Here is a 72,089-nt window from a genome sequence, read left to right on the forward strand (position 1 = left end):
CCTCTTCCATTCTTGTCCCTTCTCTTCCCTGCTTTTCCCTTTCTTCTTTTTTCCTTCCCTTCCTTTCCCTTCCCTTCTCATTCCTTTTCTTTCCTTCTTTTCCATTCTTTTTCCTTCTCTTCCCTTCTCTTCCTTTCTTCCTTTCTCTTCTATTCTTTTTCCTTCTCTTCCCTTTTTGTCCCTTCTTTTCCCTTTTCTCTTCCCTCTTTTCTCTTCTCTTCCTTTTTTCCCTTCTCTTCCCTTCTTTTCCCTTCTTTTCCTTTCTACCTTTTTATCTTCACTTCTCTTCCCTTCCCTTTCCTTCTTTTCTTCATCCTTCTCTTCCCTTCTCTTCCTTTCTTCCTCCTCCTCCCTTCCCTTCTCTTTTCTTCTCTTTCCTTCTTTTCCCTTCTCTTCCCTTCTCTTCCTTTCTTCCTTCCTTCTGCCCTCTCTTTCTCTCTTGCCCTTCCCCTCCTTTCTTTCTTTCTTTTCACTTGCACTTGCGAGAGCAAGTGCATCTTAGGAGAAACTCCTGGGACAATCAGGGCTGCTGAAGGCCGTATCTCATCATCTCCCTGGCTCGAGCAGCTGCTGAGGATGCCTGCAGCACAATGCTTTTCCTGTCTTGAGGAGCGAAACAATAAGGCTCAGACACACGGTACTTCCAGAAGCACTTGCTAATAGGCAGCATTTTTACACATTGAATGTGCTGAAGCTCTAAACTGGATTTTAACTGCCTTAAGTAGATTTCAAAGGACTTTCCAGAGCTGCAGAAAAACCTCATGGCTGCCTTTACCAAGTGAAATTCATTACCAAGTGAAATTCTCATTATTAAGATTTCTGAAGTGCTTCTATTGCATATATACAATAAAAGGCATTTTTATGACAAATGCCATCATTATAAATTATATGATTGTGCATAATTGTATAGTTATTAATTCCATATTAATGACATATTGTGGCTTAATGGCAGCTCTCACTGTGCGAAGGAAAATCAGTGGAAATCACTGGTGCTGATTTATTGAGAACTGGGGAGCGAGGACGGAAGCAAACCAGCAGCTGGGCTCCTGTTTGCTGTTAAGTGCTACCTCCTCGTGCCTGCTCAGGTGAGGAAAGGAAGGTTTAGATACCTCCAGTTAATGAACAAAGCACCCAAATAAATACAGAGGGGCCAATCGAGTTAGCATTGCACGTTTCTTGGTCTTCTGAGAGGCTGTATGGGGGGGGCTGTGTGGTTTTTAGTTGCTGGCTGGGATTAAACCCCGACACTGGGGTGCAGGGAGTGTCTCAGTGCTTTGAAAAGCGGAAATTGCCCTCTCCCAGCAAAGGAAACATGCTGCGCTTGAGATGGCTCAAGAAACAGCCGGCAGCTGTGTGCAGGAAGAGAAAATCATCTCATCTCGAACTTGAAAGCAAAGCTTGGTTTCAAGTGAACACTCAGAGCAGCAGCATCGTTTGCAGTGTACGATCTGGGTGCCATGTCCCATTTCTTCACTGAAATGTAAATGTATAGGTAAGAAACATATGGAGAAAGGCCCTTCCCTGCGGATTTCTTTCAGAACAATAGGAGAAGCTTCCCCAGATTTTGTCCATTTAGGAACTAGACCTTTTTAAAGTGGGTGCTGCAGGGAGAAGGTGGAACTGGGACTGAGGCTGGTTCAAGAGCTGTCTACAAACTGGCTTTAGTGGCCTGAAGGCACAGAAAAAAAGCATCTCTCCTTCAAAGCTGAAAATGCTTTAAAACCCCAGCTTTGAAGCAAGGCTTGAGGACTGTGAGGTTAGTGAGGCACTGGAACAGGCTGCCAAAGAAGTGATAAATGTCCCATCCCTAGTAGTGTTCAAGGCCAGGCTGGACAGAGCCTCGGGCAACATGTTCTAATGTGAGGCGTCCCTGCTCATGGCAGGGGGTTGGAACTGGATGATCTGAAGGTCCTTTCCAACCCAAACTATTCTATGATTCTATGACACAGTGACAACCTCCTGATTTCTGTTTAGCCTTGCCTACAGCCTATCTGCATTGGCTTGCAAAAGCAGCCCTGGCTTTTCTGGCCATCAGTAGCTGCTTCGTGAGTCCACCTGGGGTTTATTTCTAACTCCCTGTCCCAGGTGGAAGCTCACACGGTGTGTCAGTGTTCAAGTGGCAAGCAAACACGGGGTGTTTGCTGCACCTCCACGGAGCCTGACCTCAGCTAGTCCAGGAAATCACTTTGCAGCCGCCTGCCCTGCACCACTACAGCACCACCAAAGGGCTGGTGCAATGTCCATAAGGTCGTAGCTGGTGACACGTGCTCCAAATTCAGCAGAGAGGAAAGGAACAGAGAAGTACAAAAGTGAATTGGGTAATCTTTAGATTGCGGTTTGGTTTTCACTCGGTTCCCCAATTGCCTTTGCACTGCAAGGTCCCCCTGCCATGTGCCAGGTGCTTTCATCAGGACAGTGTGCGTTTAAGATGAGTAATGCCAGTGCTCTACAGGAATAACCTCCAAGCCACACAGCAGCAGCTGCATTTTACAGAAACAAAGTGAAGAAAATGGACAGTGAGTGCAGTGCAGCCCTGGTTTACACACTGCTGAGATCTGTGGGTCTTCCAGCACATGGCCTCAGGCACCACTGCACCTCTGGCCTTTGTAGCAGGAGGCATCTGTCCAGACCAGGTCAGCCAGAGTGATTTTGAAGGGAAAGCACACTTTAAAAGTAAATAGAGTGAGTCATGTTGCCTGTTGGCATAAAGGCAAAGCACGTAGGAGCAGGAAGCGCCTTTGTTTCGGAGGGTGCTTTCAGGTCAGGTTATCACAGAGGTACATTTCTGGCCAGGGAAATAACGGCTTGCTCCAGCAGCAAGACTGTCCTACCTGGCAGGGGAACCAATCTCATACGGTTCAATATCAGGTACCTGTGTCTTTGGCTTTTCCTTTTTATTTCACTTTGTATTTAATGATGACTCTTAAACCAGAATCTTGCCATCTACTGCCCACGAAAATGCCAGATGCACTGTGTCACACCGGTCTCATTCTGACCTTTTCTCAGCTTCCTGGGACGGGTCAGCTCTGCACAGGCTGGCAAAACTATTTGTAAGCTGCCCACATTGCCCTATCAGGACTCTGAGCCAAGGTACTGATATCTGCAGCAATGCCAGCTTGCTCTGGGAACAAAGTGCAGTTTCCTTTGTGCTGAACAAATAAACATTGTGTGGGAATTGGTATCACAGAAATACTTATTTTTCTCTTTAATATCTGAGTCGCTTGTTTCAGAAGAGCTCGGGAATGCCTGTGACTGCTATCTGAAACTTGAATGAAGTATATCCATGATTGGAAGAGATCACTATTGCAGTAACACCAGGGATGATTCCATGTTTACAATTTAGCACAGAGGAAGTGTCTGAAAACTGACAGTCTGCCTAGTGCCATAATTAATTATGAATCTGGGGTTTAGTGTAGTTTAGCCTGGAAATCATCCTAATTACCCTTTCTCCTTTAATTACATGAAAAGTCTGCCATTAGCCTCTGCTTCCCATGACCCGTGTTTTGGGCTCACTTCATCCTGCTTGGCAAATGGGAGAACTGGAGAGAAATGGGAGAAAAAGACAGAGAAGACTGAAGTATGCAACCATCTTTGCTGCGTATCTGTTGCCAGGTACTGGCTCACTGAAACTTCTCGCATCAGCATGATCTGTCAGCAGTTCTGTTCCAGCTGTTGGCTGCTCACTGCTAAACCAAGAATTGGGACACAAATTTGTTGCTGTGCTATAAATGGTCCACATCTAAAGTGATGGCTGGAGTACAGACAGATAGACTTTACAATGTGGGGAAGGAAAAGAAGAGAGATTTGTGGAAGTGAGGGAGGTGTAGGCTTGTATATGCAAACTCTGCCCTGAAGGGTTCTGATTCATTTATTGAAATTGCTTCTAATGAAACTACCTTTATGTGTGTGTGTTTTGTAACAAGAGTTTTAAAAGCTGTGCAATGAACAATGCCTAGCCAGGATCACACATGCACATCAAAGCTCTGCTCTAATAATACTAGCATAACTTGATGAGTGTATGCTAGGTTGGGTTATAGAAATCTATTCTAAAGAAAGAGTGCTCTATCTGAATGAATATTCCATTTTATTTCTTGCTTTCTTACCAGTATCCATTTAAACCCTCCACCTTCATAAAACACAGTGGAAAAAAGTAAGGATCTCTATATATTTTAACTTGTTAGTAGAACTATAGCTGTTGAAGTTCAAAGAGTTAATTAACATTTAAATTACTGTATTTAAAAACATTACTTAAATGAACAGGACCAGTTGAACAGGTTTCATCAAAGAAGAAGTCAGTTTAAGTGAGAGTAGATATGCAGCACTACCAGCTCCAAACCCCAAAATATGTGAGCTCATCTTCCGTGAGATGCATCAAGCTGATTTCCTCTTTTGTCACTTCTGGCTTAGGCCTGCATGTTGCAGTAACTAGATGGGGTTTCTTCTAGAATAAGATGAGAGGTGTGAGTAGCACCACATCCAAGAGCTTGAATATGAGTGCCATGTTAAATAAACTGGTTTCTTTGGGATCTGTACTCTGGTAAGAAATTTATGATCTATCCCACATAACCCAGTGTTAGAAAGATTTGTTACAAATATTTGTCTGCATTTACCCATATTATTTTCCTTAAAAATTCCCTCCCAGCAGTACAGTGCTTTCCATTCTTAAAACTCTATTAAAAAACACTACAGTGAATTTTGAATATGACTATAAAAACTGGCTGTGGGTGCAATATTCCACCTCAATGCAGGGCCTGGCCCAGTCTGCAGCTGTGCTGCTGAGCACCAGCAGCTCCCCTGCTTGCTCACTGTGGACCAGCAGCATGTGGCCCTCTTCAACTTATACTACAAAGCCTCTTAAGTATTAGTTTCAGCTACTGCAGGGAGCTGTGCCCAGCCACAGGCATAAAAATCCTGAATTGGTTGCAAAAAGGATGGAGAGCCAATGTTTTTATTCACTCTTTATACATATACATATATATGTACGAAATTTCATATATACATATACACACTCCCAGACACATATACACGTGTATATATTTGGGTTGTTACTTCAAAGGCTTTGGGTTCTGCCCCTTTTGCATTTGCCAAGGGTTTTGTTTGGTTTCTTCTTCCAGAGTGCCTTAATGATTCAGGGATGTAGCACTGTTAATGTGCTGGACATGAGGATTGAGGCCAGGCTTCTCCCTTCATCCAGGGCAGGCTGTCACACAGGAACCAGGGAAAGGTATGTTCTCTCCCTCCCATCCTGCGGAGATCCCAGATGGCTGCAGTGTCAGCTCAAGTCACTCCCTGCTCGGTAACCTCCTTCTGAAGCCTAGAGGATACTGGTTGAAAAGCCAGAAGCCTTCTGTGAAAGTACTTGTGAGTCATGGGGTGTCTGGGAGGTGAGAGTGGCTTGTCTCTGTGTTTTAAAGTAATGAAGTTTTCTATCTTTCTCTAGAATTAAAACCACTTTGTGTTTAAATATTTACAGTTCTTTCATGCACATACCTCTGACACATCTTACAGCTACTCGGGAATACCGTAGTGTGTGTTTTCCGTGAGCCTTCAGGAAAGTGACTGTTTTAAAGGCTTACTGCTGGAGTAATGTAACAGTTGTGCTATAGAAATAGGGAGGTAAGCAGCCCAGCAGAAGACACAGTAGCCAAAACTCTTATCTCAAGACCCATTTCTTAGAGAATTGCATCAACTTCCCTTAGTCAATAATGAGTCTTATTTATAAATTCACATACAATACAGAAAAGGAAGCTTGTTGCACGATTGTGGAGATCAAAGTTTCAATGTGTTTTTTTTTCCTCCTCCTGTTTAGAGAACTGACGTCCCTGGCATGTGCCTGTGTCCCTCTCCTTCTTGCTGAGCCCAGCACGGTTGATAGCCTTGGACATTATTTTAAAGCTGTTTCTAAAGATAAACACTTTGCAAAAGATCCCAGAATGCAAGTGCTCAACAGAACTCACCCAGGGCCACACTGTTTGTTAGCAGCCTGCTCTTTTACACAGGGTTGTAAGTTCCAGTTTCATGTGTCGTAAACTAATATATAATTAGAAACTTCTATAGTCAGGGATGGAATCTCAGCCTTACTGAGGGCTGTATAAACAAAACCTCTGTACCAGAGGTTAATCCCAAATCTCCTGCTCCTTTTTAAAGAACCATTCTATTGCTGCAAAAATATGAATAAAATTACATATACTAATCAAAACAGTCCCCAATGTGCCTGAGCACACTCACATTCTTTAATCTTAACAACAGCTTTAAGAAGGCGATTGTCCTCTCTTTTTCAACAGCAGTTTGAGAAGCAGAGATGGTTTTTGTCAGTAAGCAGAATTCAATGTGTCTTCTCTCCCAGGTTATGCTGTGATCCAAAATAGACAACACATGTGGTCATCACCATCTACTTGGCTACAGCAGTGTCCTGAAGGCAGCTGCCAGCCAGGAGGTTTCTTCTGCTCATGCAAACAGTAGAGGTATTTTCACTAGACAGGCTAGGATGCTTTGACCATATATAATACTAGAAAGAAGATGAAAGAGAAAGCATATAGTGTGTGTATATATACTATAATTCGCATATTATATGCATATATTGTATGTACGTATAGTTACATATATATAAATATATGTTTGGGTTTTTTTAACAGAGTATGAAACCCTCACCTTACTGTGAGTCTTAGGGGTGTTTTCTTCCACAGAAGCAAAGGGCTAATCAGGAGAGGAAATAGAAGCGGATTACCCCACCCACCTCCAAAGCCTGTGCTAAAGCCATTTATCACAACAGGTCTCAACCTTCTTGGGTTGGCAGCTTTATAGGAGGACTCATTTGTGCAACCTTCTCATGGCACCTACAAAAAACAATGGTAAAATAGCCCCAAAGTAACAATAACACTTGTCTTAAGCACACAGATGGTTAGTTATGGTCTGCATACATGGGAATTCCCTGACAGCTAAGCTGTGGGACTGGGAAAGATCCACTTTTACCAGAAATGTAAGTATTTAGAGAGCTAAACAAATTCAGGGGAGTTTGTGAACAGCTCTTACTGCTGCAGTGTGTTATGGTTGTGTTTCCTGAATATTGGTTTGGTGAATTTAACATGGGTTTAGTTCTGTGAAAGAGAAAAAACCAAAATCTGCATCTTATTACATTGAAAGAGATAAGTAGATGGACAGAAACAGTATAAAAATGAACGTAAGAACTTTATTTTTCTGGTCAATGGACCTTTAGTGATTATTTTGGTCTTCAAACTCTATTGGAATGAGAATGCTGCTGAGATGAGTCTTATTTTATTTGGCAGCCACAAACATTTGCATGTAAAATGAGAACTAGGAAGGGAAAAAAGGCAAGATAGGCATTGAATATGCAAACATTATTGTGTAACAATGAAAAGTAAAGGTCAAAGGTTTTATAGTAAAAGAGAATGTTTCAGGAAGTGTTTACACATTAATTAACTAATTAAAAGAAGACAAGTTAGATATATCTTGCATTTAGTTCTGTAGACTTTACTTATACAAGGGCTCTCCTGTGAGTCCTGAGTTTTCATACAACATTGAGAAAGCATAATACAGTTATGAGACTATGGGTGTATTACCTTAAATATCAGTACAAACAGTAATAACAGTAATTCATAGTATCACAGGCAGCATTGACCTGGTTAGTAACAGTTGAGGGGACTGAAATGGTCACCTATTCTGAACTGTAAGGCTTAGAATATTAACTCTAACCAATATCCCAGTGTTTTTACAAGTATCTTTTATTAAATTAAAGATAACTTACTATCTGGGGATACTAAATGCAGTGCCTCCAGTCTTGGAGGGCTTCATCATTTGGAGAAAGGTCCTTCTTAAAGCCAACCTGTTCTCCAAAGGCCAGGCAGTGACAGCACTGAGATTTTACAGAGTACAGATAATATTAAATTTCCACATAGCCAACTACTTCATAGTTTCTCTTAAACTCAAGCAGTTTCTACTGCCAAGTGTGTGTCCTGAAGAGACATGAGAATCTTGGCTCTGAAGCAATTTCTCCTGGTCCTTGCTGGAGGAGAGTAAAATAATCCCATTTTTGGTTATCAGTATTGTTTTCCACCATTCTCCTGAGCCTTGTCACAGTTAACACCCACTGCCCAGTACTTTTTGCATGGCTTCTTCCCAAACTCCTGCACCTTTTTCTGCCTCCAGCTGAAGAGTATTTCAGAGGCAAGAATTAGAGCAGGAAAGGAGGCAGGCAGCCTTGGTGGGACCAGCTCCAGCACCAGAGCCCTCTGTGATTCTTACTGGAATCAAAAGGAGAGTCAAGGGTTGAATTTTGAAAGATCAGCATCTTATGGGGACATGAGGGCAGTGTTCTCAGGTAGATGTGATATTGTAGTGCTTAATATTTGTTGATAAATGAAGTAAAATGTTGTTAATGGCCCAAGAGCTTTCCAACCCAGGTTTATTAAACAATCCCCAAAACAACCCATTACTCTGAAGGCATGCTTGTTCTCTAAATGAGATTACAACTGAAAACCTTCATATTTAAGCATATTAATTGTAGGCCTCTGTTGCCAACAGAATGAAGCAGGCTAATTCCAAGTAGTAGCTGCTGTAATTAAGACAGCTACAGAAAACAGCCCTTAACATCATAATTGTAAACTCTGCAATAGTAATAAAGCACAAATCTTAGTTGGCACCAAAAACATTCATTATCTGAAGCCAGAAATGAAGCTTCAGTTGCATTCTTTTGCATAGCAAGTTATCAAATGTTATTCAGATAAAATCTGATTGCCTTAATGCAACTGAAATACAAATTTATTCTGTGTTTATTTAAATCATGCTTAAACACGACTCTGGTTTGACTGAGTAACTGTTAATCTCATTTAGATGCCTCCTATCGTACCATGTAGTGAAAAGCATAACGAATGCCCAAGAAAATACAACTTGACCTATTTGGTATAAAAAAGGGGGGATACAAAATGAATTGCCTGCGAAAATTAGAAAGTTTAAGGCCAAACTAGGCAGAATAAGTAAAATCTATTTATTTTTCTTTTTACCAATTCATGTGTGAAGGCCCATTTCCTGCATTCATTTACATAGGTAAGAAGCTTGCCATGCTCTTAATCCAAGCATTATAGCTAGAAATGTAAAATAATAAACCCCCAAAACCAACTTTGGGATGAGTTAAGGCCATGGTTACCACAGATCTTTATTTGTGTCCGTCCGTTTTTGGTTGTGGGGTATGGGTGGTGGTTTTTTGCTTTGTGGTGAAGTTACTGTTGGTTTTAATCTAAGGTTTTTGCTGTGTCTATGTCATCTTGCCAGTCCTCTGTATTGGGCCACAGTGGTCTTTGGGGGAATTTTCCTTGATTTGGGAAGCTTTATTAGGCCTGAATGAGAGTTCTCAACCTTATGTGTCTGAATTTAGGCTGTTTTGGTTGTCAACCAAATGTATCTGAATTTAGGCTGTTTTGGAGATCTATCAATGTTGTACAAACACAACCCTTAAACTCACGCTTAAACGCTTTAATCGCTTTTAAGATGCAAACGCTTGAAACAACCGATTCTACATTAAACCTCACTGTGTGTGACAACTCGTTAACCTTTTCACAACCTACTGTTCTGCCTGCTGAAGCATTTCTTAGACTTCCTGATTTCAAAACCTGCCAGGAACTTGAATACCCCTTTCTGGAAAAGGTGCCTCAAAAAGACACTGGTAACCACACACTGCTTATTTTTTTCCTCTTTTTTATTTCTCTTTTGGACAGAGCGAGCGTTTTACCACAGTTCAGCCTCGCAGGGTGCTGGAGCTGCCCCCAGTTGTACAGCCAGTGCACGAGCACTGGCAGTCTCCCCGCCTGAACCAGCGCTTGAGGCCGCAATACCCCGAGCGCTCCGTATGTAACAGCCCCGGTTTTGTTTACCGCCCCGCGGCGGGGCCTCTGCAGCGCAGGCGGCCTGGGGCGGTCCCAGCCGCCACGATGGCGACCGCGATCTCTCCTCCCGCCGTTCCTCCCTAGTGCTCCCCCCCTCGCACCCGTTATCGCTCCCCTCACCACCGCGAGAGGGCCAGGCCACCCCGCTCGTCGCCTCACCGGGGCGGGAGACCGGCACGCCACAGGCGGGAGGACCGCGCCATCGCGCGGCAGCCAATAGCGTGCGGCCACCCACGATTCAAACGGCGCGTCGTGGCCAATAGGAGCGGTTGGCGGGCGGGAAGAGGCGGGGCGAGGGGGCGGACCGTTTTGCCGCCGTAACCGTCGCTCAGGGCGGTTGTTCCCCTCGGTGGAGAGTGTCCGGCTGCCGCTGCTCCGCGGAAGCGCTTCCTGCCCTGCCCGGTGCGGGCGGGCGCCAGGTAAGGGGATGGCGGCACCGGGGCGGGCGCAGGCCGGGACCCACCCTCCATCCTCTGCTTTCCCGGGGGGAAGCGCTGCGGCCAATCGCCTCAACAGCCTCTCTCCGCCCCCACGCGCTGGCGCCGGGCCGCGGCCTCGCTCAAGCCTTTCTCCCGGTGGGCGGACGAGCCGCGCCCTTTCCCGCTGCCCGGCCCGTCCGCTCTGGCCCTAGGGGTAGCGGGGTTTGTCTCCCCGCTTTGTTCGGGACGCCGCTGTTCTTTGCAGTGGCACTGCGTCGCCGGGCCTGGCTTGGAGGAAGGCCGCGGCCTGCTGGTGAGGCAGGCGTGCGCCGTGGGAGAGGGGCCGCCCGGTCTGGCCTGGCCTGGCCCAGCGCGGCCCCTCCCTTCCCCCACCACCGAGGCTCCGCGCCAGGCCGGGGTCGGGCGCGCGGGCGGGGCGGGGCTGGGAGCCGAGCCTCCCCCCGTTCTGCACGTGTGTCCCTTCCTGTCAACACCGCCGTGGCCCTGTGTGGGGAGTTCAGGTTCCTGGCGCGCTTCGTCCGCTTTCGGTGCTCCTGCTGAAAGCCTTTTTAGAGGGGAAATCCCTCTTTTCCCTATCTGAGGATTGGCAGAGTTTTGTTTTGTTTTATCTTGGGTTGCGTTTGTTCTGGTGTTTCGTGGTGAGGCTAATTCGGCTCTTTAGTCGAGCCAAGCTTGGAACACAGTGGTAGATGCCTCCACCATTATAGTGGTAGAGGTAGAAATGTGGAATGGTAATCCTGAAAAGGGCCTGCACAGACCAGTCTCCTGTGGAATTCAGCGTTAATGGTGAATACCGGTGAATTGAATCTAACTCTCTGTGTAGGCAGCTGTGTCTTGTGAGCCTTGATTGCCAATGTTTCCTTTGGTTTACTGCATTTCTTTTCTTGCCTTTAGCTGGCTCCCTTCTCTGACATACACAAGTTTATATCTACCAGTGGTGGGATGTCAGAACTGGAAAGTAGAATTACTGGATATTTACGAACTTTGCTCTTCTAAGAGGGGGAAACTTTAGTGTCTTTTTTTATTTCTCCTTTAAACTTGTGACGATGTGGTGTGATCTTCTAGTGACTGCAAGCTAGCAGTCTTTTTCTTCGTACTTTCTTGACAGAAGTGAAATGTCTTTCCACATACCTAGTGAGAGGGTCATTAAGAAAGACCAGAAATGAATGTATGGGGCAATATGTTTCTCTTCCATGTTTCTCTTTAATTGCTTTGTTCTTGGTTGAGTCAGCAGTAACTTTTTTTCTTGACCAGCTTTTAAGCTCCAAGGAGTTTTGAGTTAAATACATTGGCTTGGTATTGGATCTAAAATCCTCTTGAGCTATTTCCTTGGATTTCCTAAAGGGAAGTCATAATGGTGCAGAAAACACAAATTTCAACTTGGGAGTAAGTGAATATACTTGTAATCGGGTGTCTGTACAGTACAGAGTTCATTGGTTGAAATAATTTTCTTTGGAGGTTGCTTGGATATGTATTATGAAGCCCTGTAAATTAAAAAGCTTGTGTATGGCAACCGTGAACATTGGGCTGATGCCAGCTGAGACCCAGAAAATTATCAGGGGTGTGTGTACAGCTTGAAAGAGAATAAATTAAAAATGTAATTAAAAAGGCACAGTTTAGAAAAGATCTTTATTTTTCTTGATGCCAGTAATGGATTTTGTTATCTGAACAGATTAAGGCTGCCTTTAAAAGGTGTAGCCTTTTGAAGTGGGATTCAGGGAATGAGGAATGCCTCACAGGAGGCACAAGGGTGCGGAACAAGGTGGTAATTCTTGATAGGTTAAGAAGTGATATTTGCCATTTTTAGTGTTTACTGATCGATCTCCTTATTAAACTTCAAGGAAAAGAAAGAAAAATAAATAGGTCTTCCAACCAATAAGATTGTTCATTACTTTGAATCACATTCTAGCATTTCCAGTTGCTTAAATTCATTTATTATTTTGGAATTTCATATCATTGATATCTGTAATGTGGCTGTGTGTATTGAATAGATTGAGTACTTCTTATCTTAACATTTAGAAATCATCGCTTCAGTCATTCTTTTAGAACCCCAGGAAAACAGGATTAGAGGATACGTAGATATCATCCCATTTACTTTTACCCCTCTAGATTACATAACTGCATTTTGTAATTGTGGCCAAATACACATTTTGCCTACTTTGATGGGCTCTGATGGAGATTGTATATCATAGTTGAATACAGGTCTAGATGTACTACTAATACATTTGAATGTTTCTTTCATAACAACTGAAGTTCAGCTGTCATATGTATTGATTTACTTCTTTTCTAGGGATTCCTTTTGGAAAATGCCAAACCGGAGGTTTGCAGATGGCGAGGTGGTGATGGGCCGTTGGCCAGGAAGTGTCCTGTACTATGAAGTACAAGTGACTAGTTATGATGATGTTTCTCATCTTTATACTGTGAAGTACAAAGATGGGACTGAACTCGCATTGAAAGAAAGTGATATAAGAGTAAGTACACGTTTATATAATTACCAGTATTTATAACAGGAAATTATATTGATTTTTGTGATGTAGATAAAATACAACTTATAATTGAATAGTCCCTTTGCAAGTTTTCATTAACTGTCTTCAGGGAATTGGTGCTAAATAATAGCTTTTTCCTACGTGACATTTAAAGTAGAAGTCCAGAATGTTGACCCATCTTTAAAGAAGCACGATTGTTTTCTTTACAATGATCAAACAGTTATATATGTGGGGAAAAACCAAGTCAAATCCTTCAGGAGCTCTGTAGCATGATTGTTGATGAGAAATTGTTTCTGGGTAGCTTCTAAAGCCAGTAATCAGAGGGTGGTACTGATTTGACCTTTTTCCACTTACAAATAAGAAAATCTGAAAACAAATGCAAGCATGTAGTCAAGGTTCAATGTAAATATAAATAGCACGTGCTCTTTAGGTCCATACTTAAAACATCTGTGAATAGTTTGTACTGCTTGGGACTCTACAAGTTTTGCCAACTGCTCTATTTGTGACAATTTGGAATCTTTGAGAAAGGGTTGTGTCATATGTATATGAGCACATCCTTTTCTCATTATGTATCTTCATTATTTCTTTTTTTGTTACTAATAAAGGCCTTTACAAGTCAGCATGCAAGTTTCATTTCAGTTCGAAATGTGATAATGCAGGAGACAAAAAGCTATTCGAATGTTTGCTGTAGTTGATTTTTAAGGCCTGTTCCAAAGCCTGCAGAAGTTCAAAACCAACTTGTGTGCCTTTATGTGAGAGATAGTTTCACTTTTTGGTGGCAGTGTACCTGCCCTGTAATTGTCCTTTTCTTTTGGAATAGATTGTTTCTGCCTCAAGGTGGACAATCATTTTCACTGCTCTAACTTACTTACCTTCATGTTAGCAAACTCCAGCTGAGAAAATACCTTTCTTTGTTATAAAAACCATTTGTGCCTTATAGAAGTTGTGGAAAATTTACGTGGGAAAATTAGCATTATAGACTTCACAAGAGAAATAAAACAACGCTTTTTGTGAAAACTGTTTAAGAAATTAGTTGTCATGTCTAATTTAGTGATTTAGCTGACTTAGGTTTTTTTTAGTGTTGATTTGAGCTGTGTTGCCTTAAACAGATCATTGCATCTTGATATGCCAAATGTATTAATCAACCTAAGTAACTGAAATGATAACCGTTTGTCATGGTTTAAGTCCAGCCATGCAGTCTCTCTCTCATTCACCTCCTTCCTCCCCCCCCCCACACTCCCAGAGGGATGGGGAGGAGAATAAAAAAGAATATAACTCCCACGGATTGAGATAAGAGCAGTCCAGTAACTAAGGTATAACACAAAACCACTGCTGCTACCACCAATAATAATAAGGGAAATAACAAGGGGAGAGAATACAACTGCAACTGCTCACCACCCGCCGACCGATACCCAGCCTGACCAAGCAGTGATCTAGTCCTTCTGGGTAACTGCCCCCAGTTTATACACTGGGCATGACGTGCTGTGGTATGGAATACCTCTTTGGCTAGTTTAGGTCAGGTGTCCTGTCTCTGCTTCCTCCCGGCTTCCCCTTCTCCCTGGCAGAGCATGAGACTCACAAAGTCCTTGGTCAGACTGAACATTACTTAGCAACAACTAAAAACATCAGTGTTACCGGCACTGTTCCCAGGCTGAAAGTCAAAAACACAGCACTGCACCAGCTACTAAGGAGAAAAATGACTGCTACTGCTGAACCCAGGACACCTTTCCGAAAGGAATGGTTATCAATTCATTTACTTGCGGAAAAGATTAGGAGGGTAGTGCACTTAACAGCTTAATGCTCATGCAGATAGCTTACATCCATATGCTGATTTCTGTAGCTTTGACAGCAATTGTCAGCAGTTGGAGTTGAGATAGGATTGTCTGGGCATTACCAACAGAATGAGTATGCTGTAGTGGGTCTTTCTTAGCAGCCTTTGCAGAGCATCAGTAAAGGAGATAAGAGCCAGTTCTGTAGAGCTATGTGCCAGAGTCCTTATCAGGAAAAAGAACCAAGTTTCTAAAATTGTTCTTTGAAACATCTAAGATAAGATTTTGCTTTCTTCCCCTCTTTCTTTTAGTCCCAGTCAGCATTCAAGCACAGGAAGAGCCAGTCCTCTTCAAGTTCTCCCTCCAGAAGAAGTTCTAGCAGATCTAGATCTAGATCTCCTGGTCGGCCAGCAAAAGGCAGACGTCGTTCTTCTTCCCAAAGCAGAGAACATAAAGATGACAAAAAGAAAACCATTTCAGAAACCAGCTTGGCTCCACTGTCATTGGTTTGTTTGTTTGTTCTTGGGGGGGGGGGGGGATGGGGGTGTTGGATTTTCTTTAAAACAAACATTTGCTATTTGAAACATTTATGTTATACGTACTGGGTTTATTATTGTAAAAGCCAGCTGTAGATAATACTGAAGTCATTGCTAGCATATAACATATGCTCCCACTTGTGAAACAGGGCAAAAGAAGTTAGTCTCCTTTTAAGATATATTGATCAATGCATAGTAAGTATTAGAATTTGAAGTAAAATGAGTTCTGGTTTCATACACAATGTGTGAGGCTTCTGTGGGAGAATTGCTGCAGAATTCAAGTGTAAAATATATATATATGTATATATGGCCTTGTTGACTGATAGTATTGCAGAACTGTTTTCATTATAAAAACTGCCCTGTAGGGATTTGGAAGTTTATCATATATTATTATGATTATTTTTTTTCAGTTGAAATTTATTGTGTTTGTTCTTGGCCTTTTTTGTGAAGGTTCTGGTGTTTTGTAAATGCAGAATAGCAGCATTGATGTTTCTCTATTAAGAGACATTTCTTCTGCCTCTTGTGCCCTTGAGAGATAGCTTCAAGGGATACGTGTCTGAGACACAGTCCCTTGAACTGTAAATGCCTTCTGCTGACCTACTGAAAACAGATCTGTTTTAGTTAAGTTTCAAGTATGCTAGACCAGACAGTCTAAAATAAATAGATAGGTTTAGTTTAGTAAATTGCTACTACCAAAACATTATTTGACACTGAAACTGTTGTGGTTTTTGCTCTGCAATGATCTCCTTTGGGTTGTGTGACCCAGTGCGTAGCCTGTGGACCATATGCTTGTTTTAAGTAGTTTGAAGCCAGCGGATAGGCTTTACTTTGGACAAAAATGTTAAAATATCTTTGGTTTTCTCCTGGCTTCTGATTAAGGAGTACAGTTGATCAGTTGGTTGCTGTACAACTGGAATCACTTGGTCCTTTTCAACAAAGCTTAAGTTGAAAGAAAATGAGTCGTGACTTCCTAGGCATGTGTAAGGCAGACGCATTGAAAGAAGTTTTGTAAGACAGTTTATTTCTCAGAAAAAGAACTTGATGGGAAAACAAACTTTCAGTCCTGCAAAGCAATGTCATACTTGGGACACTGAAATTGCCTCTGCTTTCCTAATAGCATTATTAGTTATTTTGTATTTGGCAGTCCCTAATGCTGAGTTAAAAATAACATAGAAGCTGCATTCTGCCTTAGTGTCACTGTTAATAAGGGGGAAAAAAGGAAAATAAAATAAACCGTTTTCTTTGCTGAAATGATTTTTCCTCCCTTGTTTGTGAGCTGAAACTGTCCATACTGCAGATGGTGAAGCCAGTTGTTTTCCTGTGGAGAAAACTGGAGTAGTGGCAGTAGAAAAATGACTAGACAGTTACTGTTCATAATTATTCATTGTATACTTAATGCAGCTATTATTTTCAGAAAGCTAAAACTGTGGTTTTTCTTGTAACCAGAAACCGAGTGAGAACAACACCAGAAGGTACAATGGTGAACCTGACAGTACAGAAAAAAATGACACATCCTTCGTAATCTCAGAGGTAGGAACATTGTATTTACCCTTAGTCTGGTGTCACATTCTAACAGCTTTCTTGGATAGTCCTTAGAAAAGGGACATACATTCATCAAGGAGAAATAGAACACAGTGTAAAACTTAGAGATCAAGTAAGTTTACTGTTCAGCCAAGTGAGTTCAGGGGAGAGGGGGATGAAGTTGTCAGAGTACTGGATTTGCGTTTCTATAAAACCCTCACTGATTACTTGTGTTCATTGCCATGCTTTTCCAGTATGAATGTTTGGCCTTGGAAAGTGATTTATTAATTTATTTATGTGGTTTTTTTCTAAGCCAAGCCAGTTCTGATTGTTAGCTAATGCCCAGACTTAGAATCGTAGAATAGTTAGGGTTGGAAAGGACCTTAAGATCATCTAGTTCCAATCGCCCTGCCATGGGCAGGGACACCTCACACTAAACCGTGTCACCCAAGGCTCTGTCCAGCCTGGCCTTGAACGCCACCAGGGCTGGAGCATGAGTAGAAAGTATACTTAGAGTAGAAAAGAGAGGAGGAGGAGGGTGAAGATGGATGCCTCTATTGGAACTGCTGCTGACACATATTCATGGCCTAGGTCATCACAATGAAACTGGTTTTACCAGTCTCTTCATATAAATGTATAAACTTAAGTACTGTGTAGGAGTAGAGTACATTTTATAGTGAATAATGTCCTCTTAAATATAACACACTGGAGTACAATAGGTGATACCACTGGGGTTTTTTTTTAATGAATTCTTTTTATTCATTAACAGCAAAAGTTGAAACCAGACCTGGAAATAGCGCGTGTGCTTGAACAGTACAGCTTGCGTCCAAGAAAAGAAGAAAAGAAAAAAGAAGAGATATATTCAGAGAAAAAGATTTTTGAGACAAAAAAAGTAATTGAGAAAGCATCATTAAAAACAATTGAGAAAGCACCATCAAAAACAAAGGAGCTAGAGTTTGGAGGAAGAATTGGTATGTGTGCAGATTGTCTTAAGAGTTGAAAACTAGTACTTTTCTGGCTTTTACTTACTGACCATACAATTGTGTCAAGAACTCTTTGTCCAATGTTTGTACCCTGGATGCAGAATCTAGAGTCACTCACATGACAGTACTTTAAGTAGTCTGTGCTGGTATTGGTGGCAGTCAGGAATCGTTACTACACTTAGTTCTCTTGTGAAATAGAGTGAAGATCTTGAGCCTTCCCCTGCACAGTGGGATTTAAATATTTCCAAATTAAACTTAAGAAGTAACTAGCAAAGTTCTTACAGCTGTGAAACTCAGCAGTGAAGTAGTTTTCCTACAGTTTTATTGAACGGCTTTAAAGGGATGCAGTGGGTGTGATCCTTTGGTTGGGTTGTATGACCTCATATGAAAGTGAGAAGAATGAGTCTGTAACCCATTACATGACTCGAGGATTGCTGCAGTCTTGCTTCAGGAATAGAAAATGACCACCTCTTCTCTGTCACTAAAGTTAATACCAGTATTTATTAGTGGGACTGAAACCGTTCTTAATTTTTCTGTGTTTATCTTCTCATACTGCATGATGCTTATTTACAGGGACCTTCACGCTGATATTTTTCCTGCCTGCTACTGTACTCTACTTGCTCTTGATGTGCAAACAAGATGACCCCAGTCTTATGAACTTCCCCCCTCCTCTCCCAGCACTTGAAAGTCTTTGGGAGGCAAGGGTGTTTGGTGTTTTTCTTCTGTGGTTTTTCCTTCAAGCTCTGTTCTACTTACTGCCAATTGGAAAGGTAAGCTGTTCAGTAGCAAAGAAGTTGGGTCTTCATGGATAATTAATTAGTGTGTTAGGCTGGAAGGTAGGGTATGTTCTTAATGCAGTGAATTTGAAAGCAGATGAATTAGTTTGCCATACTAAGCTAGAATATAGCTACTGCAGATTTTTGTAAGCTTAAAATAGCACAGTTTAGGAGTTTAATGGCTGTGCATTTCACAGTCTTACAGCAGAAAGGGCGGAAGGAGTTCAAATCAGAGCATGGATAAAATCTGCCTGATAGAAACCTGAAATTCTTCTAGATTTCTGACTTTAAAATTGGCAAACTATTTGATACTCAGTTTCTTAGCGATACCCAATGTTTTGGAATGTAATCTTCACTTAGGGGAAGCTATAAATCTTTCTGGTCATATGTATATCAGGCAAATGCTCCATTTCCCTAGTTTTGTGACTTGAGGGACACTGGCAGATTCTGAAAGAACACTACAATAAATAGATCATTTAACTCATCTTGTTCTATTGCTGTACCTGTTTACAGTGGTTGGAGCTGCTCTGTTTTCTTGAGACCGGTTAGGAAGAGATTTTTTTATGTAAATGTTTCAAATAAGAACTGTTACCCTTTTGCTAGGCAGAGTATGCTTTTGAGAACAGTACCTGATTTGCAGACTTGAAAACGTCTAGCTGATTACCTTGATTAAGTATCTTTGTGGTGGAGATGTGCTTGATTAACCTCCCCTGCCAGTGTCTTCAGAAAGTACTTTATTGAAACACTGCTGTTTCATTCTTCCTAGGTTGTAGAAGGCCTGCCTCTTTCAAATGGAAGGAAACTGCAGTACCGGATAAATGGTAAGCATGTTGCCTTGCTTATTCTGAAGGTTGATATCACTGGCTGACTTGCAGTACTCTGTACCATAAAACACAAATGATGAAAGATACATTCTTTGATCAAACTAGGTATGTCTAGATGGTCCTGGATGTCTCCAATTTACAGACTAACAAGAAGTGTGCTGTAATTGATTTAATATGTTCTTATTCTTGCCTGGCAAAGAACAGTTTTGAGTCCTTATTCAGATCTGTTTTCACTTCTTATGACTAAGGCAGGTTTCTCGGTTCGGTTTAGAGTAGGGTTCAACATATTTCAGCAGTGCTGCTTTTTCAGGCTTAAATAGAAAAGTGTTCTTCGATGCCTTGCTGATATTCCAGACTGCCTATTTAATGGATAAGTCAGTTCAAGGACACTGGTGGTAGTGAATCCAGATGTTTTATTAAAAAGCTGAGTGGGGATTTCTTATAGTAGACCATTGTGTCATACACAATTTTAAAGATGGCATATGCCCTCATAGATGCAGAGTGAATTGCATCCTGTGGAGATGAGTTATGTTAAAGCTGCCTCATAACTTCGTTTGTTTTGGACCTCTGTCTTTAGTAGGGGCATACTATCAAAGGGTTTTTTCCTGTATTCTGATAAAAGGAGGAAATAAGCTATGTGATCTGGGTGTTTTAAAAAAGAAAGGAAAAAGGAAAGGGAAGAGGTCATAATCTTGCTGCTTCAAAGGCTAATTCTCAAAGCAACTTTGAAAGCCTTCTTGAGGAAAGGAAGACAACTAGTGCCAGGACAAGAGGCAATGGGCACAAAGAGGTTCCATGTGAACATCAGGAAACACTTTTTTCCAGTGAGGGTGACTGAGCACTGGCACAGGTTGCCCAGACAAGTTGTGGAGTCTCCATCCTTGGAGATATTTAAAAGCTGTGTGGACATGGTCCTGGGCTGCAGGTGACCCTCTGCAAGTAGGAGGGTTGGACTAAATAAGTTCTGGAGATCCCTTCTAACCTCAACCATTGTGACCCTGTGAAAGGGTTTGTAGAAGGTACCTAGGTGAGAGCTGGGTAAAACTGCCTGCTGGTATCTGGACATCATGCCATTCTATGTGATGCAATACACTACAAAAGTTTTGTGCTCAAGTTTTTACTTGATTATTTATTTGAAACCTTTAATTACCACTATCAAGGTATACATGAAGATAACGGTATTTTCTTCTTGAAGCTACCTACTATGCTTATCCTGTACTAGTATCAGCGTCCATTTTTCCACTACAATCTGAAATGGGATCTTACCTTGTAAAACCATGTGGTTGCACTCAGAGTGTCCCTGCCTCTTAACCCTCTTGATGAGGAGCACAGGAAATTTCAGGGCTTAGATAGAATCTCTTTGGTATATTGCTGTACCCCAGACATTTGAACCTGAAGAGCATGGGATGTGTAAGGCACTATTGGAATATCAACAAACCTTGGGAGGTGTACAAATGCAGGAATGCTTTACTGGGTAGGTTCTACTAGAGTGATTATTTTCATTTGCACTAATATGTCTTTCGTTTACATCCTTTAGGGTTTTATGCTTTTGTTTTGACTGCTGCAGCTATTGGAACTTTATTATACTTCCAATTTGAACTTCATTATCTGTATGATCACTTCCTGCAGTTTGCGGTGTCAGCTGCAGCTTTTTCTATGGTGTTGAGCATTTATCTGTATATTCGGTCCCTGAAAGCACCTGAGGAAGAACTGGCCCCAGGTGGAAATTCTGGTGAGTTAGAAATATTTTGGATCATTTTTTTCCAATTATTTGCTACAGTTTCATTTTTATAAATGAAAGGCTTAGATCTAGGGCTGATTATTATATTACTGTTGACATCTACTTGTAACTAATATAAAATGCATGCTGCATGTTTAATGGCAGGTTTTCGTTCACAATTGGATACTGTAAAATACTTAAAATTGTAGTTGGATCATCTTGAGTAGCTCACACACAACTGTTTTAGCTGCTCTAGTCCCTTAGAGAGGGGAGGACAGTTCCTTCCTTTCTGTTTTCAGCATTTGGCTGAGGCTTGTCTAGTTTGCTTCATAGTGCCCCTGCCAGTGGGCCTTCAACAGCAGGGAATGGAAAGGAGAACCAAGAGCTGTAGGTGTTCTGGCAGTGGGAAGTCAGGTACAGAACTTGAAATTATGAGGTTTAATTTTGCTGTGCACTTGTTAGTTTTTGAAAGCACCCTTTAAAAAAATCTGAATTGAATTTCCAAAAGAAATTTTGATTCAGTCCTGAGACTGCCTGCTTTAGAAAGTATCAGTTCTATGCAGAAGTTTTTGTTGGACAAAGATAGACTGACGTTAAATATTAAACAGACTGCTTTTAAAAATGGTCATAGGGTGGCTAAGAAAGGGAGTTTATGGACAGACCATTTAGTGCATTAAGATGACGTATTCAGAAGTCCGTAGTTCCTTCATCAGTGCAGCCTGTATGTGTGTGAAGGGAAATAAGTGATCATAAATTGCTTTGTCTTTGAAAATACAGTTCTAGTCTCTGTAAGTGGCTTAGTAGCATTCTGTAACCATTCTGCAAAGTGCTTGTTAACTTGGTGCAGGATATCTTGAAGTCCAGGTGTTGGATTTTCCTTCTTGTCCATCTCCTTGGTGACAGCTGTGACATTCCTTTAGATGTCACAGCTAAAGGCATTGTTGCTCTCAGAGAGGAGCGTCAAAGTAGGAAGAAAAGTAGAATTGCTTAATACCGTGAGACCATATTCATAGAAAATATGATGTGAGGTTCAGGATAAGGATGAAAAAAAAGAAGAAACAAGTGTCAAGGAGAAATAAGATTGCAGTAACTTCTAAAGTGTTTACTCCTAATAAATAAAATATATGGGCTTCTTAATAAACCATGTGGGTTGTGCTTTGTGTTTTGCATATACTCTTACATTTTTCTTGCCAATCTAAAGGATTTTTATGTATGAGAGAACTGTAATAGAAAGTAGGAATTTCTTTATGGGGAGGAGCATTGTGACAGGTAAAAAGAATAATATTGCTAACAAAGACTGTTATCTGCAGGGTATTTTGTGTATGACTTTTTTACGGGACATGAATTAAACCCTCGTATTGGCAGTTTTGATCTCAAATACTTCTGCGAGCTGCGTCCAGGATTAATTGGCTGGGTGAGTCAGTAATTGTAGTTACTTTATTCACTTAAATATTAGACAAATGGGGTGTTTATATATAGAGATATATATTCTTACATATATAAAAATAGATAAAATCTATTTTATATAAAAATAGATCATATACGTTTATATGTGTATATAGTATATATAATAATTACATATAAAACAATAAGTACATATAATATAGAAGTATAACAAAATAATTATATATTTATATCAATACAAATAAATAACACCTGAAATACACGGGTATCTATATATATATTTCATATATAAATATATATTTATAAATGTATGTATTTATAATATAGGTGAAATATATAATATATAGAGCAATATATAATTATGTCTATTATATGTAGTCTACATATAAAATATAGATATATAGATATGTATAGATATATGTTATATCTATATACAAATGGATACCTATATCTATAGTTATACAGATATCTATCTATATATATTATATAACAACTTATATCTACACATATGTAGATATCTATAGAGATATTGATATATATCTATATATTTAATTATATCTAATAATATTTATTATTAATATAGATATAAATTAGATCTGTATTTAAGTTTAGAGATGTAAAATATATATTTTTTATATAGATACATCTATGTTTTTATATATTTTTTATATAATAGATGTATAATACATATTTTTAGATATAGATAAATATCTCTAGATGTATATCTCATAATAAGCATGTCATATAATATGTACTATATAAAATTATGTAGTTTATATAGATATATCATCTATATGTAGATGATATATAACTAGATAATATATCTGATATAAAGTAAAATTCAGATTTTATCTATATAGAGATATATATTATTTATTATAAAATTCTATAATTTAGAATGCATATATTTTAGTTTAATATTAGATATAAAGATACATAGATTTTTTATATCTAAGTGTATAGATGTATATACATATATAGATATCTATATATGTGTCTAGATATCTATATAGATATATATGTGATAGATATATTCTCTGTAGATATATAGAGATATGTATGTCTATACATATTTTATATTAGATCTATAATACACATATATTTTATAATAGAGATCTATATAAAAGATAATACAAATATATATCTAGAGATATTATAGATAAAAATCTATCTATCTGTAAATATATCAATATCATATATATGTTTATATGTTCGTATTATGTTTATAATGTGTTTATATTATATGATATATATGATTATATATAATATAATATGATATTATATTATATGATATGATAATATAGATATATCTATATCAAATTTTATATTTATATTTTTTTATATTTGTCTATCATCTCTATAGAGATGTATAGATATATGTTGCCCAGGGAAGTTGTGAGTGCTCCATCCCTGGCGGTGTTCAAGGCCGGGTTGGACAGAGCCTTGGGTGACATGCTTTAGTGTGAGGTGTCCCTGCCCATGGCAGGGGGGGTTGGAACTCGATGATCTTAAGGTCCTTTCCAACCCTAACTATTCTATGATTCTATATCTATATAGAGATATGTATTTGTAATATATTTTATATCTCTGTGATATATAAATATAGTATAAATATATTTTGTAATTTTATATGTTATAATTTATGTATTTAAATATATATTTTATAAATGAGATTATAGAAAATTAAAAATGCATTTCATATTTAAGAAATGTATTAATATTATAATTTATAATAATATGGAGTATATGCACATATATTTATATAAAAAATATATTTATTTGATATAAAGAATAGACATACACATATATATACACATGCACATAGATATATGTTTGATATAAATACAGTATGTATTTATAAACAGGAAAAAATACTTAGAGTTTCATGTTGCTGCATTTTTAATGACTATTTTTATGCAGTTTAGGAAAAATTCTACATTCTAGTTTCCTTGGTTTATGGGAAATGCAAATCCTTCTTAAAGTATTCATGTGTCAAGGTTATACAGCTTCAGAAATGTAGTTGGTTGTAAACTGTGGCTTGTGAAATAAGTTATGTTTTTACAATCTAAACATAGGTCAAAACTATCTGTATTAATATGTCCTGAAGTCTAACAGAAAAGACCATTGTTCTCTACAAGGAAAACTTACAATAAAATGTTCTCTAAACTAGGTTGTTATAAACTTGGCAATGCTCTTGGCAGAGATGAAGATACACAATCAAAGCATGCCATCTCTGTCAATGATACTTGTGAACAGCTTTCAGCTTCTGTATGTGGTGGATGCTCTTTGGAATGAGGTAAATGACAATCATATTGAGCTGTTGGCATTTCTAATTATAATGTTACATGAATGAAGTCCTGTACTTTCTAAATTCCTTCCTCCTTGTTTCTAGGAAGCCGTTTTGACTACAATGGATATTACCCATGATGGATTTGGATTCATGCTTGCATTCGGAGATCTGGTGTGGGTTCCATTTGTCTACAGTCTGCAGGCCTTCTATTTAGTTGGTCATCCTACTGCAATTTCTTGGCCTGTTGCTGCTGCAATCACCGTTCTGAACGGTAAGTTATAGTAAATGCTTCTATTACCAGTAGTAACCATGTAGTACTGATTTCCTGCTTTTGAGTTGTAAGGTGAAGTTTTAGTTAAGATGCATTGATTATATTTTCTGCATTACCATAGCTGGTGGAAGCATGTCTCTGGCTACAAAGAATGTAATGAACTTTTATTAATGAAGCATAAACAAGACACCCAGTTGCGCTGTTGAGGGCCATCTTTAGATGGAGGTCATCTGGAGTTTCAGAAGTGACTCAAATGTTTTGAATGAAGTGCCTTTTAAAGTCAGCCTGTGTGACTCTTCTAAAAAGGAAGTCAATACCATGTTAGTTATGCTTTACTGAACCTAGAGTAAAAGAGATTTTTGTTGTTTGACTGTTTGCATCTTCTTCCCTGATGCCCATCATTACAGACTCATGTCAGCAGAAAGCATCTCCTTTTATCTAGCAAGTGCTTCGAGAAACAGTCTTGCCCCTTTAGGAGACCTTAAATTTCCACCAATAGGGCGTTGCAGTTTGTCGCTTTATCTAAGTAGTAAAGCTTAAAGCTTTTGTAAAAGTGTCGAAGAATTCAAACACCTGGAAAAAATACGAAGGCATACAACTTAGTATGTGCACTACTGAGAAATACAACATCTTTTCTACATTGTCAGGGGGTTTTTATTTTCTTTATCTGAATTATGTTGTGATCATGTTTTTTAATACTTGTAAATAGTTGTTCAGTCTATGGAGTAGGCACTGTAGCGAAATACTTGGGTTGCTAGTAGAGCTGTTGCAGCCCATCACTTTATGTGAATTTCAAACCCAAGTTTACATTAATAAACTATAGGTCAGACATAAAAGTAAAAGTAGAAGTAAAAATAAAGGTTCTCCAAAATCTTAAAAGTAATGTGCAAGAGCATGTAGAATGCAGGTTTCCAATAGCATTCCTGGCTTGTTGAAAGCTCTGAGAACCAGAGAGTATCAGTTACCTTTCCTAAGGAAAAGGCTTCAGTGTAATGAGAGTGGCAGAGAGTACGTGAGAGCTTTTGCTGAAGGAAAGAAAACTGGAAAATACTGAAAATGCCAGTTACTGTTTCTTTTCAGGTATTGGCTATTACATATTCCGTAGTGCAAATTCCCAGAAAAACAGTTTCCGAAGGAATCCAGCAGATCCCAAATTGGCCTGTGAGTGCATTTTGTATTCATTCAATTGCTACACAACACCTCTTTGTAGTGTTTTAAATACACATTTCAATTGTGTTGACTACAATACTCTATTCACAGATCTGAAATCTATACCCACTGCAACTGGGAAAGGGCTTCTTGTCACGGGCTGGTGGGGTTTTGTTCGTCACCCGAACTATCTCGGTGATATCATCATGGCTCTGGCGTGGTCTCTCCCCTGTGGTAAGTTCCTGAAGCTAAGATGGATTTTGTTAACAATGCTGATGTGGTTTAGCATCTGACTGGGTTTGAAATGCAAAGTGATAATTATTTGAGATGCTAAAACCTGTCATGAATTGAATGGTGAATTTCTCTTGTGTAAGCTTAATGCAACACCTCTTTTCCTTTACATCTTATACTTTATATCTAACCACAGATTTGGCATCTCCCACTATAGATTTGACTGACACTTCATCATTAAGTAACAATGGAGTTTGCTAATAAGTAGTTCCTTACATTTTTTTTAATGGCTTTGCTGAAGTGTCGTCATATCTGCTGGCTCATGTCTAGTCTTTCATCCACAAGTCAAGTAGTGTGCTTTGAGCAAAGATAGAGTTACCATCTCCAGCCAAAAACCTCGTAGGGCTTGTGTGGGGCAACTCTGTGCTTTTAGGGATTTACCTGTTTCTCTGGTTTTGATAGCTAGAGAACTTAAAATATGTGACAACTTTGGATGTGTTATGTTGGTAAATTCTGAGACTAAATTTTAAGGATTGTTTTCTGGGATTTTTGGTGGGTTGTTCTCTACATGTAAATATGTCACATTTTGCACTATCCTGTTGCGCTTTTGATGCTTTACAATACAACTATAAGATGCTTCAGCCTGTGACAAGTATGTCACCAGCTCAGTACATGTTAATAGCTAACATTTCACTGCTGTACGTAAAGAGACTTTCTCACTTTATTCTGCAGGTTTTAATCACATTTTACCATATTTCTACGTTATCTATTTCATCTGCTTGCTTGTTCATCGAGAAGCTCGTGACGAACATCATTGTAAGCAGAAATATGGCTTGGCATGGGAAAGGTATTGTCAGCGTGTACCATACCGCATATTTCCTTACATCTACTAGAGCACTCCAGATGCCCGATTTGCAAATTCCTTCTAAAGTTAGTTTCTTTGCAAATAAAAATATACCTCTTACCTTTGCACCTGGTCTGTTTGTTATTTAGGCTTTTAAAAACAAACAAACAAAGGTGACCAAACAGTGGAGTGCATCAACAGCTATTTACAAGTAATCTTAAAATGTGAGCTATGGGAACTGACTGTCTGTGACTTCAATTTTTACCAAAATTGTGAATTTTAAAAAGTCTTGGAGCCCTGATCTTTCAAGTTAAATTTTATCTAGAATCCTGCGTTTACATTTTTTATTGCATTTAATTAAGCACTGTGATGTAAAGTATATTATTTTCTTAATACAATAAATGCAGAAATTCCATCCAGTTCATTTTTTGGTGTTGCTTGTACCATCTAACTTCAGCTGTCTGACTTAGTTGCCTGAACTGAAGGAGCGGCAGGGTCTTCTTCTGGTCGGTGGAACTGGGAGCAGAGGATTTGACCCACGTGAGAGGCCTGTGCTGTTGGCAGTGCTGCCCTGCAGCCCCAGGCCAGAGCTGGCACAGCTCAGCTAGGTGCTTGTCCCTCTCCTGGCTTTTCATTAATGGGATTTTTTGGTCAGGGAGGCTCAGGTGACCCCTGCACCTGCAGGAGGGACAAAGGGGGATGGGATGGGAGTGGGAGGAGAAGGGGCACAATCATCCCCTCCCATCCCATCCCTGCATTCTTGAGGCAGTTTCAGACCACAGGGGACTCCTGGCAGCACCCCTGACACTAGAGAGAAGCCACGCTGCTGGCTCAGGCTCCTGAAGGTAGATGATACAAACACTTGTTCCAGCTGTGGGCAGAGCTGTGGAAGGGAGCAGCAAACCCTACTCCTGCATCTGGTGGTGAACACAGGGTACCAAAAGGTGCAGGAAAGAACAAAATGACCGCAGTTGGCTGCTTCTGATCTCTGTATATGTCTTAATGTACCATAGCATTTACCATGTGTGTATAATAGAGCTTCCATGTTTTTGCTGTACAGTCTTTTTGGATTTGAAAAGGCGATAGCTTTGGGGTTTTTTAGGAACAGGAGATACCAGTAACTAAATCCATTTCCTGTACTTTTTAAAAATACGCTCATTGAATAAAAAAGGTTTTGTAAATTAATGTATTAATTCTGAAACCAATTGAAATGGTCACTTAAATACTTGTATTGAAAGAGATGCTATGAAAATATAGGACATGCTCCTCAATCCAAAGTTGGGGTTTTTTTCCTTTTATTTTAATTTGGCATTGCTACCTCATATGTAGGTTTTGCCTTTTGTACTGTTGCGGATAGAGAAAATGGCTATTTTTTTGCTATTGCTATTTAAAACAACATTTTTTTACATGAGCCTGTGGTTAAACTCAACCACTTCCTAATATATTTTTGTATATATTTGACTTTTTAACTAATGTATGTGTTCTAGTTACTACTCGCCGTGTTCTCTGGCTAACTGGCTGTAAATCAGATGCCTTCGCAGTATTTACTTCATAAGTAGAATAATTTTACTGAAATCATCTTGCATTAACTAACTTTTATTGTCATCACACTGAGAGCTTTTCACAGACCTCAAACAGGAGGTTTTATAGCAAAGTGTCCAGAACCGCTTAGATAGAATCTTAACTCCAGTGCATGTACTTGTATGCTTGCAGGAAGGTTCTTAATGAATGGGAATGTTGCTGTTACTCATCAATTATTTTCAGTTCTTTTAAAATGTTGGTGTAATTGAAAACTATCACATGATTTTTTTAAATGAAAGAACCCTCTATTTTGTACACAGGCATCTTTTTAAGGAGAATTGTACATTTGAAGTGTAAATAATGTAGCTTGATTGTGACAGTTGCCTCCAAAAGTCTGTAATGGTGGTGTTGTAAGGGAAATGTTTTAAGACAAGTAAAGTACTTTGATTCCTGGTCTAAGATAGCAGTGCCTGTAACAAGAGCAAGGAGCGTTTACTCCCGTGCAGTAGCAGATTAAACTGGGATATGCTGCCCAATGGATTGATGGGAAATAACAGAGCAATCATCCAACTGCCCCAGCCTGCAGCTGGTGGTTCAAAGTGTACTGATGGGGGGGCAGTTGAACCCCTCACTCAGTAAAGCAGGAGGTGCTGCTGCCATCCCAGTTTTATCTGTTGCCACACAAGGCTGTTGAAATGTAACGTGGAGCCCTTGTCTTTCAGAAACAGATTTTGACCAATGGTAACTTCCCTCTATTTACATGCTGAGTTTTATGTGAATTTGATTTTGAAGTAATTGTTTTTACTACAAACAAGTCTATAAACTGAAATAAAGCTTTTGCTTAAAATTTAGTGCCTTTTTTTTTTCCCAGTTCGTGGTGGGGTGTAAGAAAAGATTTACCTGATAAAGTAAAGGTGTTTGCTGAAGTTCTTTTTGTATCCGTGGTTGTGGGCTGAATGTTACAAAGTGTTTGTTAGAAGCTTGTGGTGCTTCTCTTTGCCTGCCTGGGCACTAATGAAAGGAGGGCTCCATTTAAAAGGTGTTCTCTGTTTTCTTGTTTTCCTTCTGCTTCTCTATATGCAAAAGTTTATGGAGCCACCAACAGCTACCTTGGCTCATCTCTCTGGACTGAAGAAAATCAAAGCACTAAGAAGTAGGGGTAGGGAAAGCTGGCTTGGAACCTCAGTGGACAGCAACTTGTCATGTTAGGAAAAACTTATCTTTACTGGGAAAGATGATGGCTTCAGACAAATGAAAATCTCATCACTAACCGTGTCTGAGAGCTTCCAGTGTCAGAGCTGGCACAGCAGGGCCCTTGCTTGTGTGACTCCTTGACTCCATCCTTGCTCATGTGGTAGACTGATGCTGTCACACCTGGAGGTGGTGGTGCCCTGGGTCTTGAGGGGGCAAGGCTCACCCATTGCCTCCTTTTGTTCCTACATTAAAATTACCTGTAAAAAGACAGAATTAACACTTGGGTTTGCCTGGTTTTACACTGTGTTTTTTCCCCACAGCTTCTCCTGGAAACCAAAATGAAACAATTTCATGTAGTTGTGGGACAGAGCTGAAGGGTACCACGCAAGAAATCAATTTTGTGCTGATTTGACCTAATGCAAACAAGACCATAGGAAATATAACACATAACTAAATGACCACTCATGGTAATTTTGCCTCAGAAGGTTACTTACCACAGGTAATACTACACGTTTGTGTAAATTACATTTACAATGGTTCATTAAAACCTTGCCAGAAGCACAGTTCTTGCCTCCTGTGGAGCGAAAGCTGTCCCAGGGAGGGTGTGAAACCTCTCCAGTGTGGGGTTGGAGAACATCTTGCACTGTCTGTGTATAACCAAAACTTCCAACGCTGTTCTCTCATAGAAGTTCCCTAAAATTAGAAGAAAATACTTAGATAGAGCTTTTCTGTTTGTAATACGTCAGAAAAGCAAAGCACTGCCTTTGGTTTGGTTTGGGGTTTTTCTGAGGAGTTTAAAACATTGATTCTGCTGTAGAACTACTGTAAACACTACCAGTGTTGCAGAGTACCAGGAGAAAAGCAGGTCCTGCCTATCATGGGAGCAGGAATACCTTTTGAAGACAGGTTGCTGAAGGGGATTGGTACTCCAGCTGCTTATTTGTGCATGCGGTTTTCATTCACACCATCCATCTTTCTCCTCAGAAGCCTCCCTAGTGCCACTGAAGCCAGATGTTATAAGTAATTTTCCATTGAAAATGGAGAATTCTGAGCCAGTAATATTGCCCTTGTAAAATACTTTGTGTGGAATATGCAGGTGCCACAACAGTTAATCAGTGCATGCAACAGCTGTGAGAAATGTCTCTGCAGATGCTCAGGAGAAACGTTTAACAGATATCCTAAGGGTGAAACTTAAACTGATTTCTGTATCTGCAATGCCTTGGTTTGCTCTACACAAGCAAGTATTCCTGTGACCAGCCTGGCTCCTGATCCCCAAGACTTGAATGTGCAGACACAAGCTTGTACACTCTTCCAGGACCAGCTTCCCAGGACTCTTCCTTACAGTGCTTGTATTCCCTCTTGGAGCTGTGTATTGCCAGGTTTAACCAGCCTGACCAAGGACCTTATTGCTTCTGTATTTCAAACTGCAGAAACTTCTAAATGTTACATCAGCTGCCCAGAAAGAATCCATCTAAAGCTTAAAATCCAATGAAGTGAATTCCTGTGAAAAGTATTGTAATACCTGGTGCATCCTTAGGAATATAAGTGGGAATTAATGAACTGGGAAAGGGGAGAAAAAGGGAAAAAAACCCCAAACCATTGAACTCAAAGCCACATTAAAATTCCAACCATTTGCTTTTGGCAACACAACTTTAAAAACCTCTGCACTGTAACTATTAATAGAAAAGCCTTTCTACTGGCGAGACAAATGATGCTCATGCAAAGCTGTTCAAATGGAATGATGTAAAGGACCAAAGCAGAACTATTTCTCTAGTCGTGATGTTACAGTCTTGCCAGGACTCCTCTGCATGCAAACTGATGCTATAGACAAAAGACACTGGGACCATATGACAATTTCTGTATGTTTTTATATCCTGTTTGTCACAGCCTTCAGGGAACGGAACTTGGCCAGACACAAAATTCTCAATTCCCACCAAAATAAATGAGAGTTGAAAGTCTTTAACAGCCAAGGAGGCTGTGTCTGTGGAAATGAGATCTGGGCGTGATCACAAAGGGAGCTGTACCTGAGCACACACTGCAACAGTCCTTGTTCCTACAGGGTCAGCCATGGCATTCATTTAACAAGAGTTCACAGTGCTTTGCAGCTTCCACAGTGTCTTCTGTCCCCTGCTTCAGGAAAAAAGTCAAACCTTTTTGGTAAGGAAAACACTTCCTCGAGAGAATTTCAGGGAAATATGACAGTGTAACCGAGTATCTGCCAGCCCCAAAACGAGCCAACAAAAAATATCACTGTGACTGAACCTCTTGCATGGCTCATATACACACACATATATATATGGAGAGAGGAGAGTTCTCAGCTCAAACTGGTATGGCTGCAAAACTAGAGGTTTGTATATGCTCATGGTTCTTTAGCCATGAAACAACACGGACATAAAAAAGGTTTATTATGCTAATTTTTACCAGCAAGCCACAGAGTTCTGTACAGGAATTAGATTTTGATGTGAATACAAGATGACACGAAAGATATGGGGAGATACTAAGTAAAAGCAACAATACATTTTCAACTGCCATTGATTTTTGTTCTATTAGAGAAGTTCAAGGACAAGTAACTTACCCTGCATTTCTGCAATCAAAGTGTTGCTTCTATGGTTAAACTGTTTTGAAAACAACCCCTAAAAAGAAAATCAATTCCAGCGTGCATTTCACAGTTGTACTCTAAGTTTGCCATTAGAAATGAGAGCCCAGAATCATTCACTGTTCTCGACTGGCTTTAATACTGAGTAACATCTGCTGCTGAGATGAAAACAGATTCAGTGGTCATGGATCACTGACAAAATTTACCTCCGTCAGCTCAGAGGATGTCAGGATCAACTGCACACATGCAGCACAGCCTGCAGAGGTAACCGAGGGTGTTACCTACTGCAATAAGTCAGAGCTCTAAATAAGAGTGTGTGCTCCTGCTCTTGTGAAATGAGAGAGAGATATGATTTACACAGGCTTAGCTACTTCCGCCTAACAAATGCACTTAGGCAAGATTTAAAAGCATTTGGGGATAACCCTGACTTTAGAGCCATGGCAGTGATTAAGTAAAAGATAGGGATTTGGGTGCTTTAAGAAACAGACACTGAACTTGTGGCACAGGAGGTATCTGTATTCTGGTTATTATTCTGGTTAATATTCTGGTATTATTGGTTACCTGCAGTCAACTTTCATAGAATAGAATCACAGAATCAAGTAGGTTGGAAAAGACCTTTAGGATCATAAATTACAACCATTAGCCCAGCATTGCTAAATCCAACACTGGACCATGTCACTAAGGATCTCACCTACATGGGTTTTGAACACTTCCAGGGATAGTGGCTCCACCACTGCCCTTGGCAGCCTGTTCCAATATCTAACCACCCTTACAGAGAAGGCATAAGACATTTTTCCCAATAGTCAATCTAAACTTCCCCTGGCGCAAATAGTATCTTGAATAGAACACACAACATCCAAGCTCACCTTCCCTTTTGAGCACTCCTCCCTGCCACATAGTGTTGGCTTAGGCAGACAGGTTTCCTGGGCAGAGATTTCTCTTTATAAAGATCAGACCCACCTGCTGCAGTACCACGGGGGCTCCAGATAATCTGTGTCACAGGGAAACGATGCTGGTTTGTCACCTGTTAAGCAGAGGCTTCATTTCAGGTACTTGTTCGTGTCATGGGAAGGTACCTGGGAGATTCCAGTGGTGACTTAGTCCCAGCTTCTTGTGCCAGTCAAGTGGTTCTTCATTATCCTCAATGTGCTTCTGCAGGTTTCAACACGTGAGGTTAAGTTTTGGAATAGAGTGCAATTTAAGAAAGAACAAGAATAAGCCCGCGTAGTTAAGTTTTCATTTAGGTGTGCTTTAGATTTAAATTTAAGTGACACGGTTACATGCACCAGAACGTGCTATAATGAATACTTACATTAGCCACTTCAGTGCTAAAGGAATACCATGTGATCACTAACAAGGAGGTTAAGCAGTATAGATGGCTGAATCCTGCCTCTGCTTACATAGTGATAAAAATGAAGCCAAATTACCATAGTAAGGCAAAAACATGAATTATTGACTTTAATAATATGGCTTTGGGTAAAATATACATTGCTGTTGAAAAACAGAAGTCTTATCATCATTAGTTTTGGAAAACATAAAATTCCGCTTTACACCAAATGTCTGCTGGTTAAGTTGGCTTGATAAAGAGCAGTTCTGTGGAATCAGTCAGTATATATTTAAAGTAAAAACTATTTTTCAATGAGAAGTAAGAAAAAAGATCTACTTTTCCTGCTTATACTGAGATTACATTACTACATCCCCATGGATTTCCATGGAATCATTTCTGATTTGTACTCATGTAATCAGGCCAAGAAGAATCAAGTTTTCCATTTAACCATTTCTTAATTCAGTTGCAGATTTTCATGCACTTCTAGATCTGAGTTCTAAATTAACCAGAAATGAGAAAAATCGAACTGAAGGAATAAGGAGAGAAGACATGCTTTAGTTACACACCTCATTCTGGTTAAAAATTAGTCATGGCTAAGGCAGGTTTTGCAACAGGCAGGAGCTTTTTCAGTTTGGTTCTCACAGCAGATATGTACAATAGCATTGGGTTCAAAACATCTTTCTAGTTGCTTTTGAGAGCATGTTAAATTTACCACTTTTTAGTAGTGTTTCTTTGTTAACAATTTGCAAGATTAGATCATTATTTTTAAATCCTGCACTCTTGGCTGTGCAAACCCATGGTTTGAAACATTTCTTTACCTAAAAGAAAAGCTTGACCTATTAAGGAAGGTTTCCTCTTGTAGCACTGATTAAACCTGCAGCCGTTATGGGAGCATCATTCTTAATCAACTGGCTTTCCATGTTTGTAATAATATTAGGAATTCACCTCAGCTACCGCAGAAGTTTATCAGCAGACCATAACTTTGTTCTTCTTTTGAAGAAACAAAACCCCAAGACATCTATAATATGAAATGCATCTATAAGATCAAATACCAAGTGGCCCAAGCTAGGGTACTTTTTGGATGCGATGGCATTAAACTTGCACTTTAAAAAGCATAAAAGAAGCAGAGACAACTGATTTCAGAGACTAATTGTCTTTTGACAAATTACTAAATGCCTAAGTAGATGTTCCAACAGTTTAAATAATCCTTCACATACAACCTGCAGAAAAGTTAAAAGCATAGTTCATCTGCTATTAAACAGCTTTTTCAGCAACAGCTGTAAAATTGACAGCAGTATCACCCGACTCCTCCTCCTCACACAAATCAAGCTCTTCTCCAAAAGTCAGACTGAAGCTTAAATCTCCTAAAAACCATTCCTAGTAAAGGACATAGAATCATAGAACAGTTAGGTTTGGAAAGGACCTTAAGATCATCTAGTTCCAACCAACATCCGTTATTCATCTTCCCATCCCTGAGAAAATCAGGGCTGAGAAACCTCTGAAACATTTTGGCATATTTAAAGACAAAATTGGTTTGAACAGGGAAGGTCTCATCCAGCTACTGTGCAAACAGGAGAGAAGCCAGAGCTATAATCTCCAGATCTTGTTTTCCTAAAACATCTTTAGTGCTTAGAAAGCAAGAGCCCGTCAGGAGGTGCCCTGCTTGAAATGCAAGGCCTATAGAATGAAAAATTCCCGATTTATAACATTATTTAGCATTAAAAATAATATTCCTCAGAATACAAATTAGGATGAATGAGCTAAGGAATTCTACGTTACCTCTGTTTTTTCAAGATGCTCCTGCCAGGCAGACTGTGGAGAGGCAGATAGCTTAAAGTAGCCTTCATCAGAAGAGGTAAGGATTACCAATGAAACTTTTTTCATAGGGATCACATGTTTTTACTTTAGGATAATTCAAAAGAGATTGGTTTTCTTACCAGCATCATGTGGTCACCTGGCTGTCGAAAACCCCTTCAACATGTTCCACAGCTTCCATGGATGCTGTGGGAGTCTGGAATAGAGTAAGAAAACTTCATTAATTTGATGAGAAAGCAACCACATGACATTTGTAGTAACTAAGTAGGAAAAAGAGCTGAAATTGGTGAATGCACATGGCAAAGCTGAAAGGAACAGGCGATTCTTGCTGCTAAGAAGTTAATGGAAAGGAGCCTAGGTATTTATTTCTTCTCCCTTTAAACCTGATTTCTTTTTCAAATAGTTACTTGGATGAATCTGCTGAAGGAGTCCAAATACAGAGTCTCCAACTTTTTAATGGCAGCTGAGTGTTTTGAGCTTTCTGCATTACCCAGTGTGCCCCAACACTTCATGTTGCAAGAGAAAGGCAAGACTATGGCCTGGAGGATGGACCTCGCATGCCATGAGAGGGAGAGGCTGTGCAGCATCACACCTTTGCTCTGTCCTGCGTAGGATGAAAAACACTCTCATCATGGACATTTCCTCCCTCAGAAAAGCAGCTATCAGAGCAAGAAATACTACCAGGGACAAACATCCTCTCCTGGACTGTGTCTAATCCTTATAATAAAAGATAAGGTTTGTGGAACACAATCTAGCACTGACTTTGAAAATATAGAGAGAATTACTCATTGGTTTTTCTTCTTAAATGTACAGAATCATATTCAAAAAGAAGGCTTTTAAAACCAACCATGCAGATTAATTGAAGGTTTTGGTCTTGAAAAATTGAGCAACACGGCAGAAACACAATAATATTAACGAATGGCATGTGATATGTTTCACATATAAAAATATGAAGGGGTGGTTCTCTTTCAAATATGTCATGAACAAGATCACTGAAACCAAATGTTATTCCTGTTGTTTTTACAGGAGTTTCATACAGGGTGTTTATGCTGAGCAGAGAATTATCTTCTTAATCATCCTTTCATCCCAACACACCTCCAGTTGCTGAAGTAAATGCAAATAGATGAAGTTTCCCTGATGAGGACTGCAACTTATCAGGACACTTTTCCAGATTTGTTTTTTCTTCCCTGGAATGTATGAAACAGGAAAAAATATATCAATAATTTAAGCACATTATTATAATCTTCAAATATTTCTTTGTGATGAACTACAAATACATTACAATTACATCACAATTTTTCAATACATTTCACACAGTTTTATAAACGTATACACTAGCTGCCTGACATTTTCACTAGTGCTTGCTTACTAGAAGCCAAATGAATTATGTATATGTGCATTCTGCTCATCCATGCACTGGTTCTGGAATCCTTCACAGCAGTAACTGTGGGACCACTCTGTTGAGCACTGTCTCTGTGCTGGACAGCTCAGAAATGGTCTAATAGTTAAAGAAGGCATTTAGCCACAGGCGGCTAAATCATTTGAAAAACATAGACATGTTTTGGCTTGTCACTAGGCGGCATCTGAAAGGAACTAGGATGACTCCATCTTATTTCTCATGTATCCAGGAGAAAAGGAAGAGAAGCATCAATGTGCCCACTACAGACCACCCTAATAAAAAGTTCTGACAGAGCAGATACATGCATATCTACTTTAGGAATATGCATACAGGCGTATATGTATATGTATATGTATATATGTATATATACATAGCCCTTTGAGGCAGAAGCATGACTTACACAGCATGTGGTTCTGAGTGCCAAGCAGATATTATAAATGGCTAACGACATCACTGTCAAGACGCAGCATTTGATTTCAAAGTTGGCACTGAATTTTAAATATGAAATTCAATCATATAACATATTCTCATTTATCTCCACCACTGTTTATGTCTCACCAGCTCTAAATCCACTTAATTGAAAGAGATGTGAATTAATTTCTTCCATTTAATTATTCACAGACAAACGTGTTGTATTAGCCAACTGGAAAGCTGTCAAAATACGAAGGTAGTCTTTCTGACAGTTAAAGCTTTTGACTTTGATCATGTGTCTATGCTTTTCAGTAGTCATTCCTACAGCTTATATCATAGCATTCATATACTTAACTAGAATGTTCTTGAAATCTTCTGAAGATATTTCTTTTTGTAGTGTTGATTTTGATGTTTGCAATCTTAGCGCTATTCACCATAATAATAATATAAACTGTCTGCTGTAGGGTTCTCCTCGTGCCATTGAACTACTAAGAGACAGAAGACTTGTCATCTGTGGATTTAACATTGCAAGAGGAGAAAAAAGATAAGTTTTATTTTGTGCATTAAAACCATCTTGACTGCAACCATTTGCCTACTAAGACTAAAGATTTTGTTAAGGTAAGGACTACTTTAACACATTCTACTTGTAATTGCAATGTTCTTGAAGTATGCCCAGTCATACATAAGATGAGGTAGAAGAAGAAACTCAATTTCAAGCAGTTACTGAAATGCACTCTAAACTACTGCAGCTCTGAGAAATAGTGTTATCAAAAAGACAAACTACTGTAAAGAGCATAAAATTGTGTTTTCTTACATTTGTTCAACTTGATATTCTGCACAATATTTTAAAACTACCTCAAAGCCTGCCTAGAAATTCTTGGTTTATGGTATTGATATTTTCAGTATTACTTCCCTCTCAGGTTCTCCCTCAATGTTTCTTTATTATAATATTATTTTTTCAGGACAGATTTTATCCATTTTATATAGCAGTGCACACATTTCTGGGGCTTAACTACAGACTTTCTGAGATTATCCTTCTACAGTTAAAATACCACTGCCACTTAAGCCTCATTTCTTAATGTTGTGACACACGCATTGTTTTGGTACCATAGCTCTATTCGTACAAGTAGTTCCCAATCTGGTCATGGGTTCAAGCACTGTTCTTACCCTTCTTTGTTGCAGCCTTCATAGTAAAGAATAATGACAAAGGTTCCTGCAGAGTTATTCAAACCAGATAGACAAGGGTCACACAGAAAGAATTTCAAAAACCTAACACCCTTCTGGAGCATCCTTCAGTTTAGTGGTGGCACTCTGAATGTCTCTGAACCTTCAGCAAACAAAGTAAAAAGCAGGTCTTCTTCCTTCCCTGATCAAGTCCTTCATCATAAAATAAGGGTGGTTATCATGGGTTGCACACAGGGCCCTTGCTGAAGCTATATTGCATTGTCAGTGTGTTTACACAAAGGATTCCAAGTAACTTGAAATACTTCACTGCAGGGGAAATGAGTCTATAAAAGCTCTACAGAACATCTTAGTAAGCAATATGCCAGGGGCAGCATGTATCTAATTCACACATTTAAAAAAAAAACAAACAACAAAACAAACAAAAACACTCCAAAAAGCAAATCACAATTTTGAAATTCAAAATAACAAAGACCCTTGTGTTTCAGACAGAGGAAGTCCTAAATAAGCATAAAGAAAGAAGATGAAAGTTGAGAAGGCAGAGCAACTGAGTCACTGTCTGTTTAATAACTGTTAATGTCCCTGAGATGTTATACCCGAAAAAGAAGTGACACAGAAAACCCCATAGCATTTGTAAGTCGGAATGACCAAATTAACTGCCCTGAAGTTGCTGGAAGACTGGTGATATAATGGAGCAGTAAACAGAGAAGGGAAAAATCTTGCACAATACTTGTAATTCTCCCTTGACATGTTCTTGTTAGAGGGGTAAAAGAACTACCACAAACCGCAGCCTCACCAGAGGCATCTTTATTTTAGACTAAGTAAAAATATGCAGAGGGCTTAAACCCTATTTAAAAGTACTCAATAATCTAATGATTTCAAAAAGGAGGAACTTTAGTTATTTTCATCTTTGCTGACACTCTGGAAAAATGGCATCAGACAGGTCTGAACAAACCTGACTGGAATATCAGAAGATTTTGGTTCTTTCATGCACAGTTTCCCCCAGTACCTGTGTTTGACACAAGTTCATCCTCTGGGATTTAAAAAATAAAAAATAATAATAATAAAAAAATCTTAATTTCACCTACAAATATTTTGGAAATTTTTAAAAGTTAAAACTTAGAAGATTCCCAATTGATAAAATTCTATCTTGTCTGAAAGACAATATTTTGCTATTCCTATTTGCACTGTTTTTTCTTATTAGCAGTTTTGCTTATGAAAGAACTCCTTTTATTATTTGAGCTTCTATTTTTGCTCTATTTGGCAAGCTCTGAAATCTGAAAGCAGATGTCTTTCTGAAGAAAGTGATTTGTCCTAGTAATATGGGTAGGTCTGCTTAAGTTCTTCTTAACAGATGATCTAGTTAACCTGAACAAGAAGCGAGAATAATATCCCTTGGTTAAAGATTTTATCCACAACCACACCTCCAAAGCAGACATTATTATAGTAGCCTTGCAAATATGCTGACTACTATCAAACACTGTGAAGACAACTTTCTTGTGTTTGTTCATCTGAATTGTACTTCTAGTTCAGTCCCTCTTGATTGGCAAGGAAGGAAAACATGGTCAAGATCTAGCTTTTGTTACTGACATAGTTCTTGCAAGCTGGGGAATTTGTCTCAAGCCCTAAAAGAATTAACATCAACACCGGGTATCAGGCTACAAATAATTTTAGACACAAGCAAAATAGAGCTTAGTACTGATACCATAAAAAAGAAAGAATGCTGATGCTTACTAGTAAGTCCTTGGATTGAGCAGAACGTGATACAACAGAGGAACAGTCACAAATTATGGACTGTCATATTAAAGTATTGGAGAAGTTACTACGAGTAACAGCATCTTGTAATTAACAGTGGAATTAACAAGACTTAAGCAATTCTTACCACATTTGCAAGAAGAGCAGTCTGTAGCAAATGAGCACCGAGATATCAAATGATGGTCACCATCAGCTGCTGAATGGGTCCTTGTTCAGAGCAGTCAGGCGGTAGAAGTTCTATGGACCTTGAACCTAAAAGGCATCAAGAGAGATGGCTGTGAGACCAGTGTTGCTTTGGTTTTGACATTTCTGATTTTCTTTGTTTTAAAACCATTATTTTTCTTAAAGGTGAAGGACTTGGGTTTAGTTCTTACAAAAGTCCTTGAACAACTATAGCTAGAGCACTTTTTCCAAGAGGCATAATTCATGTTCTTTCCCTAGCAAGTCCAGAGAGCTGCTGAGTGCCTCGTCTTTTCTAGAATATTTGTCTTCTTCTTACATTTTTACATAAGATTCCTTTAAAATCTCTCTACTCTTCAAAAATAATTCGTATTAATCTTAACTAGCTGTTCAATGGCATAAATAACTGAAACCAGGAGTAATCCAAAATCTGAAAACTAAGGACAACTAAAATGATAGCAGATATTTCTTTATTTAACATATAACTCCTTTATAATAACATTATTAAAATATGTCACACTAAGTACTAGCAAGGACACACTAAGGACTAGGGTACTAGTAAGATGATGATAAGCAGCAATGAGTTTTATACCTTTGGCTGATAGCACTGGAATATTCAAAGGGAGGGTGTCTCTTCAGCAGATGCTCCTGATAACAGAATCTTAAATTCCAAGTTCTGTTGGGGGGAATACACAACCAAAAGGAGCACTACATAGGCAGAATAAACATGTAAGTGGACTAAGATCACAACCTCTTGTTTTGGATAACAAAGCCATTATATGGTCTCCAACTCAAAACATAGACACTAAGGGTTTTTTTGGTTATGTGATTTGTATGAAGTAATGTACACACCTTTATATTAGAAGACAGAAAAGACAGCAAACCAATGTGCAGTTCAAATGTGCTGGGGTTTCACCATCCATGTTTACAGTACTTTTTTTAAATGACTTTAAAATAAGAAATAGCATAACCATGTATGAAATGGTTAAGAAATAACCAAAGCATAACCATTGATTGCATGAATAAACTTCAAAGAGTTTGAAGAGATTGAGCTTTGCCTCAACATGACATTTGAGAAATATAAAGAATTTGAACAAATCCAACAAAATTTTTGAATTGCTTTTCTTCATGCATAGAGATCTAAATCATTTTAGTAAAAATCAGTTGCATAAGCAGGCTGTGCAGTCAACATAGCATGGGAAGTCCTTCTGTGATTTCCTACCTATTAAGGTCTTCAACATACTGAAGAAAAAACCCAAATCCAAAACCTCAACAAATTTACAGACTCTACAGGGACTGTGCTCAATCTCACCACCTTCATCTCCAGGAAAAGCTCTCCCACAAATTTCCTCAAGTGCTGAAGTGTGAAGAGCATCAGGACTACTTTGTAGTTTATAAAAGGATTATAAAAGTTTAAAGTTCTATGATTTCAGGACATCAAACACGTTTCAAGAGACAAATCTCATTTTGATAAAACATACTAAAAATATTCTATAGTCAGGTCATTTAATGTGCCCCAACTGAATTTTGATGAACTTGCCACCTACAAAAAATCTGCTTAAGGGAAAGCGCTATGTATCTGTTAAGCATTAATGTATGAATTAATGAAAGCGTCTCTGACTAATGCCAACCAAGGAGAAAACACAAGGTTTTTTCTTCAGAAACCAACTCATCATGTATTATTTTTAATGATGCATTCCGTAAAAGACAGCTTTCAGATTTTATGCAGTTAAAAACCCTGTTTACTCAAATACCTTTCCTATTTCAGTATCTTTAAAATTAGACAAAAGACTACCTGACAGTTTATGAATTTTCCACTTAACTGTTCAAATGGAAGAAAACAGCCATCAACCTTTCCCAATTCCTTAGCCTAGGCACAAGTGAAAGATCTAATCCCTACGCTCTCAGCATTTTGATACAAACCCCAGAAAGTGCCTAACACAAGGGCTAATTAAAAACCTCCAAGAATAATCTAAAAAATAGGATACATTTCAATAAAAGGGGGAAAAAATCTCTTGTTAGGAGTTAACAATGTCTTTTTCATTATCAAACCTACGTAATACAAATATTATTTACATGACAATAAAGGATGGCCTTAAGGAGAATAGATAAAGTTGATGGGATTTTGTTCACTCATCTCAACATGCAGACTGAACAACATCTTCTCATCCAGCCCATATTCAGCCTGGATTTGGTGCAACCATTCTCATTTTACAACACAAGACTGTATTATTACTATTTTCATTCCACATCTAGAGAAAATCCCTACTCATAAAGCAGAACCCCACTGTGCTTGGCACTAGACAAACATAAATCAACACAGAGAATTATACAAATGCCAGAATACCTGTTCACAACAGCATGGAAGACTTACTCTAATAAAAGTTTCCTGGTACTTTAATCTTGCTGTGAAGGAGCTTGGAATTTTAATCTGGAGAAACCTGAGCTTTGATTTTATAAAGTACTTAAGGAAAACAAATGCAAACGGGTAAAGCATATAGCAGGAGATGAAGTATTCTTTATTCTCTTCCCACGACAAACCTACATTCAAACTGACTTGGTCTTGTCCATCTTGCTTCTAACACCGATTTTCCAGACTAGAAAGTACTTCTTCATTCTAGAAGCAACAGAAATAATTATTTATGCATATAAATTTTACAGACTGTCACACCTGCCATTGCAACTGCTCATTAACAGCACTGATACTGCTGGGAGACAGACATGGATCTATGTAGCCAGTTTCCACTTTCTATATCTGCTCCACACCTCTTCAGCTATCTTACACATCTATGAACAGTATAGCTAAAGAAGAGGCTGGGTGCACTCACAAAAGTACACTAAGCAAACATTAGTATTAGCTTGTTTTAAACCCAAACATAAGCATCCCTAAGGTACCATAACAGCATGAGCTTTTTTGTGCCCAAAACTATTTTTAGCATTACCACTGCCAATAACAAACCATAAGCTTTAAATTAACTGTGCCTTACGCACTAAGCCCCAGTGCTGGCCATTAGGCTTGTTACCAACTTGTGCTGGAATGTCCTGTGTAAACTGGACCTTGATGCTAGATGTTTCTTTTTGGGATGTAGGTTAAGCACAGGATAACAGTAAAGGCCTTGAAAATACGGCCACAGTTTGAAAACAAAGGGTCCCAGAATCCATAATTCCTGGCTACTGAACAGTGATCAAACTGCCACACACCCCCAAAGCTGGACAAACTTTACTTTTGCTTTAAGAAAAGAAACAGCAGCTGAGGAAAATCAACAAAACCAGCCAAGCTACAGGACAATACACGTGCTTCAGCCTGGGAAAGTACTCATTAAGTTTTTGCACCTCACAGAGGTGAGGCCAATTTTCTAGAACCAATATAAACACAATACATTTATAAATGGGTAGAATGCCCCATGTGGTTGGGCAGGGAGAAGAGGTGCAACATGTTGTTTCAGCTTCCCTTTGTAGACAGGTTTTGAGTCCTACCTCCTAAACTACAGTGACCCGGGCAATCATGAACTGTGCTATACACACCACATCTACTCTGTGCTACTGCATACTCACAGATAGAGATTGTGAAGGTTTTACTGACTATAGAGTGATAGTGACTGACAATGGATATGAACTAAGCAATCAGCACCAATTCAGCTCAGTTAGAGCATCAAATGCACAAAGAAAGTCAGTCTGGTAAAGTTTTGTTTAAAAGTTTAAAATTGGCTTATCTGTCTTCTAAGCATTCCCATGGCAGCAATTTTTACTTCTCTAATTGACACATATACACACATATTCATAACAACAAATATTACCATTATCCACCATATTTGTGGAGCAGTGTAATGAACTAAGATTATTATGACTTTGGTTAACTTTTATATGTGGAATGTGGCATTGGCAAACATAAAATACAATTGCAAAAATGTGTGAAATTCACAATGCCATCATTGTTATGACTGATGAACAGACAAAAATCTTGCTTGCGCAAATCAAACATTAGACTCAGGGTCAAGTACCAAAACTGAATCACTTTCAGCAATGTTCCACAGATGAAAGCCAAAAATAAACCAGAAATAAGCATATCCCACTAAAAAGCAATACAAATAAAATACTGAAACATATGTACAGGAGATGGATATTTAATATATGTCAAAGCAAGAGGTTAAAATTCGGCTATCATGTTTTTACTGATGTCTCCAAAACAGCCAGCCAGAAAAATGTGACAATTTCACCACTATGTATTTTCTTCTATTTTACACTACAAAATTAGCTTGAATGCATTCTATATAAACGAGCAGCACAAGCTATTTCATAGTCTGTATAACCTGAAAGGGCACAAATGGAAAACTTGCTTCCTAAAATGTAGTGCATGTGATGACATTACCAGAGATATTTATTACTGTAATTAGTTAACTTTTTTCCTTTTACATTCCTTACTTGAAACTGGAAATGAATTTCACATTGCGTAACTTATAATACATCTGTCGTTCATGCAGCCATCGTGGCACCGCTGTTATTTCCATTTGTCCTAATTTTGGGTCTGCAGAAAACTGGGGAAAAGAAGAAGAAAAACAACACAAGTCCTTTTAAAAAAGAATTTGACAAGCATTACCAAATCCTTATTATCAAAGACAAAAAGCATGAGTATTGATGACCTCAGTGGTGGTGAAACTCACCAAGTTTTATTTTGTCTGCCAATCATGTTTTTGTTTAATTTTGAACAAGCTTACAGTTACTAGATGTTTTTATCATTTAAAATACTAAGAAGTTTCTATCATTCAAAATACGTAATTACGGCACATACACACTATTCAGTAAAGCATTCAGGCAGATGTCTTGAACCTGTCCCTAGTTAGAAAAACCCCTCAGTACATTTAAAAATCCATTTATTTAGGCTTACTTAATACCTTTCATGTATAAATACGCTTTATCTCACAGCAGGTATGTAAGAAGGAGAAATGCGAATGTACTTATTTACTGTTAGCAAGTAAAACTATGGAATATCAGTATCTTCCCATTGCTACAGGATGCAACACTGAATAAAAGGAAAAGAGAATTAGACTTGTGGAAAGATTTCCAATATAACATGGGCAGATAGGTCACCATAACATCTTCTAGCAGTGAACTCCAAAAATACTTTCCTCGAACCTTTGCCATACCTCTCAGGTAGGCAAAGTGCATCTTAGAATCAAAGCAACAACAAGGTAAGCAAAAAGATTTTCATTCTTCTAAGAGAATGTGTACTCCTATGTGAAAGGATATAAATGTGAATTGTAAATTAGCTTCAAATTATAGACTGGAGCCTGGCAAGAATACAGTAAACTGGCAATGCACAAATGTACTTATGTAGAAATCTTCATTATCTTTCATATGAGTATGAAAGAAAGAAGACTGGCTACTAAGCACCAATTAATTGTTTTGAATTAATCATTCTGTGGGTTAGCCAAAGCAAGTAGCAGCTCTTTTACCACCAATGATTTGGAACAAGTCACTTCATATTAAATCCTGGCTGTACTTCAAATTTCTGTACTGCAGCAAGTAGTACAGTGCCTTTTCTGAAGGCAAAGAAACAAGGCCTTTTTTTCCCCAGTCAGGTTCCCAACATTTATTCTTTTTTCCAATTTGGTTTTATAAAAGGTTAGTACCTCCGCTGGTAGAAAACACATTTTCCCCATTTTAACAATAGTAATTGCATGAGTTTCTAAGGTATGTCTATAATTTTCTGACATTTAAATCAAGTACCTCATACATACAACAAAAAGTTTCACTTTAGCATCCAGCAACAATCCAATTATGTAAATTATGCAATTATCACTTCTTCCATGCAAGTTTAGTGTCATACTGGCTCTAAAATTTACTGATGCTAAAGAGAAAAAGGGCTTCAAAGTTGAGTTGCCTTCAAAGACATTTAAGAACTGATGAAACATCCTGCAATGTGATGCTCGTATTCTTAAAAGGTATTATTTTTAGCACTTCTTTTAGGAATATCAGTACTCTGTGTTCCTGGTGAGATGGATTAGCTCTCTAATCCGACTGACAATTAACCTGGCAAGCAGACAAATACACATAGAAAGTATTTTCTTTCATTTTCACCTAAATTAGCCAGACAATCCAACATACTGCCCATAAAACTACCAGTGCCAACGCAATGGAAAGGGTGGCTTAGAGCCAGTCTCTCAGCTGCCTTACACAGGCTTAAACCAGCTGTGAGACCTCATTCTGAGATAAACAAAAGACCAGAGTTTATTCTGTATTTAAAAAAAAAAAAAATACTGCCAAGACTAAGCAAAGACTAATCAGTAAGTCACTAGGGGCTGACCTTTTACAATGCAAAGAGTAAAAGAAGAAAAAGCAAAGATAAGTCATAAACACTACCAATTTCCGTGAACAGAGCAGAGGGTATGCCCTTGTCTGAGATCAGAACATGCAGGATGTGTGTTCCCTGTACATTACTGTGCTCAGAAATGAAGGTAGCTAGTGAGTGCTAAGTTTTAAGTTATCCATCTTCTAATACTGCTAGTCTTGAACTATAGCATAGTTCAAGATCCAGACACATGCCCGAGCAAAAGGATGAGCTATAATCAGCTCAGCGCCAACAGAGGACTTCTCTTTAGAAGGGACCAGTAAGCAAAGAAAGCAACATAATTGCAATGGGAATGCGATATGATAATAGAAAGCAAAATACTCTTCCTGTGGAAATCTCTAGGCTCATATTGGTCAGCGTGCTGTACAACATTACCTTAGACACATATGAAGCTGAAACAGTCCAATATATTTCGCTATGCATAGCTGTATTCACAGAGACAACCTGTAAATCGTATGGGTTGTAGGGAGCTTTAAAGTTGTTCCTGTTTCGTTGAAGACAATATATATATTCCCCACTATCTTCTAGTACTAGAGGTGTCTGTCAAAAGAGGAAATTATTTATATGTAGACATACAATTTGTTTCTCATGATTACAAGTCATATATCTCTAGATTTTATCACGAAAAGATAAATACAGTATTCAAACATCCTTATAACAAGTTTAGCAATAACACTGAATTGACCTGCAAGTTATTCTCTTATGATCACATTTTTCAACTCTGTTATTTCCACTCTAAATAATATTTCATTTCTACCAGCAGCTACTTCAATATTACTATTTCTTGTTGAGAAAAGTCTCACATAACCTTGTTAGTATTCTAAATTTCTTATTCAAACTTGAAACTTTACAATAATTCAGTTTCATCACCTATAAAAACTGTTAAGCATTGTTAAGCTTAAAAAACACCACATAGGCTTTAAGTAGCCAACACCTAACAGTTAAAGACTAGAGATATCAGTGGTATCTAGGTGTTTTGGAAACATATAATTTTAATTGGAAGAAATTGTAGATTTGTGGACAACTAGAATGCTTCCTAAATATTTTGCAGTCATATCTGAAATCAGAAGTCCCAAGGGATAAAGACAAATTTTATTTTCATTTTGTGTCCAAAATATTTCACAACATTGTGCACATTGAAATAAACCTGGTGGGTTTTTTCTATATTGTTTATTTTTTTTGTTCATGAAAAAGTGTGCATTTAACTTATAATTAAACATTAATTATAATGTTTAATTATACTTTAACCAGATACGTGTGCATCTGTCATCAAATGCACCAAACTAGTAAGAGAACACAGGCAACCTCCCATTTGGCTACATCAAGAACAGCCTGCCCAATATCACTCAACAAATACTGCCCTCCTGATTGGCATGTCTGATCTGGATAGACATGACCACAAGTCTGCTTAGTGTTAGAATAGCTTAACTATGGAGCACTTGGGTAAGTGCTACATTTCAGGGATTGCTATGCAACCAGAGATGGAATAAGTAGTTCTAGGTCCACTATTCTCCTCTCAGTATAATTCTAGGTACCATCTCCTCCCAGAACCCTGATATGGCTCTGACCATTGCAAAGCGTAATGTGCGTTCCACTTCCTATATATACAAATTAGAATTCAACTCTGCTAATAAGAATTAATTCTAATAGTTTATTCTTTTTAAGCATTTGTTGATTCTAAGAACAGATCTGTCCTTTTTAAGGAGCAAAAACTTGCAGGAAATAAGTATTTTAGATTCATAACCAACATCATTTCTGTGTAATTGCACAGGATGTGAGAAGAAAGGTAAAAATCACCTCAAGTGTGAACTTCTGAAATCTGGTCACATCAGCCTCTCTAGGTAACAATTCAGATGATTGCACATTTGTTTGCCAGCCAAGTTTGCCTCGAAGCCTCAAGATATGTGTTATAGCATCATCATCAATTGCTTCTGAAGAAAAAACAAAAGGTTGGGGGGTATTTTTTTCCCCTTAAACATAAAATCTTAAGATTCATTGCACAAGCAAGCCAGCCAGCCATTCATTCTTTAGTTTCATTGCATAAGCCTTAACAAGTGTGGAGGATTGATCTAATGTTATTCAGACTGAGTTGGAAGACACTGAAAACATGCCCTAGAAGGTATTATTCCAAATTTTCCTGCAGCTGAAGAGCAGTGGTTCAAATGCCTGCAAAGCAATTTTAATTTCCTGAGATTTAACACTGATCTTTGGTGTAATTTACACAGCAGAACTCAAAGTACCTGGCAGAAAACATGATTTACAGGCCAAAGACTTTTTCAAATGCTTAAAAGACTGAAACAAAAGGCTTCTGAAGTCAGAGCAAAATCTCAGCTAAACAAAAAGAATGTTGAAAACAAAAGAATAACTACTTTTCTTCTTAATATTTAAAAGAAAGTTCTTTTTACATGCAAACATGCCTCCCCTTTAGAAATCAGACCAATCAGAACCAGTATAGAAGAACAACTCCCCAGCTGAATGAAAATACTATAAACATTATGGAAAACAATTTGAGAAGTCCTGGAAAGCACTAAAAATGTTTTTTTCCCCATGGTTTTTAACCCCTATTACAATGTGCATAGAAAACATTGTAGACATCTGTAAAAAGAAAAAAAAAAAACCAAACCCAAAATAAAATCCAGTTGTGGTATCGCTTCCTCAGGCTTTAATGGAAAAATAATGGCCAAAATCTATTTTCCCCCACACTCCGCCTGGAAGGCAAGTGGGAAAACATAACTACTCCTTGTGAATCCTGTAATTAAAAGAAAACTTACTGGAGCTAACTATAAGATATTAAAAAAGAAAAACTCAAATGCTAGCTGAAATTCTACTCTGAGATCAGGTATAAAAAAAAGACCCCAAACATCAAAAGGTAAATACAGAGGGTAAAGTTATTAGCCTTGGAAACAGAGTTTAAAATGACAGTACTCTCTCATTTACAGCCTTCCCTTACAGGTGTACTCTTACTCTAAACACAGGAAAGAGATGAGGAAAGACAGCAGCTAGTTGAATATATTCTCCATTAAACAAATGTAAATCTGAAGTAAAGACACTGGCTGTACAAGCATAACTGACAGCACAGTCTTCCCCCACACTGCTGCAAGTTACATACCTGCTCTATCATAAGAATAAACTTTGGTTCTGAAAGGCTTTTTAGAAGGTCTTTCAACTTCTGGTTGCTCACAAGTCTTTTTATGGCAACTTGGTTCCAAAACTGCTGTTTGCATTTCAGTCTTTCTAACATTATCTGTAACTGACACATCAAAAAGGAAAATATGAGTCGTTTAAAGCAGATCATTATGCACAATTACTTTCTAATTTGTTAATCTTCCTACAAACTTAGATTTCTGCAGTGTCTACTTCCCCAAATGCATTCTGATGGGCTTAATGAAGCTGTTTCTTTTTGTTGACAGTATATTAAAACTTGTATTCAAGATCATGGTTCAATACGGTTGAATGGGAAATGTAGCACTTGTTTCCTATGTATACCATGAGGTACGGAGGATAACATTCACTTTGGCTTTTGCCGTTTGCTTGGCCATGTTTATGAACAGAAAACCTTTTCATCTATTCTGAAAGACAGAAAGCCTGCACCCCACGAAATGCACTGCTCAGCAATAGCCAAATCATTGGCGCTTTACCAACACTGTTCTAGCAGTTTACAGATTTACTGTTTACAAATGTAAAGTGCAGCACCATATAGACTACTTCAAAGAAAGTTAACCCCATCCCAGTTTCTCAATTTTCTTTTTCAATGTGCTGAAGACACATAGGACACAATCGATTCAAAAATGTTTTTTGCAAGTTTCATTCAAAGCCTAATCCAAAACTTACTGACAGTAAATGAACTCCAGCTTGCAGATTTGCTTAAATTTTGACCCATTGCCATCAGTTTGAAACTTACAATCACTTTCAAAGAGCAAAAATTGCGATCACAAGAGCTGCTAAGTCTTTGTGAGTAGTTTCCTTTCCTCATACATACAACCATGAATTATGGTTTTGTACTTTAGAGAGATGATCTCACTTAACTGTTCAGAAAATCCCAAATTGGTTGGAGGACAATAGAAAAGACAACTACATATTTAGTTTTAATTACAGGATACTGGAAAAGGCATCTTTGAGACCCATTACACAGCCTTCTCACTTAAACTTTCAATAGGTAAATTCACACAGGAAGGAAGTATGGATAACTAACTTTTTAAAACAAGAACAAACACTCACTTTTATGCACTTTACAGTTGGCATACTGAGTTCTAGTTTGTGCTACATCTCCACTGTTCCATTTTTTCCTTTTTGGTTTTTGAAAGATCTGAAGTTTTGCAGGAGTCTTTTTCTATATTCACCTCCTACAATTAAAGTGTGGTTTGCATCCCCTTAAATGCCCAGAGGAAGAAGATCATTCCCTTCCAAAGGCTTTAGAGAGAAGAACAGAGTGTATGTTCATACTGCAGCTGCCCATTGCAGTATTACATCTCACCAAATATTAGAAGCCCAGTAAGTCTGTTATTTTCAGCAGAAAAAAAGAAAATTAACTATCAGATGACACCTGAAGTAAAAAACTGGAATCACATTTGTTAGAAATGCACTGGGAAACACTGTACATTTACAACTGTTTCGAAAAGAACAGTTAAAATGATGAGGAAAGAAAGTAATCTCTTTTATTACCCCTTTTTCTGTCATTTTGGGTACTTTAACATGCACAAAAGACAAAGGTGGTGTGCCAAAACCATGCTGAGCTCCTTTGCAAGCAGAAGTTGTGGGAAATGTCATTTTCAAATACTCACTCTTCGACATTAAGGATGTTGGTTTTGTTAAGCTGCTTTTTAACTTTCTCTCATGCTCTGAAATGCTAGCAGGCTGACAAACAGATTCTTCTCTTCCCTCCTTATGTATTCTTATGAGTCTAAAATTGAACAATATAGTCTTTTAGGAAGAAAAAAAAAAGAGAAGATTCAGTTCTACAGGCAAAATAGAACAATCAACTAAAATAAGACTTGTAAAATGGTTTGCATTTATGATTAGGATACAGCTGTCCTATGACACAGAATAAGAGCTTTGTTCACGATGAATAAGATATACGGTGAGGGTGGGGAAAGAAACCAAAATAAAACTACAGCCCTACCTGTTGTGCTATAGGCATCAGAAGCAGGATTACGTAGGGCCTGACCATTATTTTGATTAGCCTCAAAGAGCTCGAAGATTAAGCTAAGTTTAAGCTCTAGGAAACACAACTAAGAAAATGCTACTTAAAAAAAAAAAAAAAAAAGAAAAAAAAAAGAAAATCAATGCTATAATTTGTTCTCATTCTTAGTAATTCCTACAGCATGGTATCTGCTATGAAAGCAAAATATAATAAGCAGCATTTTGTTAATTAAATGCTTTCCTAGAGAAAGCATAAAAATAAGAATCCCATAACACAGGATTTATTGGGTTCTTCAAGTTCATTCTTGAAGAACTTGAGGGTTTTAATCCAATCTACAAAATTCAGAAAGGGAGGCTTGTCTGTAAGAAGGCATTCATGTTCCTTCAGCCTCAGAAAAAAATTTTCCTTCCTCATCACCTGTGTCAAAGGGAAAGGAAACCAAAAGATGAACTGCCAGAAGATTGGGGATTATGAACTTCTACAGCTTCCTGACACAGGTATCTGTGGAAGATGACAGCATGAGGAGGTTCAAAAAGGGAGAAGAAAAGTTCATGGTCAACAGGTTCATAAACAGATACATAGCAGCACTACAGCCCCAAACATTCATAATCAAATAATTATGGATGTAAGGGGAATACAAGGGAAATGGACCACAGAAGGTAGCCACGCAGGCTTGTGTGGTCTTCCTAAATAGCTTCTACTCCTGCTAATATTAGAGACAGGATCCTGGACTTCACTGATCCCACTACAGCAATTTTTCTCAATCTTCAGTTCTTAGCCATTAAACATCATCCGTTCAACCTTATCATGCCATTTCAAAGGGTTTTGATGCAGTATCTGAGAGCAATGTGAACACACCTTTAGTTTCACTTCCAGACAGTAAACATTAAATAAATCAACTCGTATTCTATCACTAAATTTGAACACCAGAGTTGTCTTCATGTATACATGTGACAGCAACACAGTACATAGGAATACATTTGCACAGGTTCATATAGTCTGTCATTCCCTATTGACTAAACTGTATTCTGTTTGCAATGACTTCACTAGCACTTCTCCACATTTTCAGTGACATAAACGAGATCAGACTCTATCACAATGGCCAAAAATTATAAGCTTTACCCTGAGCATCAATCCAAGCTTCACAGGATTCACAGGGAAGCAGTCAATTAATTCAGTAGAAGACACCCACTGCTGTTTCAAATTTCAAAAAGCAGAGAACAGGAAGTTATCATAAAGAAATAGAATTTCACATACACATTTCCAAAACAAATGCCTTCCTCTCTTATCCTTGCTTTGTGTTTTCTTTCTCTGCTTGCTCTGTAAACTGCTGTGCAAAGAATAGGGTATTTCTTCTCTGCTGAGGATGACTGGGAACAAAAGGCAGAGAAATAAATTAATTTCAGTAACTACTGAGTGACTGGTCATACAGTAAATCTAGAAAAAAAAATAAATCAAAGAAGGCATATATATAACAGCCATGGAAAACATTTTCAAACCAATTGATGGCTTAGCTCAGCTTTCATTACAGAGTTTTTCTGAGTTAAAATATCCAGCATTTTATGTGTATGAAAATTTACTTATAAAAAGAATCTTGAGAAATTGCTTAATAAAGGTGATCAGAGCACTTTAATGTCTAGTATTTCATAAGGAGTATGAAATAGCTTTTTTCTGTTTCTATCAAATAGTTAAAAACCTTCAGAAAAAGAAATTTCAAATTTAAAACAACAAATTGTTTTTCAGGACACTTGAGTCAAACACTACCTACATGAAAATAATTCTGTTAATCATGTAAATTAGATTAATTTACATGGATTTATAGAGGGAGTAAGGCATTCACGTATATAAAATTAGAGGTCTGATTTTGGTTATTCAAATTAGCAACATAAAACAGAATTTTCCTATCGTATATGAAAGATAAGAATAGAGAGTTTACACTGAATAAGAAAAAGCTAAGATGAGGTAAAACAGAATATAATGTCTCTATCTCATATTTGAGAGCTACAGTTTACTGTTATGAGAAGATAATTTAAATGATGAAGGCTAACTCATACTGTGCATGTTTGGTAAAAGCAAGTATGTAATGTGAGGCTCTACATTGTACTCTGCTTTGGAAAGACAGAGATTGGTGGGTTACAAGAAATTCAGGAGATTCCACCAACAATTGCAGGACTCTAGCTGGGTTTTAAGCAAAACCATTTTTCTTCCAAACTCCCATATTTTAATAGTTACTCAGGAAAATTTCCCCCAGGAAAATGCCTCACAATAAACAGCAGCCTCTAAAGTTTTCCTTATGAGGTTCCTAGGAGGAAGACTTTCACTCCCATGACTACACAGGCACTAAATATGTAATTAATATGTATTCAGGTAATATTGTCCAAGACAGAAGCTAGATTTTAAAAGGAAATTAAAAAAAAAAAAACCAAAAACACCTGTATGTAAAAATACTTTAAATCTTGGATTACGTTAACATCACTTCTTTGAGTCTGACAAAACATCCCAATATGCCCAAAGCCACACTGGCAAACAGAATCAGCTGTGCAAAAATTATGCTGTTCCAAATTCCTGGAGAGTCTCTACAAGCCCCTGTGTTCAGCTACAAGTCTGTTTATATTTTGGGTTTGGACCACTCTGAAGACATCCCTAAGAGCGCAACACGACACTTGCAACAGCCACAGCTGCCCAGGCCCAGAGTTCAGTCCAGAAGCTCAAATGCAGCAGTGCTGGCTTTGATTTATGAGTTCACATCCTAACCCTGACTGCAGGGTTAGCAGCAACTGACAAGAGCTTTTAAAGATCTCATTTTGGGCTGTTGGACACCCCGATTTAGAAAGGATTCAGGAACATACATGCTTTTGTATTTCACTGTAGCTTAAGACAATACATAATTGTAACAATAAACTCTAAGTCAGACTTCTAGTATAACTATAGCTAGGAGGATATTAACTGCAATTCAAAATATATATTCAAATACTAACACAGTCTAGTTTAAGATCACGCACATTCTCACCTGTTTACTGTTGTCTTTTTCACTGCTGTCAGCTGGTTCACACACAATATCCCTGCTTTTTACCATAAGCAGTGCCTCTGCCTTATCTGGTTCAAACCGGAGACGAGATACTAATTTTTCTTTCAGCATTTTGTTTCGCTCATCCATTTGGTGTAGGTGTTCTTCATCCTATGAGTAAGAAAATAACTACCAAATTAAATCTGCAGAGATGACTGGTTCCCCACTATGCCGTCAGAGTCAACTTCATACTTTAGAACAGCCGCATGCCTTATTACGAATCAGGTGGTGTTTGGATATTTGCTTCTGCAGTGTTGTAACTTGAAGTTTACACGGTTGACAAATGAAAAACAGTTAATTGTACATTAAGAGGCAAATTAAAATATTTGCTTTGAAAAGGTGATTCTGTCCTTTTGCTTTGCTCTGGTGAGACCCCACCTGCAGCTCTGGAGTCCTGTGTCCAGCTCTGGAGTCCTCAGTTCAGGAAAGACATGGACCTGTTGGAGAAGGTCCAGAGGAGGACCATAAAAACAATCACAGAGGGGTATAACACCTCTCCTACGAAAAAAGGCTGAGAGAATTGGGGTTGTTCAGCCTGGAGAAGACTGGGAAAACCTTATTGCAGCCTTTCAGTTCTTAAAAGAGGCCTATAACAAAGATGGGGAGAGACTTTTTAGCAGGGCCTGTTGCAGTAGGACAATGAGTGATGGTTTTAAACTAAAAGAGGGAAGATTCAGGCTGGATGCGAGGAAGAAATTATTTACAGTGAGGGTGGTAAAACACAGGCACAGGTTGCCCAGAGCGGTGGTGGATGCACCATTCCTGGAGACACTCAAGGCCAGGCTGGATGTGGTTCTGAGCAACCTAATCTAGCTGAAGATGTCCCTGTAGGGGGGTTGGACTAGATGACCTTTGAAGGCCCCTTCCAACCCAAACTATTCTGTGATTCTATATATATAATAATATATATAGAATATATAATAATAATACATAGGCAAAATATTTTTTGATACAGAAGCAGCTATACTAGCAATAGCCATGCAGAAGTAAATAGTACCTCCAACAGTTAAGCTCTGGAAGTTAACATAAACTAAGCCATGACTAAAGAGAAGACTTACTTTTCCACTACAGGCAACAGCTTTAATACTTCTCCATTTAGGGACAGACCATGCAATCTTTCCTTTGGCACTGAAAAAGCAGTGAGAGCCCCCTGGCTCTGTGGACGCTGACTTGGCTATTACCTCCAACTAGGAGCCAGTGGGTGGGACAGGGCAGGGCCACCAGCTACGAGCAGTGGCAGTTGGGGGGACTGTTGAAGGGCACTGGGGGTTAACAGCTCTCCGCAGCCAGGCTGTGCTGTCTGGCCTTTGTAGCATCAGCCTTGGTGCACAATGTACCAACCTCTGAGCAGAGCGTAGTCATCACAGCAGTGAAACTCAGCAATTGAGAGGTGAAGTAAGGTTAATTTTTGGTGACAGCAGTTCAGTTTTTAATGAAAACTGCTACTTAGTAATGCTGAGTAAAGCCAAGAGTAACTTTTCTCAACAATTTCTGTACTATAGCTCTGCATCACCGAGAGACCCTTAAAGCTGTGGGAATTTCAGAGAGACATTAATAAAGCAAACAGGTAAAATAATCAGATGTTACTAGCCCTTCAAAGTCATGATGCTCTAAAGGGGACTTCTTAAAGATAAAACTACTTAGTACTTCAGTATCTTGAAAATGGTCTGTTTATAAATTTTCTTGAGTCCCCAATGTATACAGATTACACCCTTCCACATGTTTCTCATTAATCATAACCTTATTTCATAATTAAAAGAACAAAGTGTACTTTAAGAAATGTATGGATATTTTATCTGAACTACCTGACTTCCAGAAATCTGAAAAGCAGAAGTCTGTTCAGGGCTAACTCATCCATGCTTGATTTGACCATGTGCCTTTCCCTGAAGATGTAAATGGTGACTAATCCTTTTATTTATCTGAAATGCTTATACTTACAACATGATTTTTTCAAACACATTAATATGAATAAGTCTGGCTTGGTGAATCAGTAATAAATATCATACTAAGGAAACTGAATCTCAAGAGATACAATGAATAATTAAGTACTTGCAGGAAACTCATCTGTTTTTCCATTTATGCATGGGAGATTTACATGCAAAGCTCCTACTGAAGCTACTTGTAGGTTAACATTGACCAGCTATAAGAATAAAGAAAATTGGAGTGCTGAAAAAAGTAGCATTTTCCAGCTGTTAAAATGTATAGCTTCATTTGTATCTGCAGATTTTCCTGTTTATAAATGCTTGGGGTTTATGAAACATTTAGAAAGGATGAGAACTGAGACTTTCAATACGCTCCTATTATTCTAGGACAGGTTCAGCTGAAAACTGTTCACTTTTAATCCAAGAACAAAAAAATTCTTTTCTAAGTTCTATTATGAATCTGGATGCAATTAATCTGAGAAGCAGTTCTGGTTATGTTTGCTGACTTAAATAACTGCACGAACCTGGTCAATACTTGTAATCAGAAACATTCTACATGGCTGTCAATTTAACTTCCAGTATTTTACTTTTTTTTGTTACATATGACAGATTTATGTAGGGTCAGGTCTCTGCATGTGAGATAAATAACATTACTGCAAAATTGATTGAAGGATAACATGCTCCTAACCAAATAAAGCAAACAAAATTAAAATGAACACATGCAGAAAAATGTACAGCGTGCTAAAGCAAGCACTGTATTTCATTAGGGGACATGAAGCAAGGTCTCTAAAGTAATTTTGACCCTAAAACATCACAAAACTAATCTAAGGGCATTCAAGAATGGTAGGGGAATCTTAGGAAGAACCACTTTTTTCCATATGATTCATAAGTATGAATCATAATGAAACATATTTAAATAAAAATCTTTAAATCTGTAAATAGTGCATTCAGTGTTCATAACCAAAAATAACCAGAACATGCTAAATCAGCAAAGCAGCTAGATCCACCTGAATCCTACAGCTTTTCACCAAATTCTTTGTATTGTAGTCATGTGAAGGAATATTTGTAACACATGCTGTGCCAGGAATCCCAAGAATTACATGGATAAATATCGACGGACTCACAAGAAACCTATTTGTAGATATCAGCTAGCTAGTGCTGCATACTATATAGGACAATTTTACCCACTGGTATAATATGAAGAAGCCAGAATCAAATGTATTTCTGCAGCACAACCTGTATCCTCTCTGAAGAAAAGCAGTATCTCACCTTCTTTAGGCTGGTAAAGTACCAAAGTACAGCCCAAAATAGCAAGTACTATGTAAGTGTACACCCAGCTTCTGAGGCCAAAGCATTCTGACACTCATGCAGGATCCAGTAGAGAAGAAATTTCTTGAAATCTTCTTGAGTGGCTTTTGCAGAGGTATGGGCAAAAAAAAGTGTACACCGGTGGAAGCCAGTGTTCCCCTGCAGCCTCTGAGGCTCACCTTTGCAAGCCAGCTCAAATGCCCCTTGGGTCTCTCTTTGCTTCAGGACTGCTCTCATTTACGTTCAAAATATGCTGAATCTTCACATGCAAAACATAGTGCCAGTGAAGTGTTATGTTCTCTGGCTTTGGGTTTTATTTTTCAAGTAGTTCTTTTCCTACCACAGCTGCAGCCTGGTACAGCACACTGAATTGCTTTCACATTAACTACACTGACACTGATCAGACTCCATTAACGTGACTGCTCTATGGATGTGACATAGATTGTTCCCCAATAGATTCTGTTACACAGCAAAATCAAGTATTTTCACAGAAAAAAAAAAGCAGCATATAGGTCGTAGTCTGTTTGGACCTGTCAAATTTGCAGGACAAGATACTCTGTAAATGAAACTATTTTCTGAGCTCACTCAGAAAGAAAAACACAACAAACAAGGGCTCAATCCCCTTTGCATTGGAATTCACCATTTAATTCATGAGCTTTCTAACTCACAAGTTCTCTGATTCATAACTCATAACTTGAAACTCACACACCTTTGAGCAAAACAGTTACCTACTGACAGTGAGAGTGCTCACCTTTCCTCCTCCATCACCGTGCAGGCATCTCCTGTACCATACTGGGAGGCACAAAAGCCTCAGCAGTACAGCTCCTGTTGGATCCGCTTCCAAAACTTTCTGGACATGTGTTTAGCCCTGCTGTTGAGAAAACACATCAGTTTCAAGAGAAGCACAAAGAGGGCAAGGAACAGAATTATATACTTAAACAATATGGTATAAAACAAAATTAACAACATGTTGTAGAGATACAGAAACTTGTGAACAAACCCCTAAATACACTGCATCAGAACTGACAAGACTGCAAATCAGACTGTTCCCTGATAAAAAGCCATTGCTGTCCTTATGAAAGTACTCTTCTGCACTCTTTTTTTCATATGAGCTAAATACTTTTATTATTCCTTTATGAATGTTTTTGTCAAATTTCATTATATCGGTATGAAATTCATGTATGGTTTCTTTCTTAGTTTGCAGGTACCAAAGGCAGAGAAAATGCCCTCAGAATTTGCCTTAATTGTCAACACTACAGTCAGCTCAGCTGGCAGACTGTTTCCTGCTGGGAACTGGAAGGAGCCTAAGCATTATATAGAGGTCAGAAACAAATACCTTTTAATATGGCAACTCTCATTAAAAAAAAAAAAAAGAAAAAAAGCATAAGAAAGAAAAATAAAAAAGCAATGAAGCAATGTAGGCTGGACCCCTACGATTTTCAAATAAACATAATTTACTTTTATATATTTAAACTTTCCACTTTATGAGAACTGAGCTGTTCATGACCTTGCCTTCTGCAGGATTTATTTTCACAGAATCATAGGTTTGGGTTGGAAGAGACGTTAAAGCTCATCCAGTTCCAAGCCCCTGCCACAGGCAGGGACACCTTCCACTAGACCAGGTTGCTCCAAGCTCCATCCAACCTGACAGGGATGGGGCAGCCACAGCTTCTCTGGGCAACCTGTGTCAGCGCCTCATCAACCTAGCAAGGAAGAATTTTGTCCTAATAACCAACCTAATTCTACCACCTTTCAGCCTTGTGAGTTATGAATTTTGTCATCAGTATTTCATTTCAGATGTAACAACAAATGTTCATGTGTCTCAACTCTGCAGACTTAACAGATACTGAATTTCTAGCAGGGCTAGTCTAGAACCTACTAAGGGAAGCCAAAGACCATCCTTCGAACAGTATTAATAAAGAAGAAAGATCAATTTTTATCTTCTTTACAAGCGTGGCTTTCACAGTAACATGCTAGACAAGTTATTGGTGATAGTCTCCACTAAAGTGTTTTATGTTCTAGTCTTCAAGAACGCCAGAAGGAAGAAGCACATACTGGCAACAAATATGCAATCAGAAGCCTGGTCCAGCTCTTGTTACTCATTTTTATTCATTTATTTTTAAAGAAAATTACTGTGTTCCATGTAACACACTGACATTCTTCACCGAAAAGTATTTTGCCAACACGCTGGAAAACTGTTGTTGGCTCACAGTTTACAATGGCTTCCATTATTCCCTATTATTGAAAAACGTTAAAAGCAGGAAATTTGACTAACTAGCCCGACAGTAGGCAGCTTTCATTCCACACAATTCCAAGAGGTTCTGAAAGAACAAACCTGGGAAACGTATGATTAGAAAAAAAGTGCAATAAGTTGTTAACCACAGATTTTATTTTGAGAAGTCAGTATTGCCATTCTCCTACTGACGGTTATGTAGCTATTTGCCTTTATGTCTCAGCAATGGCAGTCAGCCAGTAACCGTCAGGAGATGCCCTTTGCCATCTGTCATTACAGGTTATTCATAAACTTGATGGAATGCTGAGGAAAATTCTGGGCAATCAGATGATTAAATGTTTGGTGCCTTAAGTAGAAATATTAAAGAATAACTAAAACTGCCAGCCATTAGTGCATAAATACAAACATGCACACAAGTTTTTCTCATTTCCATTACAAGATTGCTGGAAAAATATTGAGCTGACAAAGATACATATCCCTGATGGATTATTCATGCCCATCAATGCTTTCATTTCTCTGGGATGGAAGATTCAAGCTGAAACAGTATCATGAATAATTCTTATATTTGTAAACTGCGTATTTGCAACAGTAGAACTGCTGCTCTTGTAGATCATTCATAGGAGAAAGGAAGGATCTAAGGGAACATGGAATTGTTTTATATTAATAATGCTAATGCAAGATCATAGTAACTGTAATACCTTGCTTAAAGAAAGATCTTTTCTACTGTGGGTCTAGTAAAAATAAAACTGAAGAAGCTGCACACACAGTTCCAGTAAATTGATCAACTCTTATCAAAAGAAACTTTAGAAACTGCCAAATTTCTCTGGAAATAGCACATTAGTTTCCACAAGCCAGACATCAACATTTGTGAAATGAAGCTCCTCACTGAATTTTCTATGAACCCACTTTGTAAGCGTGTTCTTAAAAAAGGAAAACAAATCCTAAGTACCATGTTGTATTTTCATTAACTGCAATCAATCAGGACATCACCTTATTCAGTCAGCAGAAGACCACCAGATCACACGTTCTTTTGAGTGCAAGTGCAACTTTGTTTGAAGGAAGGACACAGAGATATATCGAGCACCAAGGTCTGCATTGCAGCAGCATAGCCACCACAACTTGCATATTTTGCCTACGGTTCTGCTGAAGCTGAGGAGCTCATCCTTCGTGTACTCGGAACTGCAGCTGAGCTCATGCTAGATAGAGAGTGCTGAGTAAGAAACCTCTCTCTTGACACTACCCACAGTCCATCCTTAGACAGGATCACAACAAACAACAGAATGTTATTCAAATAACAGCTGAACATATATAACAATATTTACAGATAAACAGGACAAAAGATATAGAAAAAGTAACTTTTTTTTTTTTTTTTTTTTTTTCAGAAGCCCTGAGATGGTCTATTTGTGGCCCAGAACAAACAAGATTATCTCGCTTTTAGTTATCCACACATTTTCCTCAGCACTGGTCCCTCTCACCCCTATACTCAACTGTACCCCACATACAGGAAAGCTCACCTTATGGTAATCAGAGGATACCAGAAACTGCTCTTCTCTCATGCTAGTAGATAGCAAACACATACACATTACCCCAGACAGAAATGCTCATTCACACACAGACAGCACCAATGGCTACCTCCTGTTCCCCTCTTTGGCTGATCAGGATGAAGGTCCATTAGTGCAAAATATATACATACATGTACACCATGGTCCCAGTAGCTGGCCCTTAGATCCTCTCTGCTCCAGTTGCTTTATACAGAGACACAGACATGCAAACTGGTCTTAGTCAGCCCCAGACCCCATGGTCTAACCAGTAGATAGCTTGTACCTCCTGGTTCCTCCAGCAGCCATTCTGTGACAAGCATACTGACCATCCCTGCTTACATACAGCTCTCCCCTTTTATCCTCTTGTCCTTTTGTTTTCTCGTACTGCTTCCTCCTCAAACCACCTCAATCTATCCCTTTCCTCATCTTTGGTTCCTCTTCTAAGCATCACACCTTAGATCTTTTACAAACCCTAAGTGTTCTTCCTCAACATCCCATGACATGTCCAATGCCCCCAGGCAGTAAACCCCTGAGTTACTGGCATTTCCCCCATCTGCTATGGTGCTTCTATGCTTCTTTGAGCCATGGAGAGGAGTCTTTAATCACATAAGCTAACACAATCTGTTTAAAGTCCCAAAACTTGATTATGATTAATGTATTGATCAAATTGTTATTAGATAGTTAATGATTTATAGGTGCTTCCTCTAGAAGATTCACTAAGTGTACACAGGGGTCACGGCCTGAGATGCAGTTATTTCTCTGTAGAAATCTGACATCTGTTCTCACTAACTACTAACATATTGTTAAAGGAATTCACCATTTGAAATCATACTAAAGACAAGGAAAGGGGGGTTTAACAGCAAGAAGTAATCCTTGAATTAGTATGCCAGACCAGTTTTAAATAAAGTCACATCGTGAGAGAGTGATCAGGGACTCACTTTTGTCATCTCACAGGAACACTGAGTGTTTATTTAATTTCTTGTGCTCATGATGCTTCAGTTAAATCATGTCTGGGTCATCTCTTTTCTAGTCTTGATAATTACTATGGACATTTCTGATACAAATTGCATCCTGCACTGATTTCATGCAATTTCAAGTTGTTATTCTAATTAAGGAGTCTTAGACTTACAATACATTAATAATGAAGTATCTAGGCAGCACATGTGTATATGGTGCTCCAAAAAAGGCAGCAAGAAATTTTTCCTTGGTAGTTAGTTGTGCTTAGGCAATTCAGAATACCGAATACTAGTGCAAAAGCACAGAAGTCATTGCTTTCTTGTCAAGTTTGCCCAGACAAAAAAATACATCCAAGTACTCGGGAGCATCACGTTCCCAATAGTCAGCAGGAGGAAGCTTCATTAGGTGAAATTGCTTTGTTTCTCACCTACTGCCTGTCTCCACTGCATGGCTTCTCAACACAGAGGGAAGTGCCCTTTACCTCTTAATACAGCTTGCTCTGATGTTCTGTAAGTTATTCTCACACTCTGGAAACCAAGCACGATGTACTGTGCTCTGTTTTTCAGGGTGCAGGGAAACCACTGCTGATGTGCTACAGAATTACCTGTTCCTGTGCACTGGTTGCTTGTCTGGAATTGTTACGCCAATGGTCTGGTCCCACACACTTTATCCAGACTCTATACCTGAAGAGTAAAAAGGAAATGCTCTGGTTAGCTTAGAGCTACTACAGGGCTAGCTTCAAGCAAATTTAGCCCTCATTTTGCCTCACTAGTGACATCCCTTCCATTTTGATTTATTAAGAGTACATGATTGGTGTAACTGCTTTAGTTATTTTTCAGCTGTTGCTATCTTGAATTATTAACAACTGACAACCCAGCAGAATAATAACATTCATCTCCCTGCAATCATGTGAATAAGTGAATCCTTTGGTCTGCCTACATTATACGCACCCTGCAATAAAAATTTCTCCAGCGGCTGAGGACTATCGCTTCAGTCTCCTATAACATAAACCAGAAAGAGAAATAATCTACATGAAACATGATGAAGTATAATGCTGAAAAAAAATTACTGGGTCTGACAAAAACATGTCTACACTAAGTCAAACAGAAAAGGATGAGTGTCTTACTGGCATTACATATAGAAGAGTAAATTTTCTAGACTTGACCAGAACTAACTTTACTGAAGCCACAGTGCTAATTCAATAAAAATACAAAAGAGTTGATCCAGTTGAAAGTGAAGTTAAATAGAGACATAAGAGAAGTTGCGCCCAATTTTGTCATTTACTGTTATTATTCACTGAAAGTGATAGGTCTCCCATCCAAAATCTCATGCCTTTTAAATTCAGTGTTTTAAGAAATATATTTAAACCCCTCTAATTTTGTTCACCTTTTTAAAGGACCTTTTTGGTCATAGAAAGAACAATGTATTACTACAACTATGCAACAAATCTTCAAAGAAGGTTAAAGTGGCACAATATCATACTTTTCTTTAAAACCAAATGCAAGATATAAAAAGGATTTGTTTTAGGAAGACTAGGCATGCAAATACCACATTAATTAAAATAATGCAGACTTATGTAACATCTAATAAAATTTGGTTTTAGTCAACTAAAATTGATACCTCATAAGAGAGCAGTAGCAGATGTGGGCAATGCTGTTCAGAGACTCTCTGCTAAGACAAAGGTCATTTTGCTTAAAGAACCCTCTATAGTTGAGAACAGAATGTATCACATAAAGCACGCTAGACCACTGTGAAAGCATTATATTTCTCACAGACCATGATAAATTCCTACCAGCTCTCTTCCTATTAAACTACTTTTGATAGCAAACAGCATCAAATGCAGAGTAAGGAATTGCAGACCTGGACTCAGTCTTAGGAAATAGTTTTCACAACAGATAACCTATATGTGAAAGCAATTTTCAGTTAGTTCATGTTTCAGAATATATTTTGCTGGCAAAAAAAAAGGTGATTTTTATTAAATCATATAAACTGAATAAATTGATCATTCGCAATTTGTTTTAGGGATGAAGACAAAAACAATTAGAAGGAAGAAATAATTCCAAGTTACTCTGGGGAAAGAAAGATAACAGGCAAAAGTTACATGAACTCTTTCAAAGAAAAAATGTTGGCTTGAAGCTACCACTAAGGACATAGTTCAAGTTTTTTACCAAAAGAGAAATCTGGGATGTTCAGGATTCTACTCAAGAAGCTATGAAATGGTGGCATCAGATAACCACAGCTGCAGAGAAGCACAAAACCCCCACAGAGGTGATCACTTCCACTGCTCAGTCACTTCAATTCTCTAAGTAAAATTGAAGTTAATGGCAAAAAAAAAAAAAAGGGAGGGAGCTGTATAAAAAGCCTGCCCCAAAAAAGCCCTGTGCAGATTAGTGGCAGAGCAGAGCTTCATTCAGTTTTCTGAACTGTTCTTTTGCTCACAGTTTCCACCAAGTAGGGAAAGAACTTGTGAGACACTTGTACACGCACATTTTCTGTACAGCCTCTAAGCCGTTAAGGCTGAAATCAGAAATGTAATCCCCCAAAGGCTGGAAATCCTGCACGATAATTTTTACACTCCTGCAGGTATTCAAATGGAACAGCAGCCACATAATTACCTCCATAAATAGCTAATCAGATCAGTTATGCTTAGTAAAAACAAGTCAAAGTTTAAGTCACCGTGGAATATTCAGTCCTTTGCTTCAACGCATGAATGAGTTTGTTACCATAAAAATAACACATTTAACTACTAGCTGCTTTTCAGGGAAAAAAGCGTGATGGAGCAGTTTAGGTTTAGAAGCTTAGATTAAAAGGTGAAAAGAATCCAAATGAAGAACAAGTTTGAACCTTATCTTTAAGGTCATGTAACATAGAATTTATAAGCAGATTTAATTAAACAACAGATGCAGAATGATCAGATTTCAGTTGTGACAGCACAAGCTCCTACAGTGCTTATAATTCTCACTTAACTCTGTGTCATGAGACAAGTCTGATTAGAAATGGAAATCAGCAAGCTGAAGTTCAGGATTGTACTCACCATGATTATTTCGCTCCTGTGCTCTAATTGTAAGCTTCCCAGTCTGCACTCATTGTGTTTTCTTGGAATTCAGATGACCAGGAAGAAACATATATGGAAAGACAGAACAAATGTATTCAGCATTTTAAATTTCCCTTCCTTCCCATTTGTTCTCCATTTTCCCACACTCTGTGTGGTTTGCGGGAGAAACCACAGATCCTCCAGAGGCTCTAAAACAAAACAATTAACTTTACTGCAAACTGCTTTAAAACTGTGCCAGGAGGAACAAAAGTCTTGGCAACTTCTTGCTTTTATAAATGACCGCAGGTAAAGCGACAAAAAGAGAAAGGAAAGAAAAAGGAAAGAAAACAGAGAAGGATGGCTGCCCTTTTACAGGGTCAGGTTCTCTTGGAATCCTCCCCCAGGTCAGACTCATTGCCAAGGGAGCCACGGAACTGATTCACGTTGTGTCTGTGCCGCTGTCTTGAGACATTTCATTGGCCAGGGCAGTTGACCTCCATAGCCTCAAGCAGACAACACAGGAAAGCATTCCCCGTCTTTGTGCAGCAGGATCCCTTTTCTGCTCCCTGACATTCACCCAAGGGACAACACACTGCTCACTACCCAACAGGCACTCAGCCTCTCTCAGTTCCTTGTATCTTTTCAGTTGTTTTGAAACACACAAAAAGGGACCATCACATCCTTCGTGGACTTTTGCCTCCATCAATTACTTCAGCCTGATTTAGTTTGCTTCTCATGCCATCTTTATTCTTTCCTCCTGAGTGCAGAGCATTGACTCTGAATTTATACCTTTATCACCAGGTCCTTCTAGTTAGTGAGACAATATGAAGACCTACCAAATATTTATGAGTTATGTTCAGACAATGTGGCAATACACAAGTACAGCAGCAGCATTAGGAACCAGTAACTGCTGACCCTTGCCAGGCAACTCCAAACTCCACTTAAGCAATTTAATATGTCAAGAAATAAATCACAGTCTGTTGCACATGTTAGTTTGTGTATGGATTTTGCCAATCACACAAGTGCTCTATCCAGCCCCTTTTCATGCACTATCTGTATATATCACATTTACAGAAACTGTACAGTTTCATTCAGACATACAGTTAATAGAGACTGTAAAAAAAAAAAAAAAAAAAAAAAATCACGTTTCCTATGTGGTATTTCCTAATTAAATACAAAAACACCTAAAACCCTCTTTTGTTAAACACGTTTCCTTTGATTTGACTTAAACTATAATAAAGCTGTCAGGGTTCGTGCAGCACTTAAAAGGTTTCCTGATCTTTCCTCCTCCTGGAAGTCTTGTCACTCAGTCTAGAATATGAAGCAGAGCTTCTGCATTAGTATTCACTGCGTGCATGGCAACACTGACCTTGTGTCTCAAGTGGTTTTAATATTTTAGAGGTATGAGGATTAAGCTCCATGGGAACATAGACCGTAATAGCAGCAGGGCAAGAAATGGTGAAATAAAAAAAGATGAAAAAAAATCACATCCTGTGCAATAACACATCTACATTAAAAAATAATTTTACTTTAAATCAAGCAGTTAACTATGCAATAAGTAATTAGGCAAATAGGGTCATTAGTCCTTCAGAGGTTTGCTATCATTAGTGGATAGCTGATAGTGATAGTGCTAGTGATAGCTTAGGGGATAGCTGATGACTTTGCTTAGTTCTCCATTACCTGCTGTATAATCCATGGACTGTCAAATGCCATCACTTCATGGGGTGAATGTCATGGATCACAGATACCCACAGTCCTTGAGCAGACAGCAAATATCCAATCAGTGAGATGGAATTTTTAAAGTAGTTATAGAGACCTATTTTGAAGTTCAGACTGTTTGACCTTCATCTCTCTGTCTTTATGCATGTGCAGCTGCAAAATGGCATAAGAGCTGATGTAACATAGCTACTGGAGTAAACTACAAGGATAGTGATGGCATTTGACTTGAGAATACAGTCACTTGCTTGGCCAACTCATCCAGTGTGGCAGAAGCCAGCCCAATTCCCGCATCTCTCACCTTTATCATAACACTAATAGAAGTTGGATTTTTACTCACACTTGCAAAGCCCTGTAGCAACAGGTGAGGGACGAAATGCCAGGTGATAAGGTGCACTGGAAGCTGCAGACCCAACCCTGCATGCGGGTGGTTCAGGACATCGGTCACTTGAGATTGACCCAGGAGATGACAGTCTTGTTCGGAAACATCCTGAATGACCAAGCAGCCTTTTTTCCAACCGGATTTGCCTATCCCACATTGTCCTTAGTCATCATCGTGCTTGTAGTAAGCACGGGTAAAGCCCTTCCCAAATCTTCGTTTGCGAAGCCAAGCCATCAATAGGAGTTGAAAGTCCCCTAGATCCTTAGAAGTATTGTATAATTATGAGCAGAATTCTTTCATTTTAAGTTTAGCAATTTTGCAGTTTTAACATTTTCTGTATTCCAGAGCACCTACTTATTTTTTTCTTTTTTGTGAGTGTTTTTTGCATTTTCCCCCATTTTTAGTGGTTTTAGCAGTAAGAGCATATTCCTTTTGCCTTTTTCCAAGCCACGGAGTACTTAGAAGCAATAGAAACAGCAGGGAACAGCAGTTTGTCCCCTGGCTACATCAGCCTAATCATCTATTTACTCATTTCTGAAGATGAACCAGCAGATTTTCCCCAAGATCCTATCAAAGCCACAGAGAAAAGCAGAAAAAACATTCTCAAGAACAGCATATTTTAAAAATTGATAAACAGAAATTAACTGGTTTTTTCCTTATTTCTCACCCCTTGTCTGTAGGAAGTATTTATGAACCTGCCCTCTTCAAATGGCTAGGAGGAATCCAGAAACCAGAAAGCCAAGTTAGGGATTATGCAGAATAGTCACAAATTACAGATAACCCAGTGAGGAGTTTGGTCTCATGAAACCAAAACTGTTTTCTGAGAACATTAATATAAAATCAAATTGTTTGGTATCTATCACAGCTTGGACTCAGACAGTAAGTTTAATGTAGGAACTTAACAGAAATTCTACTCTTACTAAAGTGTCAGGGCACACCAAAAGTTGTATTAAAGGTTTAAAGCTGTTGCTTTTAATATGTTTTCTATCATGAAAATAGGAAGAGACTTGTAATTCCTGCAATACATGAAATGCTTTTACAACCACCAAATCCAAACTAAGCCAACTCTAAAACAAGTGTGTTCTTTACCCCAGGATTTTAGAGCCCTAGGAATTCTGGGTTTTGCACATCACTGGTGTGAAGGACCTAGTCCTACCCTAGGCACCACAGTTAAGAACTTGGCAAACAGAACTATAACATCTCCTTGTGAACTTGCCAAGATTTCAGCCAAACTTTCTGATAGCATAATAAATACCTAGCATGTTATGGGGTTTGGCTTTTAACTGCCATTTTTTGAGCTGGAATTGTAATGGAATTGGTATACCGCTCTGCAACCCCAACTTGCCCAATAAATTAAATACTGCAATTAAAAATTAAACGCATTTTGATCCACTACTACAAATTGTTTCTATAACTCAGAACTCAACCTGCAATGATTGTTCTTTGGTAATTGAAATGAGCAATTACTTGCTAGGCACCAACATCAGTTATGTCAGTTTTAATTCCTGAACAGATTCTCAAGTGAATTCATTTCACTGACCTGAACCAGAAGATTATAGGAGCACCATTTTACAGACTGCTTTAACCTTTGTCTCCTCCTTCTCTTGCCGAGTGCAAATAAAACTAGGTAACTCTGATAACTGTCAGTCAACTACTACATTCCTGAGAGCTATCATGCAGTCAGAGCTGAAAGACTCCTATGCCGTGTGTCGCAACCCATGAGTCTATGAATTAATCACAATGCTACTAAAAAGAATTATATTTCCTACAAATGGCAGCTAAGCTGAAGAACTTTTGGGGCTATTATGCAAATAAGGACTTAAAATTTCTTAAAAACAAAATCATTCAACAACAGCATTTTAAATGCTTATGCTGCCAACGCAGCTTTCATGGCAGCACATGCAATTTTGTTATCCATTCAAAATACCTTGATTTCAAAGTACACAGTATTTGTGAGCTGTGATAAATAATGTTCTTTCCTCTCTGATATTTTCCATCTGAAAATTTCCTTGTTCGTTACAAAGATGGATATTTCAACATTCACCCAATTTTAGAGAGAGGTGAAAATCAATGTTCTTGAAAATGAAGTGACACCTCATTGATAATAAGCCATTAGGATAATCAGAAATAAACTTAGTCTTCAGTCTGAATCCAGGACAGCTTCCTTGTCAAGCATTTAAATATTAAAATAGGCTGCCTCTCTTTATTAGGAAAGGATTTCTTTTGTTAATGAAATGTGTCACACTCGATGTATTCAAATTCCTTCACAAGCGATAGGTAAACCTTACAATGCGGTATCTTAATCTCCATTGTAAGGATGAAACAACAGAAGTGTAGAAACGTTAGGCCATTTGACCATGATCACATACTGAACCTGTGTCAGAGTACAATAGTTCAGCTGCTTCTCAAGTCTGCAGCAATGACACAGAAAAGTTACCTCAAAAAAGGCAGATTCTGGTGGGCCTGTTGAGATGACCTCTCACCTATACCACTGATCAGTAAAAAGCCCAGACTTTGCAGGTTAGAAGAGAATTGGCTGTTCAAGAAGAACAGATTTTTTGCCTTTTTTCCTGAGAGTTTTCTCTTTAAGTCCTAAAGATATGATCCAAATTCTCCGAATCTTTTCGGAGAGTCAGTCCAGACTTTTAAGAAAAATGAGTAACACAGAGAATACAAGAATGTCGTTCAAATCACTCAAAATACATGCAGTTATGGTATCACAAACAGGGAGAAAGGCTGAGATGGGGCATAGAAAAAAAAGTGCAGAAACACTCAGAATTGCAGTATTGATCACTCAAAAAAGAAGACAAAGTGGTTCATGATAGAATTTGATAATGAATATTGTAAAGGTGATACACCAAGAACTTCTGTCTTGCCAATCTCATAATCAAAGGGAATGGGGACTTTCAATTAAACTAGGATTATATTCGAAAGCAGTAAAGAATTTTTTTTGTCCCCAAATAACATCTAATAAAATTCTAGAGCCCATGGCAATATAAACCCCAAAATTCAATTGGGTTAGTGTTAGTCAATGTTTCAGGCTTCAGGAGCTTCTACCAATCTCCAGCTATAAAAGGTCGGGATCGGACTTAACATACAGATTGTCTCACACCTATTAATGTTAGATGTTCGTCTGAGATTCTGGCCACTATAGGAAATATGTTACTGAGCTAGACAGCTGGTATGAACATCCACTGATATGACCATCCGAGGAACTTCACAGGGCTTACATTACCAAAGATCAGCATCTATTACAGGACAAGGTCAGTCTAGTTAACCTGCAGTGAAGACACAGGACAGCCACCTCATCCACACTCTGGTTTCCTGGAATTCTGCTGTTTCAGCTATGCATGGACACCTAAAGTAAATACACAAACTTCCCATTTTTGTGAAAAGTTGTAGCTCCAGCATCACCTGGCAGAAACTGAGAAGACAGACAATGAAGGAAGCTTTCCAAGTGTGAACAATGAGAGACAGCCAGAAGTTCAGCCACTGAACCATGAGCTGGATCCTTGTGTGAAGAGGGGTCACCGGTCAGAGTCAAATGAATTACACAGATCAATACTATTAGATTTTTCAGAACATACTAGAGAAACCACAGACTCAACAGTGAGGCTCAAAAGAGAACACATCACTTGGTGACCTCTGTCACCCACTATTGATGAAGAAGCTTTCTGGATAAATTCACCTCTGCACATACAGCCTGCAGGTTAAATTGTCAGTGACTGAAACTGAAGTTTTCATAGCTGGGTAGAACTGATAAATACCCTGAAAGGATATATGGAGTCTGTGCCCTCACTACCAATTGGCAGAAGCCCATTAAACAACTTGTGTATTTTTGCTCCACTTGTCCAGCGTTGCTACATCACTTCAATTTATTGCTGAACAGAAACACTGGAGAAACAAAGCTAGAACTC

The 72,089-nt window shown here is 38.5% G+C and overlaps 1 protein-coding gene across 3 annotated transcripts; it reads left to right on the plus strand.

Moving 5' to 3' along the window:
• The first annotated feature begins 5,149 nt into the window (after positions 1 to 5,149).
• Positions 5,150 to 29,511, plus strand: LBR (lamin B receptor). Of its 3 annotated transcripts, XM_080616331.1 has the most exons (14): positions 5,153 to 5,224; positions 12,630 to 12,810; positions 14,906 to 15,100; positions 16,577 to 16,660; positions 17,421 to 17,622; positions 18,208 to 18,404; positions 19,177 to 19,231; positions 20,772 to 20,966; positions 22,265 to 22,368; positions 24,529 to 24,654; positions 24,751 to 24,919; positions 26,000 to 26,080; positions 26,180 to 26,302; positions 27,032 to 29,511. In XM_080616331.1, the coding sequence occupies exons 1-14, from the start codon at positions 5,160 to 5,162 to the stop codon at positions 27,190 to 27,192; spliced, it is 1,938 nt and encodes a 645-aa protein (XP_080472457.1). In that variant the 5' UTR covers positions 5,153 to 5,159; the 3' UTR covers positions 27,193 to 29,511. The 3 variants fall into 3 exon arrangements, with proteins under 3 accessions (XP_080472455.1, XP_080472457.1, XP_080472456.1); XM_080616329.1 differs by having other exon boundaries at positions 5,150 to 5,224; positions 26,000 to 26,302; XM_080616330.1 differs by lacking the exon at positions 5,153 to 5,224 and adding an exon at positions 10,042 to 10,318 and having other exon boundaries at positions 26,000 to 26,302.
• The last annotated feature ends 42,578 nt before the right edge of the window (positions 29,512 to 72,089 follow it).

The sequence above is a fragment of the Psittacula echo genome (assembly GCF_963264785.1).
Source record: "Psittacula echo genome assembly, chromosome: 4".
Taxonomy (NCBI): Eukaryota; Metazoa; Chordata; class Aves; order Psittaciformes; family Psittacidae; genus Psittacula; species Psittacula echo.

Coding starts and splice junctions, on each gene's coding strand:
- LBR (XM_080616329.1), top strand. CDS start 5,160: ATGAGGATTGAGGCCAGGCTTCTCCCTTCATCCAGGGCAGGCTGTCAC. Junction 24,920..25,999: donor TGCAATCACCGTTCTGAACG/GTAAGTTATAGT, acceptor GTTTCTTTTCAG/GTATTGGCTATTACATATTC. Junction 26,303..27,031: donor GGCGTGGTCTCTCCCCTGTG/GTAAGTTCCTGA, acceptor TTTATTCTGCAG/GTTTTAATCACATTTTACCA.